General features: G+C 37.3%; 3 protein-coding genes across 3 annotated transcripts in view; 2 read left to right on the forward strand and 1 right to left on the reverse strand.

Annotated features, from left to right (window-relative positions):
• Window positions 1–1875: 1875 nt before the first annotated feature.
• On the reverse strand, window positions 1876–41959 carry LOC135785707 (uncharacterized). The gene is made up of 24 exons (XM_073814593.1): window positions 41764–41959; window positions 41510–41605; window positions 38961–39065; window positions 38576–38680; window positions 38212–38316; window positions 37892–37987; window positions 33911–35722; window positions 33623–33796; window positions 33102–33275; window positions 32581–32754; window positions 29354–29450; window positions 28979–29242; window positions 23938–23977; window positions 23298–23664; window positions 17517–17621; window positions 17005–17109; window positions 16494–16598; window positions 16119–16223; window positions 15798–15893; window positions 7975–9783; window positions 7698–7874; window positions 7171–7344; window positions 4004–4177; window positions 1876–3657 (listed from the first exon to the last, which is right to left on the reverse strand). The coding sequence occupies exons 3-24, from the start codon at window positions 39053–39055 to the stop codon at window positions 3480–3482; spliced, it is 6531 nt and encodes a 2176-aa protein (XP_073670694.1). The 5' UTR covers window positions 39056–39065; window positions 41510–41605; window positions 41764–41959; the 3' UTR covers window positions 1876–3479.
• LOC141282027 (uncharacterized) lies at window positions 22341–25164 on the forward strand. Its single transcript, XM_073814339.1, has 5 exons — window positions 22341–23169; window positions 23281–23769; window positions 23931–24000; window positions 24174–24212; window positions 25064–25164. Exons 1-5 carry the CDS (start codon window positions 22974–22976, stop codon window positions 25131–25133), a joined length of 864 nt encoding a protein of 287 aa, XP_073670440.1. The 5' UTR covers window positions 22341–22973; the 3' UTR covers window positions 25134–25164.
• A 5153-nt stretch (window positions 41960–47112) lies between the features above and the next one.
• Window positions 47113–56044, forward strand: part of LOC141282026 (uncharacterized) — a 12184-nt gene continuing 3252 nt past the window's right edge. Inside the window, exons 1-2 of the mRNA XM_073814338.1 lie at window positions 47113–47473; window positions 54668–56044. The exon at window positions 54668–56044 is cut by the window's right edge and continues 3252 nt beyond it. Coding sequence (XP_073670439.1) covers window positions 47221–47473; window positions 54668–55728 — 1314 coding nt within the window. The 5' untranslated portion in view covers window positions 47113–47220 and the 3' untranslated portion in view covers window positions 55729–56044. The remainder of the gene's footprint in view (window positions 47474–54667) is intronic.

A 56044-nucleotide genomic window follows, 5' to 3' on the forward strand; every position in this document is an offset into this window, starting at 1 on the left:
AAATGGATTTATTGGAACCAAACTCTTCATGTACACTCAGCAGTGTTCATTTAACTCTGGGGATTTAGCTGTGTACCAATTGAAGTAATTACTCATGACTAGACGTCATTTGCGTTGGGACGAAACAGACATGCAAGAACCAATAATCGTCTTACATACCGACATGCAGGTGTGCCGCAATTTTAAATCTAAATGTGTTTACATTCAAATGCGTTTACATTCAAATGCAATGTTTTAGTCGCAAAATACAACTAATTTACTTTACGGGCGCCACTAGCAATTTTTGTCCCTGTGAAACAATATGAAGTTGGGCCCCCTACCGCATATATTTGGCTCCGAACATACAAGCCTACAAGCCAACCTTGCTTTTCAAAATCTTTGTTTGCAATTCAATAATACAGACCTATTATTTGTTGCTCATTATGTATCAGTATTGAATCAAAGACCTACCGTGGCTGTACTGTAGCTAGCAGATGTTTTAGTGTGCAAATGTAAATTGAATAGAAAAATACAGTACAGTAATCAAATATTCAGAGAAAATGCAACATTTTTAAGCAAATACATTATTTGCTTTGTTAAGCTTTATACACTGTAGATACTTATAACCCTGCCTGTAAAAACCCATTCAAAGTATTTATTTGTGGTTTACTGTTTTCTACATAAAATCATCTTAATGTAAAATATTCTGTAAAGAATATAACAATGACATCTTTAATACTGACCGAGTAAGATCATGTAAGAGAATGAAATCATAGTAAAATGAATGCATGAAATCAAAGTGGGATGCTCTTAATCTGATTAACTTCTTCAACTGGCAGCTCTGCCTCTCTCAGCTCGATCATAATACACACAGTAGCCAACCAAGCTGTGTGGTCAATTACCAAACATATTTATCTCACTTTTTAAAAAAAATAGTTGTTGAAGAATTAAGAGTTAAGATTTGATAAAGTTTTTATAGTGGATTAATATTTGATGGGACACTGCTCCACTTGCCCAATGCAATGCCCATACAGACAAGCCGCACCTGAGGATAGGTACAATAGTGTATGTTACTGTGGTCATTATAAGAGCACTCACTGGCTTCAAAACAGAGAAATTAAACTGAACAAGTCTAAGAGCTGGTTTATATGTTGAGTTTATTGCACAGTGCTACACTCATTCCTGTGCAAGAAGTCCATCTTAGAGGACACAAAACAAAAGTCAATATCTGATTTACCACATTTACAGTTTGAATAAAAACAAACATTAATCTGACTTAAAATACTACAGTCTTCAAAATAAAATAAAACGTTTGATTATTTTTAAGACTGCACACAGAAGGCGGCAAGGAAGTTTGAACTCAAAGCTTTTTAAGATTGAACCATTTCATCTATATTTGTATTTTAGCATTTCAATAAATATTAATAGATTTATAATGTTGATATTTTCATTGTTCACTTACCCGGAAACAGGAGGAGGTGGAGCATCTTTTATGCCGTAATGGAAAAACATTATAGTATAATTATTATAGTATTACACAATATTAGAGTCCAGAGAAACAAATGTTTTTCTTAAAGAGACAATCCACTTTTTTTGAAAATATGCTCATTCTCCAGCTGATGTCCGGGTCTGGTGGTATCACTTTTAGCATAGCTTAGCACAGTCCATTGAATCTGATCAGACCATTAGCACTGAGCTAAAAAATAACCAAAGAGTTTCAATATTTGTCCTATTTCAAGTTTGACTCTCCTGTAGTTACATCGTGTACTAAGACAGACAAAAAATTAAAGTTGCAATTTTCTAGGCAGGTATGGCTAGGAACTATACTCTCATTCTGGCATAATAATCAAGGACTTTGCTGATGCACCATGGCTGCAGCAGGCGTAGTGATATTACGCACTGCCCGAAAATAGGCCCCTTGATAACTTTCAATAGCTGGGGACTATTTTCGGGCACTGCATAATATCATTGCGCCTGCTGCAGCCATGGTAGGGCAGCAAAGTCCTTATTACACCAGAATGAGAGTATAGTTCCTAGACATATCGGCCTAGAATACCAAAAATATCGGAACTCTTTGGTCATTTTTGAGCGTGATGCTAATGGTCTAACCAGAATCAATGGATTTTGCCAAGCTATGCGGAGATCAGCTGAATGGATTCCAAAACTGTAAAATATAAATCTGACCCTAGAAGAAGAGTAGTTGAAGACCCCTAAGTAGCTGGCCTCCGTTACATACAGTATACAGTGTTACACTATAATTTATTAGTATAATTTAAAGCTGGAATAAACATCATAAACACCAAATACAAATATTAATATGCTCAGAATGACAAATAATAATAATATAAAATAACTTATTTATCGCAGTACAACGACAGAGAAATGTTAAAGCAAATATTGTTTGAGAATTATATATGTATAGTTTTACAAATCTCTGAAATGAGACTTTACCCAACTTATTATAATTCCCCTTTGATCATGAATGATGATAACTTTCACTGGACAGATAACATGAGTCTCCTATCATCACACCTTAAACCATCTCACAGTCACATTCACTTTACTCTGATTGATTTATAATGTGACCCATTATTGATTTATATTATAATATCTATTGTGGTTTGTGAAGTGTATACAGGGTTATCATGGTATCTGGAAGGTGTTTACGGCTAGTCAGAATAATAAAAATAAAATTCCCTCAGATTACATGATGTATTGTTTGAGGTTTTATGGTCTCTGTATACTTTCAGGAATTAATACTGAAATCTAAACTCATGTGTCTTCAGTGTTTGTTTATTCTGTTGAATGAGTTTTGACATCACTGTAGTGGCTCCATCATCATCATCATCATCATCATCATCTGATCCTGAAGAGATCATCATAATCTTCATCATCAAAATAAGTCCAATCATAAGCTGTGTCCCAAATGACACACTATAAGCTATATGCACTATGAACTTGATCATGTAGGGTATGAATTTTAGAAGAGCAGTATCATCCCAAATTGAACACAATGTTTTTTTTTACTAACTGTAAATGTAAGTGGTTACAAGACGAGGTCAAATGAATTTAAACACACAGCACAACACAGTATAGGGCAAATAAATAAAAATCAATTAATGTTATTTGTTTTGTTCAACATGACTTCATTAAGTGTCTCCGCAGGTAAACTTTGCTCTCTTACAGCATCTGATAGCCCTGCCTCTCTTCTGTTACATAAGCAAAGCAGCGACTGTTGAGTGTACAAAGTGTCCAGCATTGCACACTTAAATTTTCTGTTGAATAAGTGCACCATCTGGGTACTTAAAGTACACTTTCGTCTTAGTGTGAACACAGTACCTAAACTTTTTTTTCTAGAAAATTACAGTAAAATAGTGCATACGTTTAAGATTTGGGACGCAACTTTAATCATTTTAATATCCAGTCCATTTAAAAATCATAATAATCATTTAACAATCACTTCAGAAAATTTGTTAAAAACAACAAAGACATTAATTTACTTATTCCAGTGTCTCTAGTTTAAAATGTGAATCCTCCTTTAAATCTGAGAGCAGCTTCACTCCTGAATCACTTAGATTATTCCCAGACAGATTCAGTTCTCTCAGATGTGATGGGTTTGATCTCAGAGCTGAAGCCAAAGCCACACAACCTTCATCTGTGACACCACAACTATACAACCTGTAGAGAACAATAACACACACTGAACTCTCTCACTTTACTACATCTCATAAGTTCAGATTTAAAGTCTCTGAAAAAATAAGCAAATCACTCATCAATGGTGCTTATCAATGTTTCTTTAAATTTGTTTAAATTAATGAATGAAATCAAAACACAGCTCAGCTTTAAATAAATGATTGTTTTTTGTTTGTTTTTATACAAAAAGAGAGAAACTGAGAGGAAACACAATAAAAATCAAAACTGTGTTATTAAATAATATCAGTGAAGAATCACTGAAGACAAATGTGATGATATAAACCCACAAAAGTAATCTGTTAAAGATGTGATGAAACTCATTTATGATTACCACAGTTTCTTCAGTTTACAGTTTGTATTTCTCAGTCCATCAGAGAGCAGCTTCACTCCTGAATCTCTTAGATTATTCCCACACAGATTCAGTTCTCTCAGATGTGATGGGTTTGATCTCAGAGCTGAAGCCAAAGCTGCACAACCTTCATCTGTGACACCGCAATAACTCAACCTGTAGTGAACAATAACACACACTGAACTCTCTCACTTTACTACACATCTCATAAGTTCAGATTTAAAGTCTCTGGAAAAATAAGCAAAATCACCCATCAATGGCGCTTGTTAATGCTTCTTTAAATTTGGTTAAATTATTGAATGAAATCAAAAGACAGCTCAGCTTTAAATAAATTATTTGTTTGTAGGGATGTAACGGTATTATAAATTTCGTGGTATTTCGGTATAAAATTTCCCCGATACAACCGTGGTCACGTGATTCGGTAAAACATTAGTTCTTCCGGGCAACACGTGTAGTTTTTTTCCGGCCAAGTGCAGTGAGTGGAGGGAAGCGGGAACTACAATTCCCATAATCCCATGCGTGCCACTCTGATGCCTCTCTACAAGTGGAGCGACAATGGCGGAAGCAAAAGAAACGCGGATTTTAAATTTGATGTGTGGAAAAAGTTCACGTTCGCTGTGACAAGAAACGAGAAAGGACAAAATGTGATGGACATACAAAAAACGAGTGTGAGTAAATCCGTGAATGAGGAGTGTGTGCCGTTTCGCAGTTAGAAAGCAGCCTCCTTAGGTCGCATATGCAGGCTGCATCCGTCATAACATGCCTGGTGTATTTAAGTTAACGGAGTATTACATTCGCAAGTCATAAGCGTGTTACAACAATATATGATTAAATAAGAATAATAGTCAATAAGGGTGTCACGATTTCGATTTTAAATCGAAATCGATCGAAATTAAGTCACAGCTTCGAACTTCGAATTAAAAAATGGGATCGTCGATGCTGCCACGCCCCCATTTCACGTCTGGTCGGCTTGCCGAGCGAGGAAAAAAACTCTCAGAGATGCCTTTAAAACATCTGTCCAGCAGAAAGCGATCATATTTTAAACACGAGGGATGTATTGCTAGAACTCCTTGAAATGCATATCATAAACAGGATTACCAGTGATCTGACTTTGGACAGAGCGCAGCTCTCTGCACGTGCGCGATAGTGAGGGAGGCGCAAAGATGCAGCGGGTTATATTTTAAACAGTTTGCTCAGCTTGCATGAAACGCATAAAACTGAACAAATACATAAGGATTACTACTTTAGTTTATGTTCAGACTTCGGACAGATGCGAGAGCGTGTGCACGTGAGACAGAGAGAAGCGCAGCTGCTTATATGCTGGATTTATTTCAGATGCTACGAGTCCAAGACACACGCATTAAGTCCATGTGCATTAAGTCCATGTTAGAGATGCGCGGATGGACTATTATTTCATCCGCAACCGCATAACAAAAAAAATACTTTGTAAAACTTATTCCAGGCAACCCTTTTCTGACCTTCTATTTCCTTTGTTTTTAATTCTCATTTTTTGAGTTTGTCACGTACCCTTCGCCGGCGTTGATAAGAGCTGTGTCAAATGGCATCCTCATTTCTCCGCGCTGTTAATGATAGAACGAATGGATCCTTAACAGCTGAGGATATCCCAAACAATTAAAAGCTTTATTAAATAAAAGTGTGTATTTATTAGAAAACTTTTTCTTGTCACTGTTTTAGAATTATAAGTTATGTTTTGTGTTAATATTATTCTGTTTATGTTGCGTATATTTCTAGGTTGATTATTTGATATGCTGTTGAATAGATTAATCTACATCAATGTGTCATATGTTCTAAAATAAATTAAAATTTTTCTGATTACATATTTATTTTAATAAGTCAGAAATGTCTCCGCTGTTTTCTGCTGACAGGCGCGGTGGGCGCTACTGGGGGCGTGTGCAGCAGGTGACGCAAATTGTGGGTCCTCCGAAGGCTAGACCGTCTCATTTCAGTTCTCTTCTTGAACTTCTGTGGCTGCCACTATGAAAGGCAGAGAGGTCGCATGCTTAGAAGGACACAGCTAATAACAAGCAGTCGACCGAATTTAATTAAAATATTATTTTTCGTCACGTCATCCGCCCGATCCATGTAACTGCCAACCGCGCATAGTCATGTGTGTGCAAGAAGGAATCCTCTCTACAGGCTCTCGCGTTAAGTGAAGCCCACAAACCCCCATGCGAGTTGTGCAATGTGCATGTTAATGTTAAAGTATTATAATAATAATAATAAATAATGGCATATCATTTTTTTCTAAATTATATGCCATATAAAAAATATGTAAAAATCGAGAATCGGATCGAATCGTGACCTTAGAATCGAAAATGTAATCGAATCGAGGATTTGGAGAATCGTGACACCCCTAATAGTCAACTTGAAAAATTTTAATATTCTGAAATAAGACGGTCTTCATGACGTATGCAGCCTACAAATGCGACCTATGGAGGCTGCAGTCTTCCGATTGGGAAACGCACCCCTGTATTGAGTGAGCTGACCTCAGCTCTAGGTCCAGCTACAATAAGTAAGCTGCTATTTTCATTTTAACTGGGTTGTTTTTGTTTTCAGAAATTGACCTTATTGATCTTAAAACCCATCATCTTTTCTTGATTCTACAATCACAACTGTTGCTTTCATAGGAGTATCAAGCATTAGCTTTAATAATAATAAAAACTAGGTCAATTGAGGGAGTGACTCAATTCTTAAAACCTGACTGATTGGGAGTTGTTTAAAGTTGACAAACTAAACTGAAACTTTATTTTTTATTTTATTACATGGTCTTATTATTTTTGTCCTTTTTATGAAAATTGTAAACACTACACTTCGCTACACTTTGTACATCGTAATGTTCAGTCTTTAATGAACACAGTTATGGCAGTTTTACCAAGTCTTCATATGTTTTTTCCTTCCTGTAAATGTTTCAATAATTACCGTACCGTGGGTATCCTACCGGAATACTACCGTACCGTGATTTTTTGATACCGTTACATCCCTATTTGTTTGTTTATATACAAAAAGAGAGAAACTGAGAGGAAACACTCTAAATAATATCAGTGAAGAATCACTGAAGACAAATGTGATGATATAAACCCAAAAAAGTCATCTGTTAAAGATGTGATGAAACTCATTTATGATCTTACCCCAGTTTCTCCAGTTTACAGTTTGGATTCTTCAGTCCATCACAGATCAGCTTCACTCCTGAATCACTTATTTGTTTATTATAAGACAGAATCAGATCTCTCAGATGTGTGTTTGATCTCAGAGCTGAAGCCAAAGCTGCACAACCTTCATCTGTGACATCACAACTCCTCAACCTGTAGAGGACAATAACACACACTGAACTCTCTCACTTTACTGCACATCACATAAGTTCAGATTTAAAGTCTCTGAAAAAATAAGCAAAATCACCCATCAATGGTGCTTATCAATGCTTCTTTAAATTTGGTTAAATTAATGAATGAAATCACAAGACAGCTCAGCTTTAAATAAATGTTTGTTGTGTTTGTTTGTTTATATACAAAAAGAGAGAAACTGAGAGGAAACACTATAAAAATCAAAACTGTGTTATTAAACAATATCAATAAAGAATCACTGAAGTCAAATGTGATGATATAAACCCACAAAAGTCATCTGTTAAAGATGTGATGAAACTCATTTATGATCTTACTCCAGTTTCTCCAGTTTACAGTTTGGATTCTTCAGTCCATCAGAGATCAGCTTCACTCCTGAATCTCTTAGATTATTCATAGACAGATCCAGATGTCTCAGACATGAAGATTTAGTTAATACTAAAGTTAGTACTGAAGTCAGACCAGAACAGCTTGACAGTTCACAATCAGTAAGCCTGAGAATGACAAAATATTAGAGATACAATTTAAATCCACAAAATACAGAAAAAACAAAACATGCACACACACTTAATGATTGCACCCATTGTGACTTACACAGCTGATCTTGATGCTTCAACCACAGGCAGCAGCTTCTGAAGAACTTCATCTGATGTCATGTGATCTTCGTGATCTTTGTTGAAGTCTCTGTTTGTGTATTTCCTCCAATTAAACACATCTAACTGCTCTGATGTCAGCAAAATGAAAAGCACTGCTGACCACTGAGAAGAGGAGAGTTTCTTGTTTGAAAGATTTCCAGACTGTATATACTTCTGGACTTCATTCACAAGAGACTGATCACCCAGTTCATTTAAACAATGAAACAGATTGATAGATTTATCTGGTTTGGGATTTATTTTTATTCTGGTTTTAATGTAGTCAACAGTTTTCTCTTTGCTCCAGGAGATTTTCTCTTTGTGTTTCAGAAGATCCTGCAGAAGTTTCTGATTGGACTCCAGTGAGAGACCCAGAAGAAATCTGAGGAAAAGATCCAGATGTCCATTCTTACTCTGTAGAGATTTATCCACAGCTCTCTGATGCAGATCTGATATTGTGTCACATGTGAACTCGTTTGCATATTCTGACGGTAAATATTCATTGAGTAGATCCCTCTTATACAGGAATGAATACAGCACATATAGAGCTGCTAGATGTTCCTGAATGCTCAGATGAACAAAGCTGTAAACTTTCCCCTGATACAAACCAAACTCCTCTCTGAAGATCTGAGTACACAATCCTGAGTAAACTGATGCTTCTGATACATCAATGCCACAATCTCTCAGGTCTTCATCATAGAAGATCAGATTGCCATTCACAAGCTGCTCAAACGCCAGTTTACCCAGTTTAAAGATCATCTCTTCATCTTTCACTTTCTTCTCATAGTCCTTCTGATGTTTGATGTTTGTCTGAATGATCAGGAAGTGTGTGTACATTTCAGTGAGAGTCTTGGGGATCTCTTGACTCTCTGCTTCACTCATCATTCTCTCTAGAACAGTGACTGAAATCCAGCAGAAGACTGGGATGTGACACATGATGTAGAGACTCCTGGATGACTTCAGGTGTGAGATGATTTGATCAGACAGACTCTCATCACTGATTCTCTTCCTGAAGTATTCCTCCTTCTGTGGATCACTGAAGCCTCGTACCTCTGTGACTCGATCAACACACTCAGAGGGGATGAGATCAGCTGCTGCTGGTCTGGAGGTGATCCAGATGAGAGCAGAGGGAAACAGATTCCCCTTGATGAGGTTTGTCAGCATCACGTCCACTGAGGTTGATTCACTTACATCACACAACCTCACACTGCTGTGAAAATCCAGAGACAGACGACACTCATCCAAACCATCAAAGATGAACAACACTTTATTTTCATCACTGAAGATTTCCATTTCTTTTGTTTGAGGAAAGAAAAGATGAAGAAGATCTAAAAGACTGAGTGTTTTGTCCTTCATCAAATTGATTTCTCTGAAAGGAAGTGGAAATATGAGGTGGACGTCCTGATTCTGTTTCTCTTCAGCCCAATTCAGAATGAACTTCTGTACAGAGACTGTTTTTCCAATGCCAGCCACTCCCTTTGTCAGCACCCTTCTGATGTGTTTGTGTTGTTCAGGTAAAGGTTTAAAGATATCATTACATTTGATTGATGTCTCCTCTGTTGTTGTTCTTCTGGATTGTGTCTCAATCTGTCTCACTTCATGTTCATTATTGATCTCTCCACTTTCACTCTCTGTGATGTAGAGCTCTGTGTAGATCTCATTCAGTAGTGTTGGGTTTCCTTGCATTGATGTTCCCTCATACAAACACTGAAACTTCTTCAGTAGATTTGATCTGAATGTGTTCAAGACTTCAGCACATTTAGGCTCAGGGCTGTTAAAGGAACAAAAGAGTTAAAAAGGTAACTGTACCGAGATATAAAGAGCAACATTTCATAAAGAAACAGTTGTAATTGTAAATGTGAGCTGATTGTAAATTCCTACAATTTACAATCCCCCCTGCTATATGACATTTTAGGTCTCCAAACTACTGGACTATTAGATATATGTTACACATTTGTTTTTTTCTTTATTTCTTTCTTTATATATTTAATGCACTGTGTTTATCGGGTTCTTTGAATTATTTCATAGATAAATATTTTAATGCTGCTATTAACTCTTTCGCCGCCATTGACGGGTTATCTCATCAATTGCGAGAAAATGCTTCCCCGCCAATGACGGGTTTTTCCGCAATCCATGTTTTAGGTGTATTACGGTAGAGAAGGCTCTTGCGCATCTCCTAAATGAGTTATGGTACTTGCAGGTGCGTAATCAAAACTACAGAAACGATCGGCACGAGAGGGAAGTATCAGAGAAAATGTAGATTGTAATATCATATAAAAAAACAGGCACTGGAGGTTTTAATAGACTCGGACTCCAATCACTCATGTTTTAACCATTTTGAATCTGACCGGGAACGGGACAAAGTATGAGGGGGACGACTTTACAGACATACAAAGTTTCGCGTCTGTGTCACAAAGTTCTAGTCATGTCGTTGATAGCCCAATAACCCCTCATTCTGAACGAAGCACAGTGCCCCGGTGTGTCAATGTGTGGATACTGATAGTTCAGAGTCAGACAGTGATACGTCAGACACTTCAAGGAGCAAGTTTTTTTTGCCCTCGAGTCCGAGTCATTTGATTTTGAGTATCTGCCGATACTGAGTCCCAATCCAATACTTCTATAAATACATAAAAAAAGAATAAAGGAGAGCGAAAAAACAGAACCAGGATGTTCCTCATGTCATGCTGCACGCGTTGCTGTTTCTGTGTGTAGTCAAAAGAGTATAACGGTCTTTACACACCGGGACGTTTTTCGTGCGCGTTTATCGTCGACGTTTAACGTGATGTTTTTCTGCTTTCACACCCAAACGATTTTTACTGGAGCTGTTAATATAGCAGCAGTCTCCACATAAAATTAGCTATTTTGATGGAACACGTTTTCTCAAAAGTAAAGCTCTTTCACAAAATATAAGTTAATAGGTGATCCGATGTGTGTACTTTTAACAAATCTTTTACAAGCACTTTCTCTGTTAACAATTTCCTCAAATTTCCTGCCAAATGTATTGTATTTTGTGATTTGGCTAAAGATTTAAGTTCTCATTTTAACCAATATACTCGTTTTATAGAGGGTGGGTGGGTAGAACAAGGAACCACCATTTTTGTTGTGCCCAAAAATATTAATACTCCTGCAAAGTGTTGCCTATAAATATAATGATGCAATAATTAGGTATTACAACAAGAGGTCAACAATACTGATGTACAAATATATGCATAGTGCCAAAATGTCACGTTATTTACAATTCGTGTTTTTAATCAAACATTTATTTTTGTGAATGAACTGCAGTTTGCAATAACATTCAGAGACACGACAGTAAAATCAAACAAAACAAGAATCAGAAATGTTGGTCCAGAAAAGTCACAATGACTGTAGTGCAACTGAACAGTAGTGCAAATCAACATTTAGAAATTAGACATTTTCAAATGAATTTCTTAAATGTATAATCACTTAAAATACATAAGTAAAATGGTATATAATAAACATTTTGTGTGAACAAGAACTGGCAGGGCTGTAAAGCAAATAAGTCACAATGATAGAAGTGAACAGTAGTGCAAATAAACATATGTATGAAATGTACATGTTCAACTGTATTTGTTGAATGTATAAACATAAAAAAACCTAAATAAAATTGTATATAATAAACATCTATAGGTGAGACCAAAAACTGGAAGAGCGCTCCTTCTGTGCTCCTCTTTCTCTCTTCTGTGCTTTGCTTTCAATTTTTTCCCTTTAGCATCTTTTGATAAGAGGTACTTCTCCAGAGGTTCGTCTCGGACTGTTTTCTTTTTTTTAGATTGGACCTTGTCACGGCTGGTGCTGGATGATCCTGAAGACGTGCTTGCTGGGGCCTCCTCACTTTTGCTCACATCATTTTTAGCAGAAATATTGCTGTGAACACTGTAAAGATAAATGTAGTTTTCATCAGAATCAATCTTTCACACTGAGGGCCATGCCACGATATCCATGAGGTCAATATTTGATTACAAATGTAATTTAGACTCATGGTATTATATCTGGCTGAACAAATTCAGCAGATTTTACCTATACACAGAACACAAATTAACCTCCTAAAACCCGACCTTTGGTTTGTCTTGCATTTTAGATTTCTCCAAGCTATTTGGGGTTAGGAAGAAGCAATGAATATAATAACCAAATATTTTTCTTTGAACATGAAGCAGTGTTATTGTCCACCTTACAGAGGTTCCAGTTACACACAATGAAGTACTATGGTGGAAACAACTAAACATGTGATATCACACGGTGTACAGGGAACATGCCATGGTATGAAGTTAATCACTGTTCAATGTCTGTGCATTACATATCGTAATGTAATGCACCAATAATCATTTTTTATTACTTGCACAGTATAATGTAGATTTGCACTACTGGTCCGTTCAATACATTACTGGACTGTATATTTCATACTCCCTGTTCATTTGCACTGCTGGACTACTTGAATTGCATCGTTTGCACCCCTGTACTATGTACTGAATATTAGAATAACTATTCACTGCACTATAACTTATTGCACTCTTAACTGACTAGTTACAATCCAAATTCATTCATGCACTACTTAAATATTAATTTCACTACTGTTCTTCTGTATAGTTTAATTTATTATGTACATATCCATTTGTTAATTTCTGTATATTATGTTCATTGTACCGCCCACTTTTTATACTGCTTTTGCACTTCTGGTTAGACCTAAACTGGATTTCGTTTCCTTGTACTTGTGTAATGACAATAAAGTTAAATCTAATCTAATCATATAGCCCACACAGCTATGTATTGTAATGTTCTAATATATATCACTTTACCTTCGAAATTCAGTCGATGTTGTGAGGAACTCCGAAACCTTCATAAACCTCCACAGCCTCGATGCATCTTCTTTGTGTGTTTACCTGTTCCACGTGCTCCGCAAGACCATTTTGTGCTTGAGCGCCACCAAGTCGTGTTTTACTGGAACTTCAGCAGCGCCAGGCACGTGCACAAAAACACCAATCTCCTTGGTCGGTAGGCTTGTTGCGATAGTCGGTGAAACGGTGATTACCGGTGCTTCAGCCTCTCACCGGTTAGATCACTTGCCCACCGCGACACCGTCTTTCACCGTCGTTTTGATATTTTCTTGTAATTAAATCATTTAGTTTCGTTAGAGAGAGCAAACACTTACAACTGTATGTGTCTGCTGTCTGAATCTAGCGGAGCTGAACGCGCGTCATCACAGAGCAGCGGCTGCGGGTGTCAGATTTCATTAATTCCTCAGACTGCGGCAAGCAGACGATGGCAGAAGCCGCGTGCTTATTCGTTTTTGTTATAAGATGCATATATGATGTTTAATGTAGGCGAGATCGTTTTGTTGTTGTGTTTTTCATTAAGAATAATAATAAACCCATAATTCAAGCAGCGCTTTATGGAGGAATAGCCGGTTGCTCTGCTTGGGACTGGCGGGTTTCTGTCAGAAGTACCTGCGCACATTGACTCAAGCACTTAAACCAGCAGTTGCACTCGCATCTACACGCAAATGCATACGCGATTTAACGCAGCGTACGCAAGCGCTGGATTTAAACAACAGTTGCATCTAATTCAAAAGTGAAAGTAAAATGCGCACTTCTGTCCATTTAAAAGCCCCTCCCACCCGTGAAACCGGTAACACCGGGTTTGTCACGCGCTGATTAACCGGTGGGAAAATTCTGTCACCGCAACAACCCTATTGGTCGGCCAACTTTTTATTCGCCGCGTCAAACCAAAAAAACGTGTCTGAGGCGCCTCGCCTCGCGCTTTAAGCTATGTTTATACTCGACGCGTCCGGTAAAAATGACGTCAACGCGGAGTGGGCGGTCGCGCGCATTGGGTGCGCGAGACCCCATTTCGCGTGGCGGTGTGCACGGCATTTTTTTTTACTTTCCGCGCGGCTCTGCATCCGAAAATGACCGAACTCGAGGCGATTCTGTCCGAGCAGGCAAGCCTGTGACGTATCTCTTTGATCAATCCAAGCAAAACAATGTATTATTTATCTGACACTCTGTAAGCAAAGTATGGAAACTTTGCAGTTTAAAACACGAATTCTTTTACATGATTCAGAATGTTTGGCTTATATTTGTATTGAATGAACCTCTAGACGAGGAATAAAATACAAACCTTAAAGGGGTCATATTATAGGGCTAGAAAGCACATTACTGTGTGTATTTGGTGTAATACAATGTGTTCGTGTGGTTTAGGGTTAAAAAAAAATCATTATTTTCCACATACCATACATTTTTTTAGCGCCTCTAAGTCCCGCCCATCTGAAACAGGTCGTTTGGTACAAATCTCATCGTTGTGAGAAAGCGCGGTGTCAACGGGTGTGAACTGATTGGCCAGCTATCCAGTGCGTTGAGATTGGCTGAATACCTCAGTAACGTAATCGGAAATATGACGCTCCTTGCCAAGTTTTGGAAGATGAGCTCCCAAACCAATTAAAAGCCACGAGATACTATCGTATTTACTACTACCTTATCAACACGAGCCTGAATCTGACCCAGAAAACACAGATGGCTAAGCTAATCTATCAACTTTACCAGCGCGATGGGAGCAGAACGTAACAGATGGTAAGGTAAGCATACTAAAACATAAACCATGTTTGCATTTGTGAACGTAGAAACAACAAACAAGCACTAATCTGCACTTCTCAAATCTCGCGTTTGTATCATCATTAGGAAATGCATAAAAACACAGGTGCGTCATTGCTTAAAACTCGTCTTTGAATCGTCAGTGAGGAAATGTATTAAATATGAAAACATCGGCTACTTACAGGATGTCAGTGTAGGTGCAAAGTTACAATTGCTCCACTTTATAGACGAAGCCTTTGTGTACATCCAGCGGTTGTACTCCACGATGTTTAGAAAGTAATCCTCCTTAAAATGTGCAGCACACAATCGAACATTTGGCCTGTACTGTTCTGAAACAGTGTTGTAAATAAAACCTAACCACTGGTTTCTTAATATTTACCAACCAAAGTAGTTTTGCAACGAAACACAGCGTCTGCTCGACATGGCGGAAAAAACAATACTACAGCGTGATTGAAAGTTATACCCTCTATCTTTGCGTATATACGAGGGCGGTGTTATGAAAATGTTCAAACCAGTATGACGTCTAACTGCATGGGCGGGTTAAACGAGCCGTTTTAGGTGGGCGTGGATGAGGCTTCACGTTTAAAAAGAATATCTCTTTGGATTTGAAACTTTAATTTTTGCAACTTTACAGATCTTTTATGTGCACAGACATCATTTAACACTCTAAAAACAAAGGAAAACATGCAAACTGACAATTTGACCCCTTTAAGATATCTGTACTGTTTGTTTAGTAAAAAACGTTAATGAAATGATAATGTTTAATAAAGACATATTTAAAAGATTGTTGTTTTATTCATGTTCTCGTATTTATATATCAAACTCTGATGTTAAAAGCACCAGGGTTGTTCCAGCGGACGACTTCTTCTATCCTCTTCTTTGAGTTTGTTTTTGACTTTATTGCTCGCGTCGCCCCCTGGTGGTTCAAAAAATAGTGCCACAGCGAGCGCGTCAACTATAAACGCCTCGTCCGTTTGGTGAGACGCGATCGCGATCCGCGGAGGCTTGCGTTGCATTACGCGTGTGTGTGCGCACTCATATTGGCGCTCATTCTTGACGTTAAGCCGTTAAACGTCGACAATAAACGCGCACGAAAAACGTCCCGGTGTGTAAAGACTTTAACTCTGTGCCAGCGCATAACTAAAGATGTATCTATAGATAACTATAGACCATACTGTACCTAAAATCTGAACCTTTCTTCTGAATAGGTGGAAGATTCAATGACTGGTCACTGTTGGGTTCTGGTGACTCTAATATTTGAAGTTTGTTGAGACTCCTGAAAACATTCACGAAAAAATTCAGAAAGTGATAACTTACTGAAATATTTCAATGTCATCATTATTCTTTCAAATGAATTATTCTCAAAACAATTTTATATTTGTGTAAACATGTCCTAGTATAATACACAAAACCCCCACAAACATTAGTTTTGGTTCCAGGACAAATGATTACTCTTTTAAAAATTATTGAATAAGATCAACATGTTTGGTGTATCATTTACCCAAAGTCAAGATCATTGTGTTCCTGTAACCGAGGTGGATGATCCATAGACCGGTCACTCTTCATGGACACACAGCTGGGGTCTGATCCGTCCATCTGGTCTTGACTGTGACAAAACATGAAGAGAAACTACAATGATACAATGCTTTTTCCTCAATTGTTATTAGAAAAAAAGTCTGGACCTGCAATGGATTTTAATCACACACACACACACACACACACACACACACACACACACACACACACACACACACACACACACACAGCTAAATAGCATTAAAAGTGGTTCACAATACCCTCACACGAGTTTTGATTCCAAACAAATAATGATTTAAATATGACTGAATAAGGTCAACATGTTTGGTGTATCATTTACCCAAAGTCAAGATCATTTTGTTCCTGTAACCGAGGTGGATGATCCATAGACCGATCACTCTTCATGGACACACAGCTGGGATCTGATCTGTCCATCTGGTCTTGACTGTGACAAAACATGAAGAGAAACTACAATGATACAATATTTTCCTCAAATCTTATTACAAAAAAAGTCTGGACCTGCAATGGATTTTAATTACACACACACACACACACACACACACGCGCGCGCACACACACACACACACACACACACGCGCGCGCGCGCACACACACACACACACGCGCGCGCACACACACACACGCGCACACACACACACACGCGCACACACACACGCGCACACACACGCGCGCACACACACGCGCGCGCACACACACGCGCGCGCACACACACACACACAGCTAAATAGCATTAAAAGTGGTTCACAATACCCTCACACGAGTTTTGATTCCAAACAAATAATGATTTAAATATGACTGAATAAGGTCAACATGTTTGGTGTATCATTTACCCAAAGTCAAGATCATTTTGTTCCTGTAACCGAGGTGGATGATCCATAGACCGATCACTCTTCATGGACACACAGCTGGGATCTGATCTGTCCATCTGGTCTTGACTGTGACAAAACATGAAGAGAAACTACAATGATACAATATTTTCCTCAAATCTTATTACAAAAAAAGTCTGGACCTGCAATGGATTTTAATTACACACACACACACACACACACACACGCGCGCGCACACACACACACACACACACACACGCGCGCACGCGCACACACACACACACACGCGCGCGCACACACACACACGCGCACACACACACACACGCGCACACACACACGCGCACACACACGCGCGCACACACACGCGCGCGCACACACACGCGCGCGCACACACACACACACAGCTAAATAGCATTAAAAGTGGTTCACAATACCCTCACACGAGTTTAGATTCCAAGACAAATAATTATTTAAAAATGATTGAATAAGGTCAACATGTTTGGTGTATCATTTACCCAAAGCCAAGATCATTTTGTTCCTGTAACCGAGGTGGATGATCCATAGACCGATCACTCTTCATGGACACACAGCTGGGATCTGATTCGTCCATCTGGTCTTGACTGTGACAAAACATGAAGAGAAAATGTGACAAAGATAGTGTAATAATGATAGACTATATAAGAAAGAATGTCCTGTCTTGTAAATAAAATTACTGACTTTCTCTTATAATAAATTTTGTTCAATGACAAAGATACAGCTTATAACAGTGACGATGGGCCAATGCACAACACTTCATGATTGCTCTCAGAAAACAATACAATAAGTGCATAAACGTGACCCTGTCTGTGAAATTCAGGTTAAAGTCTCATAATATAATTTAATAAGATTACAAACATCAAAGTTTGATTTCCCAATGATTTCAACCTTTGACACTCAATATTAAAGATAATAAGGTTATATGTGTTCATAGAATGCTCTTTACATAATGTAGGATAATTTTATGTAGTAAACAGTTAATCACAAACAGTAAAAAATAGTTGGGTTTTTACAGTCACAAACAGCAGGGGACTATTTTAAATTGTAATAAAAACTTCCTCCTATTTAGTTGGTGGAAAATGACCATATCTCTTCACCAGCATTTATAATCACTTTAATTATTGATGAAATTACAACAGAAAATACATTTCTACTGATTTAGATGGATATTGGGGATGTTTAAAGCTGTCCAAAATAAATTTTATGATGTGGATGATATTCAACCTAATGATTCAATAGTGATCATGTCACGTGAGGTGAAATATGCTATAAGTAAATTGCCTCAAAATAAAGCTAGTGGACTAGATAATATTTCTGCTGAACATCTAAAATATGGAAGTAAGAGGATAGCCACTTTACTAGCTGTCTGTTTTACTGGCCTTTTGATTCATGGCGTGTTACCAGAGTCAATGTTGTCTGTTCTGTTAGTCCCAGTTATTAAGAACAAAGCTGGTATGGTAGGCAACTTAGATAAGTATAGACCCATAGCTCTAGCTAGTATCCTGTCTAAAGTGTTGGAAAAAATCTTGCTGGATAGGTTAAATGTGTTTATTAAATCTAAAGACAACCAGTTTGGATTTAAGGCTAAACATGGTACTGATGTCTGCATTTATGCATTAAAGGAAATTGTAAGTAATGTTAGTAATGGTGTGAGACAAGGGGGGATTTTTTTATTCAATTTTATTCAATCTTTACATGGATGATCTATCAGAATGTTTGAATGCCTATAAAACTGGGTGTACGATTGGGAATACGTGTGTGAATCATATTATGTATGCAGATGATCTTGTGGTGTTTAGTCCTAGCAGTGCTGATCTTCAACAGCTTTTAAATATGTGTTGTGAGTATGGTCTTAAACATGATATTTTATATAATCCTGATAAGAGTGTGGTTATGATCTGTAGAACTAAGGAGGATAAAAGTATAACATTTCCAGACTTTAAGCTGTCTAATAAGAGTCTTACTGTATCTGTGAAAGTAAAATACCTTGGTCATTTTATCACAGAACACATGACAGATGATGAGGATATAGAAAGATAACGGCGTATGAGGAAAAAAAACTCTTTTTTTTATTCTTTTGTTTTATCTGGACCCTGAGTCTGTAATAAAGATTGATGATGATGATGATGATTAGAACTCAAAATACAGGCTGTTATCTAAACTAAACATTTTACATTTTGGTTTTTACTTTAGTGATTGCATGACTTTATACACAAATATTCATACCTCTGGGGTTTATTTAAATCAGTACGAGGAGACGGAAACACCCACTGAATCGCGATGAATGTGGAAACCTGTACCAGATATACTCTGACCTACCATCTGGAATAAACAAAAATGTAAAGAGCAATAAGAATGAAACAAAACAGATATGTACCAGTAGGAACAGTTAAGAACATACATAAAGAGATCATCAGATACGTGTCTCGCCATAACAGTTTCGGATACGTTGACGCACTTCAGCATACTCCACACTCACCTGTGTTAAAATGAGTTATCCTGTCTTGAACCACGCGTACATGTTTGCGCACGCTTTTAAAACGTTAAAATCATTTAAACGAGTATTTGTGTACTAATGTACGCTGTACTAAAATGGCGACGCCAGCCTTGAACACAAGTTGTTTTTCTTGTTTTTTAATTTCGATGCCTTGCACACAAGTTTACTTTCACCTGGACTTTGGGCGTTCCTGGGGCGTGTTCCGAGCTTCTGATTGGTTGAAACTGGTGAACCTGCTATCTATTGATCTGATTGGCCCTATTCCTAAAGGCCACCCCCAGCTGATATTGAAACAGAGTTGGCGTTTCTTTTTTGATTTTTTAAATCATTTAGACGACTATGGGTGGTTTCCCTGACAGGGATTAGCTTAAGACAAAACTAGCCCTGCTAAAAAAACAATAGACACCATTACAGAAATTCACTTCACTTTACTATGAGAAGAGTTTGCAAAGTACCTGCTGTAAATTAACAAATAAACCTAAACCTGTTAAATTAATATTTAATTAGGAGATAAGCTATAATTTTGACAAATGTATTCACAAAACCATATCCTCACTGCTGCGGCAGGCCATCTTTTGTCCCATATTTCAGAGTGAGAAAGTTGGCAATCCTAAATATAATGTTCTGCGTGAAAGCAAGTGATTCTTACATTCATATGTGACATTATTTAATGTGACTGATAAAATAGCATAGAGCAGATGATAATAAAGATGTGACAGTTAACTCATTACTTTATTGAGGAGGTGTCCTTCTGGTCAGCCCTGCCATTATTCATTTCAATTTTCAGTGTTCACGCATGATGGAAAAGCCATTTTTTTCACCAGCCATTACTCTAGTTTATAATTAGGTTTATACGGCTAGTCAGATTCCATAATAAGTCTTAATTTTATTTACAAATAGAAATAAAGTGCCCTCATATTATTAATGAATTGTTAGAGGTTTTTATGGTCTCTTTAAACTTTCAGGAGTTCATACTAAAATCTGAACTCATTTATCTTTAGTGTTCTTTTATTGCAAAGAACGTACAGAACACAGAGTAGTAAACATACATAGTCACAACCACATAAACAAGAATACATAACACAGGAAATAAAATACATAAAAATACAAAGGAAATTAAAGCTGCAAGCAGCGATGGAAGGGCCCTCGGACGCATGTGCACTGCCACCCAATGGCAATTACCATCGCAAAGTCCTTAAGATCTGTCTGACCAAATATGATGATCTAATTAAATTTCTATGAGCAGTAAATCACAGTGTAAAACCTGACATTTCCTGCTCTCAGCAGGTGGCGCTAAGACTGTATGTGAATAATTCCATGTTGGTGTGTTCAGGCCAGGACACTTATCAAACATGTGAAGCATGGGTCAGATTAGACATTATAAGCCTGAGTTAGAACAACTTCCTGTTTTATGCCGAAAAGCCAAAATCTGGCAGGCCGCCACGGACAGACCCTTCAACAAAGTCAAGATCTCAGCAATTTAGCATCGCAAAGGCCTTTAGATGACACAGACCAAATATGGTTTTGATATAATGAAATCTGTAGGAGGAGTTTGTTATAGAATTATGCGAAAGGGCAAAATTTGCACCCAATTACAGAGAAAATTCAAAATGTCCGACTTTCTGTGGGGTTTAAAGCTCGGCTCCAAGAGACTTATTGTAGGTCTTGGGGTGATACAAGATCCTACCATATTTTGTACCTGTATGTTAAACGTACTGAGGGGCTGCTCTTTTGAATTTTTGTAGGTGGCGCTATAGAGGCATTTTACATCCCCATTTCTGAAGCCTATATCAAATGAAAATTTTCCCCGCATTTGACATGTGTGCAAAGTTTCAAGACTTTTCCCGCATGTTTAAGATCTCAAAAATTTGATTCATTCCACCATACTTTGTCACGCCACCATGGACACACCCCTTAATGAAAAGTCAAAATCTTCACTATAAATCAACATAACAGGCCTTAAGATTAGAGAGACCAAATATGTTAATATGGTTAAATCTCTAAGAGCAGTGAATCACTAGCCTGGTCCAACCAGACTCTCGTACATTCATTTCATTTGTACAGAGAGTCTGGCCACGCTCCATTGCAAAGCGTTACTTCCGTTAAGGAGGGTCCTCTGTTGAAGTTTAAAACTATCCGATCTGTCCAGAGTCACTCAGGATCTGCCATAGGCGATCGCTAACGTGTGGTCGTGACGTATATCATGCGTCGAAACCGGCCGGAAACAACAAGTCAGAACGATCAAACGAACAAAACTTAGCAAACATTGTTCTTGCTCCGGCTTTAACTTTTGCATATTCGACAGTTTTGCAACAACGGACTGAATAGCTTTTCTCACGTCTTTCTCCGCTGCCATTACTGAACTACAACTCAAACTGACGCACAACCTCAGCGTCATCGTTCTTAGCCACCCCCCTCTGTTCGCTGATTGAACCTGCAGATTTTTGCAGGAGAAAGCGAAACTCTACACAGCAGTCCCAGACGTAGTACTCAAGCTAAATAAAAATTAAGCGGAAGCACGTAGGAGGGCGGAGCCAGGCTAGTGAATCACAGCGTAAAACATCATATTTCCTGCTAGTGGTGCTATGGTTGTAGTTGAATATTGGCATGGAAATGTGTTCAGGCCAAGACTCTTATCAAACATGTGAAGCGTGGGTCAGCTCAGATATTGTAAGCCTGAGTTAGAACAACATCCTGTTTCATGGCGAAGACGCCGAAATTTGGCAGGCCACCACAGACACACCCTCAAACAAAAAGAACAAATATGATGATAATCTGATGAAATCTCTAGGAGGAGTTTGTTAACTCTTTCCCCGCCATTGACGAGATATCTCGTCAATTAAGAGAAAACGCTTCCCCGCCAATGACGAGATTTTCCGTCTTTCCGCAATACCTTCCGCAACTTTTTAAACCCAGAAGTATTGCCCTATGGCAAGCTGCTGCATGTCCGTGTCTGTTTTAAAGATCGCTCTGAATGGGATCTCTATGAAAAGTCCATCACAAAAATGGAATTATTTTTGCTTTTTGCTCAAAATATGGTGTTTTTGCAAAAACCTACCCATATTCAAAAGCTGATTGCAAAAGAACCACTAAAGGTAGGATGAAACGGTTTTTTTTGTTTGAAAGCAGAGGGTCTGTTATTTCATTTGGTATATTGTATGTTTATATATTTAAAGAAGAACATTTTCTGGAAGGCATTAAACTTTGGTGAAAATCATGAAAAACGCTGGCGCTGGCTGGCAACTTTTTTTAAAAACGCTGGCGGTGAAAGAGTTAAAGTACAAAGCCTGGAAATGCCAAAATTTTCACAGAAATCACAGCGAAAATTCAAAATGTCCGACTTCCTGTGGGGTTAAGAGCTTGGTTCCAATGGACTTTTTGTAGGTCTTGAGGTGATAGATGACTTCTCCTTTGTGTTTGATCTACGGATACCACAGAGATGGAGAAAGCTCTCCCATTGAAGATATTGGCAGTTTTGCGTCTTGTCTTGCTGGGGTCCAATGTTAATGAAGGACGGATTGTGAGTAAATGTGAGCTGAAGGCTCAGCTGGAAGCAGCTTTTGGAAGAAATGTGACCGCAAACATGACCACCAATATGCCTGGATCCAATGCAACTCGGGACCTCGTTGCCAAATGTAAGTGTTGTTTTTAATGACGGTAAATGCTGCCGAATTGCATTTTGGACACAATATAAATGTAAGTAAGTGAAGCCTCACATTCCAAGTGTTCTCCTGTTTTTATATCAGTTGTCTGTTTCGTAAACCGGACTTCAAGGTTCAACACCAGCGTTATCACCACCATCCAGGTATCAAATCCAGAGCAGCCAAACCAAAAACCAATTGAACCAAATGTGGGCCGTCCAGGTGAAAGACCTCCTCCATCAAATGTGGGCCGTCCAGGTGAAAGACCTCCTCCATCAAATGTGGGACGTCCAGGTGAAAGACCTCCTCCATTAAATGTGGGACGTCCAGGTGAAAGACCTCCTCCCTCAAATGTGGGACATCCAGGTGAAAGACCTTCTCCATCAAATGTGGGACGTCCAGATGGAAGAGCAAGGAGTAGAAGATCTCCTCCTCGGAATCCAGAAGGAGGAAACAACATGGTCCCGCCCAGTAGCTCAGGTGTTTCACCTAATGTGACCGTGCACCTGTTGGGAATCTTTCAACTGAACGATTGCGTGGCCTGCGATTCTGGATCGAACCAAAGTCTGAACGTCTGCCGCATGAATTGCAGTGGTGAGTACCATGAATGATCACTAAACACAACAAAATTAATGGAAGATGGAGATTCGCAGGTTCTCGCTGAATTTATGGATGGCTATTTCAGAACCAACCGTAAATATATTGAATAAAAGCAAAATCACTTGCATTTTTAACGTAGATTTTGTCTTTCGCAGCTCTGACCGATGATGACATCAGGGACGATGTTGGTTGTCTGAAGACCCTGATCACAAAAATAAGCAATACGTACGTTTGCGTAAATTCTTCTCTTTACACCACATAATGCTTTGACCCTCAATTTGATAACCCTGTGGTAAATGACTAAGTGTAGCCTAAATGTAGTTTTGTCGTGTCACATACATCATCATCAGCAGGACAGCATAATAAAGGGCTCATGTCCTGTTTATCTTTTCTTATAGCACGACGGCTGCTCCGGGCTCCCCTCTTCTTCCCGAAAAGTAAGTGAACAATGGATGCATTTTATTTATAATGCAACATTAATTGTGATTATAAATAAACGATCAAATACTGAAATATAAATATAGATATAAAACACTGTTAAAATCTTCTCAATCTCGTAAAGATTTTAATGAATATTTAGTAATGTGCGTGCTTTGCATTGTTATATGGTGCGTCACACGCCCCGTGTTTATACGTGGTATTAAGATGCGTTTTGGTCGTTCGGATCACAAGTGGACGAGAAAGTGTGCATTCACACCTTGTGTTTAAATCAGTCTCTTTTGTCCACTTTCGACCGCTTCTGTCCTGATTATTTTGAGGAGTGGGGTGAATTGTTTAAACACCAACAGGTTTAAGTTGGCATGCACTGATATTATGTCAGAGTTTATGTTCTGTTGTTAGAAAACATTTTTTCAGAATGTTTTGTAAGGGCTTTGTCAGATATTTTCGAGCAATTATGAAATATTTTGTGCAACTTACTTGCAAAATAAAAACAAAAGTTTTAGCAATGACAGTCTGTCAGGTTCGATGTAAAATCATTGTCCTCAATACGATTGTGATCCGATTAACCAAAAGGTTCTTTTAGGGGCTGTCTCAATCGCAAAATCCTTCCAGTGCACCAAAATATTAATTTCTCAAAAATTAATATAATGCAACACAAAATCAATGCTCCATATGTTTACGTGACCTTTTCTCTGAATCTATATAGAGGTTATAACGAAATTGCACGAGCCAACTCAATAACCATTTCTTAATATAACTGTGTGATAACTTTACTGTTTTTTTTTTAAGTTTGATGAATGTGTTTGTTTGTGTCAAATAAGATATTGACTTTGTTTTGTGTCTGCAGGATGGACTTTTTTTTCCCTGAGGAGTGTCACGCCGTGATTTCCTCAAGTTACTTAGCTGACTGCGTCTAAAATATTCAGCGCCATATGATATGTAACAATCCTGTCATTTTTATGTGTTACTGTAGTTGACTTAACGCTATGATAGCAATGCATATTTGGCAGCATATTAATAAAACATTATTAATGGAAAAGTCCTTCAGATGTCATTGTTTTATTAAAATACATTTTAAAACATTCTTATTTTATAACAAGTTATGCACACAAGTGTGCCATGTAGGCTATGGCTTTTTACAGTTTATACATTTTTTTCTGAATAAACAATGTTTGCATTTGAAACATTTACATCCTTTGTCCTCCTGCATACAACCTTAATGTTTCTTAGTCACTACATAATATAACAGTTTAAAAAGAGCCTTTGTACTTTGTAACAAATGTTATGACTTTTATAAAGCCGTTTGTATGTTTGCGGCTTTGCATTTGTCACTTTACATTCAGCAATACAAGACCACTATACAGTATATACACTATATATGTAAGATAGTATGCAATATCAATATATGGGACTTGTAATACACTTTGGGGCGGTTTGCCAGACAGGGATCAGTTTAAAACAGGACTAGGCCTTAGTTTACATTGGCAATATAACTAGTTTGAACAAATATGCCTTAATAAAAGCATTACTTGCATGCATTTTGACGCAAAAAAAGGGCACAGACGTATTTTAAGACATTTCAGTGCAAGTTGTTTTCAATTTGGATAGCTCTTACATTTATTTTAGTCCAGGACTAATGTAATTCCTGTCCGGGAAACCACACCTTTGTTTATTAACATTAAACCTAAAACTAAGTTTACCTAAAAAGAAAACGTAGTTTGTGCATGTCTCTTAAAATTTTGATATCTTTGATATTATAAGTGACTCCATACCTATAGAAGAACTTTAAGTCAACTTTAAGTGAACTCATTTAAGTTCAATTAAGTAAAAAAAACTTAGTATAAGGTTTATAAATTTACATTTTCTCACTTTATGTTAAGGTAAAAAACTTCACATTTTTAACGTGATGATGTTTAGACTTTACATACTAACCACCACCATAGAATTGCACTAGCTAAAAAAACAAGCTAAGAACAAGAGTCAATTCCAGCTAAAACATACACTGATCACCATAATGGTGACTTTAACAACATCTAAACCTAAGTTAAAGCAACACTAAAGAGTTTTTGCTCTTTGCTCCCCCTACAGGTTGGATGCGGAATTGTCCATTACCACTGTCGTTAATAATTTAGCCTACTGCAGCAAAGCTGGCTCTGATTGGATTGTAGGTCTGCCGTAAAGCAAGTTTTTGTCGTTTTCACTCGAACTACAGGACCGCGACCCGACGGTTGGAAACTTCTTTAGTGCGGTTTTGGCCGATAGAACGCTGCAAGGCAAATGTGAAAGTGCTGTTGTTCACCCCGTTTCGAGTGGATGAACGACTGAAACTTTTTTGGAAACGTTATTTTAAGGTAAAAAAAACTCTTTAGTGTTGCTTTAAGAAAATAACTCTACAAGTAAGATGTAAAATGCAATTTTAGGTTTCAAACAGAGATGGTGATAGAGAGGAGAAAGTTACCGATAGCAGCTGTAATGGTTTAGTGTTCATTTTTAAGCCTCTGTAAGATTGGGACAACATATGAAGAGTTTGGTTCCAAAACGCGATAAACACTATTTTTAAAAGAAATTAGTTACTGCCAAAATCAGTATTGTAAATTCTTCATTTAACGCAAAATCCGATATCTGCCTTGTTATTCTGTCATTTTTTCTCCCTTATTGTCCCAAGTCCTCCTTTTCTGCAAAATGCAATAAATCCTTCAACAAATAGCGCACCATTTCACATAATGTAAACAACAATTTAAAAAACAAAGAATCCTAATTGTCCTCATCTACTATGTACTTAGTGATCAACAAACAAACAAAAACAAAATAATAATAAAAATGCCGGCTTTTGTTTGTTCTCACACACCAGCATCAAGCTTATGTCATGCCAACACATTGACCCCATGCAGGGGATTTTATGAAAACTTTCCATTATTTTTATCGAACAGGACTAAAACATTTTACAGCTGATCACTGTTAAAAAAGTTAAGGACGTCCCAGGTATAACCGCGCATCAATGACAGTGTTCATAATATGAAAAAGTAAGTGTTTTGATTAATGCCATTAATGTTTTTTTATAAATGAATATAACATGGCAAAGATGAATGCACATTTATATATTAATTCAATAGATTTATAGCATTTTGGAAAAAAACTTGTCATGGATTTATTACATTTTACAAAAAAATAATTAGTTTTTATAATAAATCTTTGAAAATCAAATTATGGATTTGAATTTTTTTTACACTGTAAAAAGTTTCTGTAGAAATTACAGCTGCCAGTAACTTACTGTAGATTTTACATTTATGTTATTTACTGGCAACATTTTGTTCAAAGTTAAACATGAAACATTTTTAGACTTTATCTTCTACAACAGTAAGTTGCTGGCAACCAGCTGCAAAATTACAGCAAATTTTTTACAGTGTATGTTATTATAACCTAAAGATGCTATGTGAAAGTTTGTAACAGAAAATAGTGTCTTTATTTTTTTTTTTTTTTTTTTATTGGGTTTCGGAACCAAACTCTTCATGTATACCCAGCAGTGTTCATTTAACTCTGGGGATTTTGCTGTCTACCAATTGAAGTAATTACTTGTGACTAGACGTCATTTGCGTTGGGATAAAACAGACATGCAAGAACCAATGATCGTCTTAATGACATGCAGTTGTGCCCCAATTTTAAATCTAAATGTGTTCAAATGCAATGTTTTAGTTGCTAAATATAATTAATTTACTCCACGGGCGCAAATAGCAATTTTTGTCCCGATGAAACAATATGAAGTTGAGCCCCCTACACTGTAAAAAATAATATGCCCCATCTACTTAATAAAATTGTAGCAACAGATTACAAGCAATATCATTAATTACATTCAACAAATCAAAATTGATTTAGATTTACTCTATAAACTCCTTAATATTAACATATTCAAAAAGCCAAACTGCAATTTGCAATTAAAAATTTTATTAAAATTTAAACAAAAATATTGGGTATACTAGACAAAGATCTAGCACTATACAATAAAAAATATTATGCCATATCTACTCAATAAAAGTGTGGCAACAGATTACAAGCAATATCATTATTTAAATTCAACAAATAAAAATTGAGTTAGAATCATACCATAAACTCTTTAATAGTAACCCATTCAAAAAGGTTAACTGCAATTTGCAATTAGAAATTAATTTCAATTTAAACAAAATATTGGGTATACAGGACAAAGACCTAGCACTATACAATAAATACTATTCAATTATACTATTTTAATTTACAGTTTTTCTCCATTGGTTTGGCTCATTTCTTGAAACAGAAATTACATTCTCAAAACAACATAGACAAACCTCCAAACCACTTGGCAAGTGTTCACAACAGACTTGAATTTCTCATTCATTTCATCAAATTGCAAATATCTAAGTACATGTCTCAATAGCTCAGTACATCTTTGCAACTGATTAAGTACAGGTAGCCTTCATTTAGCACAATTTCCAAGTGAATAGATCTTGTTGATCTAAACTGACTGGTTGATTCTCAGTCTAATGGTTGTTCACTCCAAAATGTGTCAGCGTCATTTCATTGTATAAGTCATCACATGCACAATAGTCTGTTCAATTGGCAAAATTTGTTCAAGAACATAATACCATGAATAACATATATGAATGCTTTGAACATTTGATAAATTTATTACAGCAATTGACAGTCAGGTAAAACTAAAACTTGACTAACAAAGTAGGAGTTTACGCTTTTGTAGAGAATAATGGCATTGGAAGGAAACGAGGCCCCTCACATCCTCATGTTTGTGGATGAAGCTGGCTTCAACCTGGCCAAGGGCCGAAGACGTGGCCATAAAATTATTGCCCACCGGGCCACGGTGGATGTCCGAGGTCAGTGAGGGGGAAATATTACTATGTTTGATGCCGTATCTGAGAATGGTGTGGCCACTCACATCCCCAGTCTTGGCCCATACTATACACAGATGCTCCTCATCTTCTTGGACCGCCTTCATTTTGATTTGATCCCTCAAAATGAGAAAGGTCTCGTCGGGCCTCACCTACCACAATATGTCATTGTATGGGACAATGTGAATTTCTACAGTGGCCTGCTAATCAGGGACTGGTTCACTACTCATCCAAGGATGGTCATGGTGTTCCTACCACCTTACTCTCCTTTCCTCAATCCTATTGAGTTTTTCTCCTCTAGGAGGTGGAGATATATGAGCATAGGGCTCAAAATCAAAGGTCCCTGCTCCATGATGAACGCTGCGTGTTAGGATATTACAGGAGATCAGTGTAGGGGATGGTTGCGACAGGCACGCCGTTTTGTTCCCTCGTTGCATCACAAGGGAGAATAATACACTGTGATGTGTTTGAGAATCTGTGGCCAGACAGACAGCAGCGTGTGGATGGTCAGGAGGGTGAGGATGGTGGCCAGGAGAGGAAGGGTGAGGACAGCGACCAGTGAAGATTAGTGAATGTTAGTTCTGAAACTCCCGCATTATTTACAGCAGGCTGCATATAATTTTCATTGTTTTTTTGTGTTTATATTAGAGTATATTATGCTTTATATATTTTATTCTGGTCTGGTGTATGGAAGTTACTTTGTGTGTGAATAAAAGTCGTTACAATTTCCTTGGCAGTGTGAGTGCAATGTGTGGTGTCAAACCTTGGAGGCTACTCTTCCCTAAAATCATTTTTTTTTTCAATTTTATACACAATTGTATTCTGTTAGCTAGACAAAAAACAGTACAGTAACCATTGTCAATAAAGGGCTAAGACTGAAAGGTGGACAAAAGAGATATTTCAATGGTCCCCTGCCATAGTGACAAAACATCTAAACATTTTGACTTGCAGTGCTTACACAATGCCAAAGGGACGATGCATTTTGGGGGCACTGACTGTTAAAATGAGAAGGATATTTAGTTTTGACACATGAGTGAACTATTTTGGGAGAGGTATGAGCTTTTGCAGGTGAACCATGGTGTTGTGCCGAACCATCCACTTTATTTTGACAAAAGCAGCAAGAGTGTTGAGAACGTCCGGTCTGTTTCAAGAAATGAGGCAAAGCAGTTGAGAAGGATATTTGCCATTTTTGTGGCACTGACTCTTTATATGGGAAAGGAATTTAGTTTTGAAGCATGAGTGAACAGTTTTGGGAAATATATGAGCTTTTGCAAGCAAGCTATACTGTGGAGCTGAAATGTAAGACAATCGTCAAACAATTCAGTCAGCCACGCGAACTTCGCAATTGAATACACAATTAATTTACAGCGGATAATATTTTTACATTAACATTTTAATAATTAAATTATTAAACTAAATAAACCGAAAAAGAGCGCAGTAATGTAACACTTATCTTTAAAACACGAAAGTCGTCAGAGCGAGCGAGTGGATTAAGAGAACCCACCCATTCAGATGAACAATATGATTGGTCAGTTTTTCTGTCACTTAAAATGAGTTACAGCTTGACAACCAATTGCAGCCCGTTTCTGAGTTCGAAGGTTCAGACTGTGCAGACTGCATACGCCATTAAGCCTGGTTTGTTCAAGTTAACTAAGTATTACATTCGCAAGTCATACGCATATTACAACAATTTACGATTAACTAAGAATAAAAGTCAACTTGTTAATATGCTGAAATAAGACAGTCTTGATGACAAATGCATCCTAGATATGCGACCTCCTAAGGTCCTAAAGCTGAAGTTACGTCCAAACCCAGTTCGTATTAATCCTTATTGTAATTAATATTTATGAATTACAAACAAATTATACAAAGAAACACTGCTTATATACTTATAAGACCAAAGATTGCCTGTTAAATTGACCCGAAATGAATTTTATCTACAGTTTAAACACTAAATTGACGTCACAGCCAGCTGTGATTTTCAGCAAGACTGGCCGAGGTGAGGCGCCGTTGTCCGGTATATATGAGCCCTAAGCACCGGCTGATTATCTGGAGCTCCCATCGCCAAAAACTCGAAGGAAATGTTTAAATAGGCGATATATTTATGAACCTACTGCATATTCTTGTTTAAAAAAAACATACATTCTCGACTGAAATGTTTTCAAAACGTTTTCAAAAATTTCCTAAATCCGTCTGCTCAGCGCTCACAACCTGCATATTAACTTGAACTGGTTTTTCATTTAAAACAGCTCATTTGTATTACGTTGGATTTATTCAGTATTCGCTACATGCGCAGATACACAATAAGAATAGCTAAATCCTTCACAAAAACAATAAGTTGTTTTTATTCCAGTTCTTTTTAAAGAATTTTAACACAAAAAAATTACCAAACTACATGAAATTAATTTTATTAAATAAAGTTTACATATTCAATTTCATCAAATCTACAAGCCTGCAGAATGCCTTTTTACAGTGTATGTACAGTTTTACAAATCTTAGAAACGAGACTTTACCCAACTTATTATAATTCCCCTTTGATCATGAATGATGATAACTTTCACTGGACAGATAACATGAGTCTCCTATCAACACATGTGATCCATTATTGATTTATATTATAATATCTATTGTGGTTTGTGAAGTGTATACAGGGTTATCATGGTATCTGGAAGGTGTTTGCGGCTAGTCAGAATTTCTACTTCAAATAAAAATAAAATTCCCTCAGATTACATGATGTATTGTTAGAGGTTTTATGGTCTCTGTATACTTTCAGGAGTTAAAACTGAAATCAGAACTCATGTGTCTTCAGTGTTGGTTCATTCTGTTGAATGAGTTGTGACATCACTGTAGTGGCTCCATCATTATCATTACCAGGTATCGAACCTGAAGAGATCATTATCATAATCTTCATCATCAAAATAAGTCCAATCATAAGCTGTGTCCCAAATGACACACTATACACTATATGCACTATGAACTCGATCATGTAGGGTATGAATTTTAGAAGAGCAGTATCATTCCAAATTGAACACAATGTTTTTACTAATTGTAAATGTAAGTGGTTAAAAGACGAGGTCAAATGAATTTAAACACATAGCACAACACAGTATGGGGCAAATAAATGAAAATCTAATTGTACAGTTCTTTTAATGTTATTTGTTTTGTTCAACATGACTTAACTGAGTTATCAGACTAAGGTCTCCGCCTCTCTTCTGTTACATAAGCAAAGCAGCGACTGTTTAGTGTATAAAGTGTCCAGCGTTGCACACTTAAATTTTCTGTTGAATAAGTGCACCATCTGGGTACTTAAAGTACACTTTCTTTTCTGGTATTTTTTGTTACTAGAAAATGACGTAAAATAGTGCATACGTCTGTGATTTGGGATGCAACTTTAATCATTTTAATAACCAGTCCATTTAAAATCATAATAATCATTCAACAATCACTTCAGAAAATGTGCTAAAAACAACAAAGACAATTATTTACTTACCATAGTGTCTCTAGTTTATAATATGAATCATCCTTTAAATCTGAGAGCAGCTTCACTCCTGAATCACCTAGATTATTAAAAACCAGATTCAGATCTCTCAGATGTGATGGGTTTGATTTCAGAGCTGAAGCCAAAGCTGCACAACCTTCATCTGTGACACCACAACCATACAACCTGTAGAGAACAACAACACACACTGAACTCTCTTACTTTAATACACATCACATTAATTCAGATTTAAAGTCTCTGAAAAAATAAACAAATCACCCATCAATGGTGCTTATCAATGCTTCTTTAAATGTGTTTAAATTAATGAATGAAATCAAAAGACAGCTCAGCTTTAAATAAATGATTGTTTTGTTTGTTTTATATACAAAAACAGAGAAACTCAGAGGAAACGCTGCAAAAAAAAAAAATGTTATTAAAAAATATCAGTAAAGAATCACTGAAGACAAATGTGATGATATAAACCCACAAAAGTCATCTGTTAAAGATGTGATGAAACTCATTTATGATCTTACTTCAGTTTCTCCAGTTTACAGTTTGGATTCTTCAGTACATCAGAGATCAGCTTCACTCCTGAATCTCTTAGATTATTCATAGACAGATTCAGATCTCTCAGATGTGATGGGTTTGATCTCAGAGCTGAAGCCAAAGCTGCACAACCTTCATCTGTGACACCACAATCACTCAACCTGTAGAGAAGAATAACACACACTGAACTCTCTCACTTTACTACACATCAAATAAGTTCAGATTTAAAGTCTCTGAAAAAAGCTAAATCACCCATCAATGGTGCTTATCAATGTTTCTTTAAATTTGGTTAAATTAATGAATTAAATCAAAAGACAGCTCAGCTTTAAATAAATGATTGTTGTGTTTGTTTATATATAAAAAAGAGAGACACTGAGAGGAAACACTGTAAAAATCAAAACTGTGTTATTAAATAATATCAGTAAAGAATCACTGAAGACAAATGTCTTGATATAAACCCACAAAAGTCATCTGTTAAAGATGTGATGAAACTCAATTATGATCTTACCTCAGTTTCTCCAGTTTACAGTTTGGATTCTTCAGTCCATCTGAGAGCAGTTTTACTCCTGAATCTCTTAGTTTATTATGAGACAGATTCAGATCTCTCAGAGATGAAGATTTTGAAGTTAGTACTGAAGTCAGACCAGAACAGCTTTTCTCTGACAGTTCACAATGAGTAATACTGAGAATGACAAAATATTAGAGATAGAATTTAAATCCACAAAATACAGAAAAAAACACGCACGCAAGCACACACACACACACACACTTAATGATGGCACCCATTATGACTTACTCGGCTGATCTTGATGCTTCAACCACAGGCAGCAGCTTCTGAAGAACTTCATCTGATGTCATGTGATCTTTGTGGTCTTTGTTGATGTCTCTGTTTATGTAATTACTCAACTCAAACACATCTAACTGCTCTGATGTCAGCAAAATGAAAAGCACTGCTGACCACTGAGAAGAGGAGAGTTTCTTGTTTAAAAGATTTCCAGACTGTATATACTTCTGGACTTCTTTCACAAGAGACTGATCACCCAGTTCATTTAAAGAGTGAAACAGATTGATGGATTTATCTGGTTTGGGAATTATTTTTATTCTGATTTTAATGTAATCAACAGTTTTCTCTTTGCTCCAGGAGATTTTCTCTTTGTGTTTCAGAAGATCCTGCAGAAGTTTCTGATTGGACTCCAGTGAGAGACCCAGAAGAAATCTGAGAAAAAGATCCAGATGTCCATTCTCACTCTGTAGAGATTTATCCACAGCTCTCTGATGCAGATCTGATATTGTCTCACATGTGAACTCCTTTGGATATTTTGACGGTAAATATTCATTGAGTAGATCCCTCTTATATAACAGGAATGAATACAGCACATAAAGAGCTGCTAGATGTTCCTGAATGCTCAGATGAACAAAGCTGTAGACTTTCCCCTGATACAAACCAAACTCCTCTCTGAAGATCTGAGTACACAATCCTGAGTAAACTGATGCTTCTGATACATCAATGCCACAATCTCTCAGGTCTTCATCATAGAAGATCAGATTGCCTTTCACAAGATGCTCAAAAGCCAGTTTCCCCAGTTTAAAGATCATCTCTTCATCTTTCACTTTCTTCTCATAGTCCTTCTGATGTTTAATGTTTGTCTGAATGATCAGGAAGTGTGTGTACATTTCAGTGAGAGTCTTGGGGATCTCTTGACTCTCTGCTTCATTCAACATTCTCTCTAAAACAGTGACTGAAATCCAGCAGAAGACTGGGATGTGACACATGATGTAGAGACTCCTGGATGACTTCAGGTGTGAGATGATTCGATCAGACAGACTCTCATCACTGATTCTCTTCCTGAAGTATTCCTCCTTCTGTGGATCACTGAAGCCTCGTACCTCTGTGACTCGATCAACACACTCAGAGGGGATGAGATCAGCTGCTGCTGGTCTGGAGGTGATCCAGATGAGAGCAGAGGGAAACAGATGCCCCTTGATGAGGTTTGTCAGCATCACGTCCACTGAGGTTGATTCACTTACATCACACAACCTGACACTGCTGTGAAAATCCAGAGACAGACGACACTCATCCAAACCATCAAAGATGAACAACACTTTATATTCATCACTGAAGATTTCCATTTCTTTTGTTTGTGGGAAGAAAAGATGAAGAAGATCTAAAAGACTGAGTGTTTTGTTCTTCATCAAATTGATCTCTCTGAAAGGAAGTGGAAATATGAGGTGGACGTCCTGATTCTCTTTCTCTTCAGCCCAGTCCAGAATGAACTTCTGTACAGAGACTGTTTTTCCAATGCCAGCCACTCCCTTTGTCAGCACACTTCTGATGTGTTTGTCTTGTTCAGGTAAATGTTTAAAGATGTCATTACATTTGATTGGTTTCTCCTCTGTTGTTGTTCTTCTGGATTGTGTCTCAATCTGTCTCACCTCATGTTCATTATTGAGCTCTCCACTTTCACTCTCTGTGATGTAAAGCTCTGTGTAGATCTCATTCAGTAGTGTTGGGTTTCCCTGCATTGATGTTCCTTCACACAAACACTGAAACTTCTTCTGTAGATTTGACCTTAATGTGTTCAAGACTTCAGCACATTTAGGGTCAGGGCTGTTAAAAGAACAAAAGAGTTAAAAAGGTAACTGTACCGAGATATAAAGAGCAAAATTTTATAAAGAAACAGTTTGTAATTGTAAATGTGAGCTTATTGTAAATTCCTACAATTTACAATCCCCCCTGCTTTTATGACATTTTAGGTCTCCAAACTACTGGACTATTAGATATATGTTACACATTTGTTTTTTCTTTATTTCTTTCTTTATATATTTAATGCACTGTGTTTATCAGGTTCTTTGAATTATTTCATGGATAAATATTTTAAGGCTGCTATTAATTCTTTCGCCACCACTGACGAGTTATCTCATCAATTGCGAGAAAATGCTTCCATGCCAATGACGGGTTTTTCCGCAATCCATGTTTTAGGTGTATTACGGTAGAGAAGGCTCTTGCGCATCTCCTAAATGAGTTACGGTACTTGCAGGTGAGTAATCAAAACTACAGAAACATTTGGCGCGAGAGGGAAGTCATAGAATCATAGAAAATATAGATTGTAATTTCATATAAATGAAGAGGTATACAGTTAAACAGGCACTGGAGGTGTTAATAGACTCGGACTCCGATCACTCATGTTTTGATCATTTTGAATCGGACCGTGAACGGGACAAACTCTGAGGGGGATGACTTTACAGACATACAAAGTTTCACGTCTGTGTCCCAAAGTTCTAGTCATGTTGTTGATAGCCCAATAACCCTTCATTCTGAACGAAGACGAAGTGCCCTGGTGTCTCAATGTGTGGATACTGATAGTTCAGAGTCAGACAGCGATACGTCAGACACTTCATGAAGCAATTTAATACCAAGGTCTTGTTCTACCTTCCCACGTGCCAGAGTGAATAAAGGTAAGACAAAATAAGACAATGTTTAAAACTTTTTTTCTTGTTGCATTTAACGTTTATATATAACATGTTTGTGTTTGTGCACGCTACAGCTGCACGCTAAATCGCATAGTGGTAAATAGCCATCACCTGCTTTCAGATAAAGCGGCATTTACTACACAAAGCAGCAGTTCACTGACAAGCTGGGCAATTTTGCATGCATGTTTGTGAGTGCCATTGCATGCTTGTGTGCGTGTGTGTGTGTGTTTGTTTATTTGTGTGTGTGTGTGTGTGTGTACCTGGTAATTATCACGTTGTGGGGACCAATTGTCCCCACAAAGATAGGAATACCAGTGTTTTTGTGACCTTGTGGGGACATTTTGTTGTTCCCATGAGGAAACAAGCTTATAAATCAAACAGAATGATGTTTCTTGAAAATCTAAGGTACAAGAAAGGTTTTTGTGATGGTTGGGGTTAGGGAATGGGGCAGGTAAGGGAAATAGAATATACAGTTTGTATGGTATAAAATGCATTACGTCTATGGAATGTCCCCACAAAACATGGAAACCAGAATGTGTGTGTGTGTGTGTGTGTGTGTCACTGTTACAGTAATTTTAATTATTCATATAATTATTTACAGGTAGAACACAGCAACAAGGCAGATGGTTTGGACTAAACAAGGGCTTCAGTGAACCATCAAGCTGAAGCTCCTGAACCTGTTAGCCATGGGTGGCAAGAGTCAAACTGGCAGCCAAAAAACTTTCCCTTCCTCTCATCCTGGGCCTCTGAGTGATGCTGCTGCTCTTGAATCAGAAGAACCTAAAGACTTTATTGATTTGTTCATTTCTGATGTACTCATAAAATATGGAGATTTCTTCACTTCAGTGATAATACAGCGAGGTCAGCCAATGACACTGACAGGCTATACAAAGTCCGGCCTGTCTTGGATCAACTCGTGTCGAAATTCCGTGAAATGTATCAGCTTAACACAAAGGGTGCACATAAGGGTTTGCGAAGGGTGGCCTCGTTGTACTACAAAATTTGTTGTGTCCCTTTACATTCTGGGAATTGTAATGCAGTTTATTTATTTTAGTATATGTATTTTGCTTAAAAATGCACTCCCATTTTTCTCAGTTTTTTGTCCAAAATGTTACGTTTTTAATGAAACCCACTTTCATTCAAGTGGTGATTTCAAATGAACGCATGAAGACAGAAAAGGTTTATTTTTTTTTTTAAGCAGAGGCTTAGTTCTTTATTTTGATGTTTATATATTCATTGCAGAAAATATTCTAAGGGCCATCAAAGTTGACCAACGACAGTCTTGATGTAATTCACTTTACTGTACCTAAAATCTGAACCTTTCTCTTGAATAGGTGGAAGATTCAATGACTGGTCACTGTTGGGTTCTGGTGACTCTAATATTTGATGTTTGTTGAGACTCCTGAAAACATTCAAGAAAAAAAATAAAAAAAGTGATAACTGACTGAAATATTTCAATGTCATTATTATTCTTTCAAATGAATTATCTTAAATATAAAATTGTTTGTGTAAACATGTCCTAGTATAATACACAAAACCCTCACGAACACTAGTTTTGGTTCCAGGACAAATGATTACCCTTTAAATATGATTGAATAAGGTCAACATGTTTGGTGTATCATTTACCCAAAGTCAAGATCATTGTGTTCCTGTAACCCAAGTGGAGGCTCCATAGACCGGTCACTCTTCATGGACACACAGCTGGGGTCTGATCCGTTCATCTGGACTGGACTGTGACGAAACATGAAGAGAAACTACAATGATACAATGCTTTTTCCTCAATTGTTATTAGAATAAAATCTATTGCAGGTCCAGACCTTTTATCACACACGCACACACACGCACGCAAACACACACACACACACACACACACACACAGCTAAATAGCATTAAAAGTGATTCACAATACCCTCACACGAGTTTTGATTCCAAAACAAATAATAATTTTAATATGATTGAATAAGGTCAACATGTTTGGTGTAGCATTTACCCAAAGTCAAGTTTATTGTGTTCCTGTAACCCAAGTGGAAGCTCCATAGACCGGTCGCTCTTCATGGACACACAGCTGGGGTCTGATCCGTTCATCTGGACTGGACTGTGACAAAACATGAAGAGAAACTACAATGATACAATGCTTTTTCCTCAATTCTTATTAGAATAAAATCTATTGCAGGTCCAGACTTTTATCACACGCGCACACACACACACAACCGCATGCGCACACACACACACACACACACACACACACACACACACACACACACACACACACACACACACAGCTAAATAGCATTAAAAGTGATTCACAATACCCTCAAACGAATAATGATTTAAATCTGATTGAATAAGGTCAACATGTTTGGTGTATCATTTACCCAAAGTCAAGATCATTGTGTTCCTGTAACCCAAGTGGAGGCTCCATAGATCGGTCACTCTTCATGGACACACAGCTGGGGTCTGATCTCTCCATCTGTACTTGACTATGACAAAACATGAAGAGAAAATGTGACAAAGATAGTGTAATAATGATAGACTATATAAGAAAGAATGTCCTGTCTTTTAACTAATTTAATTGCTGATTTTCTCTTATAATAAATTTTGTTCAATGACAAAGATTCAGCTCATAACAGTGACGATGGGTCAATGCACAACACTTCATGATTGCTATGAGAAAACAATACAATAAGTGCATAAACGTGACCATTTCTGTGAAATTCAGGTTAAAGTCTCATAATATAACATAATGAGATTACAAGCATCGAAGTTTGATTTCACATTGATTTCAATCTTTGATAATAAATATTTAAGAAATCAAGGTTATATGTGTTCACAGAATGTTCTTTACATAATGTAGGATAATTTTATGTAGTAAACAGTTAATCACAAACAGTAAAAAAAAAACTACAGGTTTTTATAGTCACAAACAGCAGTGGACTATTTTAAATTGAAATAAAAACTTCCTCCTATTTAGTTGGTGGAAAATGACCATATCTCATCACCAGCATTTATAATAACTTTAATTATTGATGAGATTACAACAGAAAATACATTTTTACTGATTTAGATGGATATTGGGGATGTTTAAAGCTGTCCAAAATAAATTTTATGATGTGGATGATATTCAACCTAATGATTCAATAGTGATTATGTCACGCGAGGTGGAATATGCTATAAGTAAATTGCCTCAAAATAAAGCTAGTGGACTAGATAATATTTCTGCTGAACATCTAAAATATGGAAGTAACTAGCGGTCTGTTTTACTGGCCTTTTGATTCATGGCGTGTTACCAGAGTCAATGTTGTTGGTTCTGTTAGTCCCAGTTATTAAGAACAAAGCTGTTATGGTAGGCAACTTAGATAATTATAGACCCACAGCTCTAGCTAGTATCCTGTCTAAAGTGTTGGAAAAAATCTTGCTGGATAGGTTAAATGTGTTTATTAAATCTAAAGACAACCAGTTTGGATTTAAGGCTAAACATAGTACTGATCTCTGCATTTATGCGTTAAAGGAAATTGTAACTTTAATGCATAAATGCATTAACTTGTGGCGGTTCTAGACAAATTTCTCTAGGGGGGCCAAGGAGGGGCCAGTGTTTTACCAGAGGGGCACATAAAAAAAATGGCAAGAAATTATATTTAAAGATTGTAGGGGTGGTTACAGGGATTAGTTTTAGATAGGACTAGGCCTTGGTTTAATTAGGAAATATAACTAGTTTAAACATACATGATATATTACTTGTGTGCATTTTGAAGCAAAAGAAAGGACACTGGTGTATTTTAAGAAATGGCATTGCAAGTTGTTTTCAGTTTGGACAGCTCTTACATTTATTTTTGTCTAGGATTAGTCTAATCCCTTTCTGGGAAACTGCCCCATAAACTTTATTTTAATTTTAATATTTTAACAATCATATAAATATTTATTTAATACAAGAGTGGGTGCCGGTGCAAAAGGGGAGTAATGATGTGAGACAAGGGGGGATTTTGTCCCCAATTTTATTCAATCTTTACATCGATGATCTATATCAGAATGTTTGAATGCCTATAAAACTGGGTGTATGATTGGGAATATGTGTGTGAATCATATTATGTATGCAGATGATCTTGTGGCGTTTAGTCCTAGCAGTGCTGGTCTTCAACAGCTTTTAAATATGTGTTGTGAGTATGGTCTTAAACATGATATTTTATATAATCCTGATAAGAGTGTGGTTATGATCTGTAGAACTAAGGAGGATAAAAGTATAACATTTCCAGTCTTTAAGCTGTCTAATAAGAGTCTTACTGTATCTGTGAAAGTAAAACACCTTGGTCATTTTATCACAGAACACATGACAGATGATGAGGATATAGAAAGACAACAGCGTATGATGTATGCAGGCGAATACACTTTTATGTAAGTTTAGTTTCTGTTCAGATGAGGTGAAGGTGTCTCTTTTTAAAGCATTTTGCACTACACTTTATACTGCTCACCTGTGGTTCAACTATAGAACATTAAGTTTACAGAAGCTGCAGGTAGCGTATAATGATGCTATGAGAATTTTACTTTAGAGACCTAGATGGCATAGTGCGAGTGAAATGTTTGTGAGTGTTAGAGTAATTACTTTAAAAGCACTGTTACGAAATCTCATGTATAGATTTATCTGCCGGCTAAATGATTCTGATAATGAGATTATTGTAGGTCTTTCTAATATAGATGTGAGTACTACACGATATCATTCAAAGCTTTGGAGACATTGGTATTGTTGTATTTTGTAGCTATTTATTGTGTGGGTTGTTTATCTTGTCTTAATGTCTTAGTATTTTTTTGTTTTATCTGGACCCTGAGTCTGTAATCAGAACTCAAAATACAGGCTGTTATCTAAACTAAACATTTTACATTTTGTTTTTAACTTTAGTGATTGCATGACTTTATACACAAATATTCATACCTCAGGTGTTAATGTAAATTAGTACGAGGAGACGGAAACACCCACTGAATCGCGATGAATGTGGAAACCTGTACCAGATATACTCTGATCTACCATCTGGAATAAACAAAAATGTAAAGAGCAATAAGAATGAAACAAAATAAGATATGTACCAGTAGGAACAGTTAAGAACATACATAAAGAGATCATCAGATACGTGTCTCGCCATTACAGTTTCGGATACGTTGACGCACTTCAACATACTCCACACTCACCTGTGTTAAAATGAGTTATCCTGTCTTGAACCACGCGTACATGTTTGCGCACGCTTTTAAAACGTTAAAATCATTTAAACGAGTATTTGTGTACTAATGTACGCTGTTCTAAAATGGCGACGCCAGTCTTGAACACAAGTTGTTTTTCTTGTTTTTTAACTTCGATGGCTTGCACACAAGTTTACTTTCACCTGGACTTTAGGCGTTCCCGGGGCGTGTTCAGAGCTTCTGATTGGTTGAAACTGGTGAACCTGCTATCTATTGATCTGATTGGCCCTATTCCTAAAGGCCACCCCCAACTGATACTGAAACCTAGTTGGCGTTTCTTTTTTGATTTTTAAAAATAATTTAAAAGACTATGGGGTGCTTTCCCTGACAGGGATTATCTTAAGACAGAACTAGCCCTGCAAAAAAAAAAATAGACACCATTACAGAAATTCCCTTACTTGACTATGACTATGAGAAGAGTTTGCAAAGTACCTGCTGTAAATTAACAAATAAACCTAAACCTGTTAAATTAATATTTAATTAGGAGATAAGCTATCATTTTGACAAATGGCTTAAATACACTGTATACACAAAACCATATCCTCACTGCTGCGGCAGGCCATCTTTTGTCCCATATTTCAGAGTGAGAAAGTTTGCAATCCTAAATATAATTTTCCGCGTGAATGTGATTCTCACATTCATATGTGATGTTATTTAATGTGACTGGTAAAATAGCAAAGAGCAGATGATAATAAAGATGTGAGAGTTAACTCATTACTTTATTGAGGAGGTGTCCTTCTGGTCAGCCATGCCATTATTCATTTCAATTTTCAGTGTTCACGCATGATGGAAAAGCCATTTTTTCACCAGCCAATACTCTAGTTTATAGCTGAATGGTGTATACGGCTAGTCAGATTCTATAATAAGTCTTGATTTTATTTACAAATAGAAATAAAGTGCCCTCATATTATTAATGAATTGTTAGAGGTTTTTATGGTCTTTTTAAACTTTCAGGAGTTCTTACTAAAATCTGAACTCATTTATCTTTAGTGTTTTTTATTGCAAAGAACGTACAGAACACAGAGTAGTAAACATACATTGTCACAACCACATAAACAAGAAGACATAACCCAATAAATAAAATACATAAAAATACAAAGGAAATTAAAGCTGCAAGCAGCGATGGAAGGGCCCTCTCACGTCGAGCATGTCTGACCAAACAAGATGATGATCTAATTAAATTTCTATGAGCAGTAAATCACAGTGTAAAACCTGACATTTCCTGCTGTCGGCAGGTGGCACTATGACTGTATGTGAATAATTCCATGTTGATGTGTTCAGGCCAGGACACTTATCAAACATGTGAAGCACGGGTCAGATTATAAGCCTGAGTTAGAACAACTTCCTGTTTTAGGCCCGAAAAGCCAAAATCTGGCAGGCCGCCACGGACACACCCTTCAACAAAGTCAAGATCTCAGCAATTTAGCATCACAAAGGCCTTTAGATGACACAGACCAAATATGGTTTTGATCTAATGAAATCTGTAGGAGGAGTTTGTTAAAGTATGAAGCCTAGAAAGGGCATAATTTGCACCCAAATTACAGAGAAAATTCAAAATGTCTGACTTTCTGTGGGGTTTAGAGCTCGGCTCAAAGAGACTTATTGTAGGTCTTGGGGTGATACAGGATCCTACCATATTTTGTACCTGTTAAACGTAGCGGGGAGCTGCTCTCTTGAATTTTTGTAGGTGATGCTATAGAGGCATTTTACACCCCCATTTCTGAAGCCTATATATCAAATGAAAATTTTTCTCCCAATTTGACATGTGTGCAAAGTTTCATGACTTTTCGCGCATGTTTAAGCCCTCAAAAATGTGATTCATTCCACCATACTTTGTCACGCCACCATGGACACGCCCCTTAATGAAAAGTCAAGATCTTCACTATTAATCAACATAACAGGCCTTAAGATTAGAGTGACCAAATATGTTAATATGGTTAAATCTCTAAGAGCAGTGAATCACAGCGTAAAACATCATATTTCCTGCTGCCTCTAGGTGGCGCTATAATTGTAGTTGAATATTGGCATGGAAATGTGTTCAGGCCAGGACACTTATCAAATATGTGAAGCGTGGGTCAGATTGGATATTGTAAGCCTGAGTTAGAACAACATCCTGTTTCATGGCGAAAACGCCAAAATTTGGCAGGCCACCACGGACACACCCTCAAACAAAAAGATCACTGCAATTTAACATCGCAAAGGCCTTTAGATGAGACTGACCCAGTGCTGGACTGGTAATCTGGCATACCGGGCAAATGCCCGGTGGGCCGACGTCCTTGGGGGCCGGTGAATATAATATGATATTTTTTCCATATTTTCCATACTGACACTGGGCTGGTCCAATCATCTCTTAACAAGCTCCACCCCTCTGTTTCTTGTGTCAGATGGACAGAGCGATGATCTGACACAAGATACAGAGGGCGAGTATCATACAGACGTATCATACATCTTACACTATTTTTGTCTGAACAGCCCATAACACTCGTACATCGCGCAATGCAGCCCGTTGCTTTCTTTCTTTGTTTTAATTTAATTCATTAATGGCGCTAAAAGGCGCGGTGGCAATGTACTGCATTTTTTTTAAATTAGTGTAAGATGTTTTTTTTTTTGGAGAGACCGGCCCAGGAGACACCTAATCAGCAGCCCATTGGTTCTTTTTTATTTGACATTTGGCTATCCCAATCACAACAAAATTGCAAAATGACAGTGATTACACTGCAATAAAATACAGTGTGGGCACAATTATTAGGTAGCTACATCAAACTTTTGATCACAGTTTTTACGAAAAACATATTTACTAATTCCAAACCAAATTAATCTTAATTACTACCATTCATTTTGTAAATAAGGCATTTATAAGTAATACATTATTGCTAATGATGTCTGGCTGGAGAAAAAAAACACCTATTCAAGTGTGCAGAATTATTAGGCACATTTTCTTTTACATTTAAAATTAGCTAAAAAAAATGTTTATTACACAAACTGGAAATTCATTATTTAATATCCATAAGAAAGATGCCATGCATGGAAATTGCAAAATTGAGGTTTGATCATTATACAAGAAATCCTGATTCGGGCAGCAAGGGCATAAAATAGGATGAAAGGAAAAGATATACAAAATTAATGTTGGATATTAAAATTAATGTGTTTTGGAATTGGTAAAAGGTGTTCAGAAAAAAGTGATCAAAATATTCTGCACACACTGTAATGGGACTCGTGGCTCAAGGAAGACTGCGACTTCATTGTAACATTTATCAGGTGCCAGTGTTATCATAAGGTGTTCAGAATGGTTCGTTTAAACATTGTGCACTACCTGGCTAACACTATTATTTTTAAAACCTACAAAGCCTTTTACAGCGCTTACATTTTTGTAATGTCACGTGTCAGCTCTTATACTTTTCTACTTAATATTATATGGAGTTGGTAGTCAAGGTTGCACAAAGATTTGTGATCCTATGGAGTGGGCCGGTCTGGGCCAAAATGCCAGGGCCAATTTTTTGTCCCAGTCCAGCCCTGGACTGACCAAATATGATGATGATCTTGTTAAAGTACAAAGCCTGGAAAAGCCCAAATTTGCACAGAAATCACAGCGAAAATTCTAAATGTCCGACTTCCTGTGGGGTTTAGAGCTTGGTTTCAATGGAGTTTTTGTAGGTCTTGAGGTGATAGATGACCCTCCCAAATTTTTCAAAGCGGGAGGGCTGTAGGTGGTGCTATCAAGTCATTTCTACACACCCACTTCTGACGCCTTTACCACATGTACATTTTTTTAAAGAATTAACTCTGCAAATCCCAATCCTTCAGTTTCACAAACCCTTAATCCCATCAACATTCCCATCTCACCCACTGTCTCACTCGGATCATTTCATTATCATAGAAATGGGTTCACACCTTTGACTCAGACCCTTGGCCCAAGCATAAGCAAATGGACACCAATTTAAATTTAGCCCCTGATAAACAACCTAGAATATTAACTCCTGTTTTACATTTCTGTATTAACTTTTAGCATGGATTACAAAGCTAATACCATTTCTTAATACCAAGAATGCAAAGTTCGGACTTGCATATTCAGACTCAGGTGGACTCCGGTTCCCTTACAAAATTTAACCATGTTTTTTGTGGTAGTTGTGTAGTAACCATGGTTTATTGGTGTATTGATTGCTATTAACAAAACCATGGTTTAACTATGGGTTTTGAAAATGTCAAGACCATGGTTATTTTGTGGTAAACATGGTTTTACTTAAGTGAATACATTTTCATAAGGTTAGTTATATTGCAAATGGAACAGCAGAGTACTTTGAGGTCATCGCTAAATATGTGCAGCCCTGGCTTGTTTTAATGTATTTTTCATAGACTGTAAAAATAGATTTTTAACAATAAAACAAACTATATAAAATGCATAAACCGTACTTGGTTTTTATTATTAAAATATGCAAAACGTGCATATGCTGATTAGCTTTAATGTATTTATTACAAAATGATATATAATAAAACACAATCATTTATTTTAACAGTATGTATAACATGAAATAAACATTGGATGTTATATGAATGTTATATGCGAACTGGATTTGGGACAGTACTTGGGCCGCTACCGATAACGTTTCACAAGAACACAAGGAGTATTAACACGAGGACGCGACCAGGGAGGGCTGTGTTCTTTCTAGTACGGTCCTTCCCTTATGAAAATTAATCATGGTGTTACTACAGGTAAAACCAAAAACCATGGTTTTGCCAATAGTAATCAATATACTAAAAACACATGGTTACAACACTTTTACCACAAACATTTTTTATTTTTGTAATGGTTCTGACAGTTTAAGGTTAGAGTCCTCTACACCAGTGGTTCTTAACGTTATTCCTGGAGGCCCACTGCCCTGCACATTTTGTATGTCTCCCTTATTTAACACACCTGATTCAAATCATCAGCTCATTAGAAGAGATCTCAATGAACTGAACTGAGTCTGCCAGATAAAAGAGACATACAAAACATGCAGGGCAGTGGGCCTCCAGGAATAACGTTAAGAACCACTGCTCTACACCTTCCTGAGACAGTCAGGTCAGGTCAAATTCCTGTTATAAGCCTGACTTTGCTTAAATTTGTGTTCTCAATCCTGTCGGGATGGCATGTAGTACAACATTATATACACTTTAGTAATTGGATGACTGCTTGTATAATACATATCTCCTTGAAACATGTGTAATGAATGATTGAAGTGTTGAGTGTCTTTTCTCTCCAGTACAGCAGGAGGCGCTCTGCAGCTCTTTAGTCCGCCGATAAACCCACTAAAGAAAGAAAGAGCTCGCGTGTGATGTTGTGTTTGTGTATCCTCAGTGTTTTTCTCTCTTAAGTGTTTTATTGAGTGTAAACGGAGTCTTGTCTCTGTGTATTTTAGTGTTGATGATGAGATGGATGTGATGTGCTGTAAATCAGGAACTGATCAGGGCTTACAGGATGAGGAATCTACTGATCAAACCTCCACAGAGTCTCTGGATTCTGTCTGTAACGCTGGAGATGGGCAGCAGATCCTGCAGACCAAACTCAAGATGTGTTCAGTCAAACTGCAGGACTGCTCGAACCTCATGATGGACATCAAAACTGAACATACAGCAGATGAATATGAAGACCAACATAATGATGGTCATGATTTAATTCTCTTAGGTATGTCTCCTCAATTATAGTTGTATTTTTATTCATGTCATTGTTTTATAAAAGGTCGTTTTAAGTCACAAACCAAAAGACAAAAAGAGGGTCAAAAATCTTTTTTGTTTTGTTTTTCATCACTAACAAGACGTCAAATGGTTGCAATAAAGCCGGTTCTATTAACGCTACAGCGAGGTACACGTGAATGTAAAACAGTAGACTGCGCGATTGTCACGCGCATCTCGTCAGTGCCGGTGTTGTGTCGAAGTCTGTTCCCCCTATGTTCCCCCTATTTTTCCCTTCAGTGTAGTGTTTTTATGGCGTTTTTATTATTTATATATTTAAAGTTTTAATGGCTACTGAGATGTATATGTGTGCATTTCTGTAATGTATCTGTATTGTTCTTAATGGTAAGTCAATTATTTTTACAGTATGAATCATATTATATGTATAATATTTATTTAATTATGTATGCAAACATTACATTTTTAAAACAACCAGTAAAGGAAAAAAAAGAAAAAGACAGGCTATATTTTAAAAGAAATACCCTAATAGAAAACTGTCAAATGTATGAAATATTTAATAAATTGTATTATAAAATACATGATATTATGCCTTTTTAGTATAACCAATTCAAATCTTTAATCGTTCTAAATGTAACGTGATGAAAACGCTATAAAAGCACTACACTAAAGGGAAACATAGGGGGAACTGAGTTCGACACAACACCGGTTCCTTCATTAGTAGTAAATCGCCATCAGATGCTTTCAGATGGAACGGCATTTACTACACAGAGCCATAGTTCACTGTAGTGATGGGCAGTCCGGCTCTTTCCATTGATTCGGCTCTTTCGGCTCAAGCTCCGGCTCTACATTTTAGTGATGGCAGTCCGGCTCTTTTCATAGATTCGGCTCTTCTGGCTCGGCTCCCTTATGGTGCTTTTCCATTGCATAGTACCCCACGGTTTAGTTTAGTTTGGGTCGGGTCAGCTCACCTCACTTTGGCGTGGTTAGCTTTTCCATCGAGTTTAGTATCACTTCGTAGTGGGAGGGATTATAGGCGTGTCGTTATATTTACGCTGCCTACTGCTGTGACATCATACACGTGAGAGCGTTGATGTACATTCCCATACATTCATTTATTTCTCAGTCTGCCACAAAATTAAAATTGGCCACCACAAATAGATGTTTGCACATCGCGTTTATAACTACCTCTATCTCATATGATAGTTTCTGTTCAAACACCCGACCCGTGGCGTCAGTCGACACGCTCCACTGAGCCTCATTCAAGTTGCATATAAGCATATATAATGCGGACGTGCACGTCGCGAATGTGCCGCCACAAACTGCAAGTCTGGAAAAAACTGTTATGGTGTCCTGGATTCTCAACCTGCGGATGTTTTTCATCGCTAAAAGGGTGTTTGGAAACTTATAGCAGAACACAGATAACAACATGTTTGCTTGAGACAGCGCAAGCTAGCAGTAAGCTAAAGCTAATATTTACATTATAGCGATGACGTGACGATTCTCTCAGACCAATCAGTGATCTACAGTGTTTTCGCGTCACGTTTGGTATCAGCTCGGGTCGCTTGGAACCCCAACCGAGGTGGTACGAAAAAAAGTATCGGGCACTACGTACTGCACCCAATGGAAAAGCTCCCAAAAGTAAACTGACCAGACCCAAACTAAACTAAACCGTGGGGTACTATGCAATGGAAAAGCGCCATTAGAAGAGCCGGCTCCCCTGCATGCGTCTGAAGATTCGGCTCTGCTCGTTCGCTACAAAGAATCAGCTCTTAGAGCCGGCGTTCGTGAACGACCCATCACTAGTTCACTGATAAGCGGGGAAATATTGCATTTATAATCGCGGATGAATCACCTGTGATTAATCGTGCAGCCCTAGATGAGAGTTATAAACGCACACAGACAGAAGGTAACATACATGATGAATACTACAGAAATCATACTAATGAAAGATCAAAATTGAAGGTGATAAGAGAAGTAAGAATGTGTGGAAAATTAACTATTCAATTTAATTTGATTTAGGGGAGACCGGGGCTGGTTGTCTCACGTGTTGGTTGTCACACTGCTTATTCCAGACATACTACATGGCACTGTGGTACAATTTTGATATCAATTTGTTAGCCTTTAATAGCTTACTCATTTGCACTTGACATTTTGCTGAGCAGACACAAAACATTGAGGTTAGGACACAATTTTTTATTTTTATGGGTCATAGTAAATTTTAATGTTGGTGTTGTTTTTGTGTTGAGATCTTTTGTGTTGAGTATTGGACATGTAGACCTTTTAAGACTGTTGGTCTGTTTGTTTGTTTGTTTTTGTTTGCTGTTAAAATAAAATAAATAAAAAGGTTTTAACACTAAAAATTATTTCATTTTATTTCTCAACACAGTAGACAATAGGCTTTATGCCCAGCTGCACTACTTCCTGAACTTCAGCCAGCTTCTTGTTTCCTGTCTGCCATTATTGGACAAACGGATTAATCCAGGTGTGCCTGACCTCAGTAATCCCAACAACAATAATCAGACACACCTGGATTAATCCGTTTGTCCAATAATGGCAGACAGGAAACCAGGAGCTGGCTGAAGTTCATAGTACAGCTGGGCATAAAGCCTATTCAAGTAACTGATCACCCACTTTAATCCCATTGTTTAAGCATAAGGGGCATTAATAACAACTATCATAGGGGTGGATTCATATTAAAACTTATTTCCCGTTTCTATCTTAAAAAACTAAAACGTTACACATTATCTTTTCAGATCCCAATTTATCACTGAAATCCTATTGAACCACTATAGGGACAACCAACCCCATACCCTGTGACAACCAACCCCGTGATGGGGTTGGTTGTCACATTGTGTCAGAGTGGCTGAATCCCAAACCGCCTACTTCCATACTATATAGTATGTAAAAAGCGCTACTTTGCGTACTATATAGTATGGAAGTAGGCGGTTTGGGATTCAGCCAGTGTCTTTGATGGTTAATTACTTCCTGTTACAATACATTCGAAAAGTAAAACGTATACACATTTAAAGCCAAGACTCCAAAGTTTCATTTCATGTAGGAATTACTGCTGAAAGATTTTTTGAAGATGAGCAATTCATGCATGAATAAAAATTGTGACAACCAACCCCGGTCTCCCCTATATAGCGCTTTTCACAATTGTTAATTGTTTCAAAGCAGCTTTACATGAGTAGATGTAGGGGAAAACACAGAAAATCAATAGATAATATAAGAAGTAGAATACAGCGGCTAAGAAAAAAACTTATAAGCGAGCGTAGTAATAATGTAACAGTATACAGTAAAGTGCTAAGTTAAAGCGTAACTAAACCCCTGGTCAGAGCCTGACTCCACCCACTGCAATATTTGAAAAATGCAAGAAAAGTGGGCAGATCCCAACGGAGAAAGAGGGGATGAACTAAGTGTGTGGTGAAATCGTAACAAGGGCGTGATGAGCTTGAACCTGCTTACGTCACGAGTTATTTTTTGGACCCAACATCCAATAGAAAAATTAAACTGCAGTAGCCACCGTTCAACCTGAAGAGGGCAGCACTTAGACGTTTTTACACCATATATTGAAGTATTGAAACACTTTATATCCAAATGTCAAAAAACTTACTAAAATCAATGAACAGCACTAATAAAACCCCATTCTTACAGATCATTAACTAAAAAAAGTTGGTTTAGGATTTAGTTACTCTTTAAGCCAAAGTTGGCTGACTCTCCCGGGGATGAAAAACCCCCTAGGAGAAAACCCAGTGGGAAAAACTCGAAGGACAAAAACCCTTGGGATTAATATATATTTATATATAAACACGGTAGGGATAGGAAGCGGGTAAGCGGATTAAACTGGTTCAGCCGGTGGTCGTATCATAGTAAAATGTAGTATTGTTAAATGTATATAAAGTAATGAAAATATTAAATGTGTTTCTATTAGTGAATTTGATTACTTAAAGGCAAATATAACTTTTCTTTCTGGTTTTTGAATCTGATTGGGTAAGAGCCTTTTCTAGCCATGTAATATTCAAGTAAAATCACAGTAACCGCTTCGCTGTTTGTATCATTCTGACACCTCCTGTTTATAGGTCATTAAAATTAGTTGAGCCATACGCTCAAATATCTCTGACTGGAGAGGATGGTCATTGGACACACACACACACACACACACACACACACACACACACACACACACACACACACACACACACACACACACACACACACACACACACAACCACTGGCACAAACGCTGTTTTCAAACACTTCACGTGTGTCTATCAGTTCCCTAGCTCAAAATCAGTCTGTCAGTCCCTTTAAATAACAATTTTTCTGCACTAAACAGTGACTTTTGCATTGATATTTTCTTGTAGAATAACAATTTAATGACAACTCAGTTTTTACAAAAAATGACATTGAATGTATTTTTTTCTGAAAATGTTCCAGTGTGACACATTGTTGTGGTCTTTTTCCTATCTCATCCTCGTCGCCAATTGTTATGGTCTTTTCCAGTCCCATCTGGGGTGCCAATTGTTGTGGTTTTCTTTTTGGGTTCTTTAAGAATAAAATACTAAAGCAGTAAGTTTCATTTTCAAAAGATAGACTTTTATTATCCGGACAAAACAAGCAGAATCCATCCTGGTGAACAATCTCTGAACCAACTGAGGTCCTGAGAAGATCCTGCAAGATCAGATTGCCTCTCTCTGTACTATGGCTTTTATATATAGGGTTGGCTACCCACAAACTCCATGTAAGCTCAATACAATAAGTTTATTAGCCATTAGCCTGGGGGCTGCTCATTATATTAAGACCCTCTGTGACCCTTGATATTTAAACTATGCGGTAGACCTTTACAATGTATGCCTAACTTTTCCAACACATGATTGCAATGCATATTGGTAATAGAACAACCCGAGTACATAATGGTAAACTAACTGATACACATAACCGGTTATATTCATATAGATTATACTTGATTTCTTATAAATCCTTCTTCATGACATCCGATGGTTATTCCCAGATTTAATGCATCACGGTCAGATTGTGAAAGATGTACAACTACAAAATTGTGGATTACTCACTGCATTGAATTTAATATTATAAAACGGGCAGTTCTGGTTCTTCATTCTGATTGGTTTAAACAAGTTCTAAGCCGTGATAAAATACACCGGTAACCTCACGGTTCAGACCACATTACATAAGTATCACTGCGCCACTGTTACTGCGTACTGATTTATGAAAATAAACACCACAGTCTTTAATCATATTTTTAATTTGTCTACAATTGCACAATTAATGGCGATATCCAGATAAATGTCAATAAATATTGTTGAGTCATCTCGTCGATAAAGAGAAAACGTTGTCTGAGGAGTTTATAACTCAAGTTCATACGTCCGCTATATCCACTGGGTGGCGAATCGCGATCTTATCCAACTTAAACACTGACGCATTCACTCAACAACACTGAAAACAGCGTGTTTTCATCAGGCTCTGAATCTGATCTCTTACAAAAGTTCTTCACAAAAATTGAATTAGCTTTTAGGTAAAAAATTTGAGAGGTGATAAGAGAACAAATGAAGGTAAGATGAAACGGTTGTTGTTGTTGTTGTTGCTTGAAAGTAGATGGTCTGTTCTTTCATTTTATATTTTATGTTTATTTAAAGAAGAAAATTTTTCTGTAAGGCATTACACTAAAACTGGGTGGCAACTTAAAAAAAAATTGCTTCCAAGCATATTTGATCATCACTTCAACAGTTGCACAATATAAATGGTAATGGATAAATTAGATGAATGGTGATTTATAAAATAAACACCACAATCTTAAATCATATTTTCATTGTGTCTTTGCTGCGTCTGTGTTGGTTGGGAACTGCGCTCTGTTTCAGTCACACTTGATTCTGAGGAACTACTTTGTACTCCGCTTCGCATCGTGCCTAACAATGCCCCTTAGCTGTTATAAAATGCACTGGTAACCCACTGCTTCTTGGGGTTTATTGCTTTATTTTGTCGTTCATGACTTATGTTTTTAGCTGTTTATGTTACCATCATTTTTTTTTTTTTTTTTGATGTGCAATGACCCAGGACTGACAGCTGTCATCTGTCTCTGTGTGAATATAGGAAAAGATACAGAATCTCAATTCATCTTTCTACGGCCCTATAAAATCTGTTTTATTTTTTCCCAAATTCTGTTAAAATTTTCCCAAATTCTGTTTTCTCCGTTTTAATTTTTGCAAATTCCGTTTTAATTTTTGGCAATATTTTTTTTACACTTTACTGTTATTTTTGTCATAAAAAGAGTGTGCCTTTAATGTTAATGATTAAAATGTAAATGATTTGGGGGGAAAACGGGATAACACGATTACTTAATGACTGTAAAACATGCATTTACACACACGCGTGCACACGCACACAACTCAATTCAATTGTTTAGTGTTGTTGCAGAAGGCTACAACAAGGTGTCAAAGCAGTGGTGCCTTCAGAAGTGCCTTAAACACATCGGTCCAGCGGAACGCAATCCATATATTATACACAATCACTTGAAATGCATATAACTTTACAAATATACACAGAATAGTGATCTGACTTAGGACAGCATGAGCACGCAGCTCTTTGCACGTGCGAGCATAAGAGAAACATAGAGCAGCGCCATGATGCAGATGATTATATTTTAAATGCGAGGGATAGTTAGTTTGCCTCAGCTCTCTTGAAATGCATAAAACTGGACAAATACATGAGGATTTGTGTTCGGACTTCAGACAGATGCGAGAGCGCGTGCACGGGAGAGGGGTGCAGTGAGACAGACTTGGATGAGAGAACTTACAAAATAACAGTTCTCCGGTCACATAAAAGTCATGTGGGAACTGCTTAGCATCGAATTTCTAAATTTTTCGCTGACAAAAGCAGAGTCATGGAGAGCCACTTCGGTTTCAGTGTTTTGGAGGGGGTCTGAAACGACGGGAGGGGGTGTGTCGCCCAGATTTACTTCCCCTGGTCTGCATTTCCCCCAGACATACGTTCGTCTCCCACAAAAAAACAGAATTTTATTAAATATGTAAAATTCCGCGTTAACACTAGATTCCGTGTTAATTTTACAATTTCGCGATTCCGTCCGCGATTCCGTGATCGCGGAAATTATAGGGCCCTATCTTTCTTTGTGTAAATAAAAGTGCATTTCATTGTTTTATGTTTCTTTCAGATGTGAAGAATAAATTATGTTTGGATAAAGAAATAACGTCCTCGACTCTTTCCTGCATCACCGGTGGAGAGACATTGAGCTCACAGAGACATTTACAGAGAAAACACACAGAACAGAAACTCTGCACCAGATCTAAGATCAGCTTTTCTGCCTTACAAGAGAAGAAACTTCATTCAGAAGAGCACAGAGAGAATAAGAAGAAGAAGAAGAAGAAGTTTCACTGTGAGCAGTGTGGGGAGGATTTTGGCTCCTTATCTCATCTGAGATTTCACATGAGGGGACACAATGCTAAAAAACCTTTCTACTGCACTGAATGTGGCCATTACTTCAGAACCAAAAACAGTCTTGATTCTCATAAGAGAATTCACACAGGAGAAAAACCATACAAGTGTCCTCACTGTGAGAAGAGATTCAGCCACATAACTAATTTGAGGACACATGTGTTTACACACACCAATGACAGTCCATATCAGTGCAGTGAATGTGGAAAAACCTTTAGGGATTCAAGTCAATTAAAATCACACCAAACACTACACACTAAAGAGAAACCCTTTCAATGTTTACACTGTGATAAACGTTTCAATCGTAAAACTACTCTTACAGCCCATCAGAGACTTCACACTGGAGAGAAACCTCATTACTGTCATGTCTGTGGGAAGAGTTTCAGTCACCGTGGAAATTTACTGTCACACCAGAGAATTCATACTGGAGAGAAACCTTACGAATGTGCTCAGTGTGAGAAGACGTTTGCTTATTCATCTCACTTTAAAGCCCATCAAAAACTTCATACTGAAGATAACCCTTATCACTGTGATGTTTGTGGAAAGAGTTTCAGTCGACATGACAATTTAGTGAGACACCAGATAATTCATACAGGTGAAAAACCTTACAAATGCTCTCAGTGTGAGAAGACGTTTGCTCAATCAGGTAACTTAAAAGTCCATGAGAGACTTCATACAGGAGAGAAACCTTACGTCTGCTTGATCTGTGAGAAGAAATTCACTCATGCCAAAAGTCTTCAAAATCATCAGAAGGAACATACTGATGAACAAATACACTGAAATCATCATAGCATCTAAAAGTCCAGACTGACTGTGTATAGGTCCTATTCTGCATGAATGTTCAACATTATAACATGCTATGAAAACAATAGCTTTTATTATTAATGATTTTTACATTGACCACATGTTCCCTTTCAATACAGTTCACTTCGCATTGTGTCAGTAGCTGACGCTATGGGGGGAAACTCCTGTTTACTCCGCGATTGAAGCCTTTTGGTTAACGTCTGTAAAAAATTACAGACAAATGGCGTTTGAGCCAGCGAAAGGAGTGGGGTTTATACCCTTTTATAAGTCCAGGTTGAAAGCAGAAACTTAC

This window comes from Paramisgurnus dabryanus, chromosome 4, assembly GCF_030506205.2.
Source record: "Paramisgurnus dabryanus chromosome 4, PD_genome_1.1, whole genome shotgun sequence".
Lineage (NCBI taxonomy): Eukaryota > Metazoa > Chordata > Actinopteri > Cypriniformes > Cobitidae > Paramisgurnus > Paramisgurnus dabryanus.

Coding starts and splice junctions, on each gene's coding strand:
- LOC135785707 (XM_073814593.1), bottom strand. CDS start 39,055: ATGGAGAGATCAGACCCCAGCTGTGTGTCCATGAAGAGTGACCGATCT. Junction 16,599..17,004: donor CAAAATGATCTTGACTTTGG/GTAAATGATACA, acceptor GTTTTGTCACAG/TCAAGACCAGATGGACAGAT. Junction 16,224..16,493: donor CAAAATGATCTTGACTTTGG/GTAAATGATACA, acceptor GTTTTGTCACAG/TCAAGACCAGATGGACGGAT.
- LOC141282027 (XM_073814339.1), top strand. CDS start 22,974: ATGGAGAAAGCTCTCCCATTGAAGATATTGGCAGTTTTGCGTCTTGTC. Junction 23,770..23,930: donor CTGCCGCATGAATTGCAGTG/GTGAGTACCATG, acceptor TGTCTTTCGCAG/CTCTGACCGATGATGACATC. Junction 24,213..25,063: donor TCCCCTCTTCTTCCCGAAAA/GTAAGTGAACAA, acceptor TTGTGTCTGCAG/GATGGACTTTTTTTTCCCTG.